We start from the raw sequence: 72,089 nt of genomic DNA on the forward strand, positions 1-72,089 counted from the left end.
ATCATTTCAACTGAATACTATGTTTGGGAAGGGAAAGGAAGGAATGCAATTTCCAGACTGAAAAAAAGTCTTCTAAGATCACCATTTGATCTAGCCAAAAATTGTGTGGGGAGCTTAAAATGTAACTATATGACCTAAATATCAGCGAACCATAAAATACTTTTCCAGGCTACCATTCCTTACTGTGTCCTTAGAATCCCCCCCACATATACCCAAACTAGTTCTATTTAGGGATCACGATCTACTTTGTTTATATTATTTCTTACTCTCTCAAAAAAGGAGATGGAAAACAATCATTAGACTATCAGAGAAGTTTACATTCTATTTGGAAAAAATCTTTAATTAATCCATCCAGGACAGGAAGGAAAGGTGGCTGGTATACACTGTTTTTATGTATTTTAATATTATTCTGTCCAATATAGATTTGTTTTTTAATTCATTAGCCACACTTGAGTATCACCTCTCCCATCAGTACCTTGGAGGAGAAAGAATGTTCCCTCAAAAAACTACTTATGAACAATATAATGGTGCAGGAATCAGAAAGAACACAAGATAAAATCATCATAAATATTTATGAAGTAGTGCTCAAGGAAATTCTAGACAGACTGGACACACTTTATCTCAGTTTACCAATACCTTAAACAAATGGCTATGGGTAACCTAACATTCTAAGATTAGCCTAGAAGCATAATAAAACACTTCAAGAAAACAGACTTTACAAAGAGGATAAAGGTCAAGTCACCTTTATCAAGTCATCTGGTCAGGGGCCAGATGGGCCCCGACACTTATTCCTTCACAGAAGGAATTTCATTGAAATGAGAAAGCCCTTGTCCTTCTCTTTAAGTGTTTTTGTTTATACCGCTCAAATACTGGCTGGTATGTTATATGCATGCTACCCACATCCTTGAATCTTTGCATCATGTTTACCTTACAGACCTTCCCCTACAGAAAGGGCTGGCCTCAGGCCAAACGAAGAGGGATTGTTTGCTTTCCCTTTAATATAAACCACATACTAAACAAAATGAACCTAGTAACACATCAGCTCCTCCTCTTTGGACTCCCCGATGCTACTGAATGAGACACGTTACAGCGCCTCGGGCAGCAGCAGGTTATGGTTCTACCCTGCGTAACCCAATCGGAGAAAGAGCAACCATTGAGGACGCCGGCGAAGCAATCAGCAAACCTCCTTACAGCGTGGCTCTATAGCTTGTGTCCAATCAGTGCAAGGCAAGCGCAGGGCCTGGGAGGAGTCTCCCTTCGCCCACATTGATGCTGCAAGGATGGGAGCGAGCAACTCAGCAATCATCTGCCTTCTCCCCCAGCCCCATTCACAGAAATAAGAGTAGCAAAGGATAGTGCACGTCTAGCACCCTCCGTCTCCAAGGCTCCCTAACGCACCCCGTAACCTATGGGCAGCACGCCTCGTGTGCCCCAGAAACACACCTACCTGGCTGGTGGGAGGGGGCAACAAAGCAGCACAGCGCCTTAAGCGACCCTCTCCCGCAGCTTCCATCAGTGTCCGCGGGGCTGCACGGCAGCCTCAGAGCGGAGCGCACACACATGCACTCACCCGAACAGTGCAGAAAGAGGAGCCCCCGCAATCACACACGCGTGCAAGAGCACACAGGGACCCCCTGCCATCTGCAGCCGCTGGATCAACGCCCCAGCTCCCCCGCCTGTAGCTTCTGCGGGGGGCAGCGGGAAAGGATGGCTCTGCCGCACGATGGAGCCGCTTACCAACAGGGGTTCTTGCAGCAGAAACAAGCACCACCGCTTCCGAGCCTCCCGCGTTCATGGTGGCGACAGCCGGACTCCCACCGCCTCGCTGCTTGCCCGACTGACTCTGAGACTGATTTTCCTGTTCCTCTCCCTCTCGAGCACCTTTGGCAGGGAGGCGCTAGACTAGGGAAGCAGGCGCATCACATGACAGACACGGGGGAGGAGTATTGCCGTAGGACCGACCACGTGACCTTCTCTCCTGTTTTTCCAAAAGGGAGGTGATTTGGCCGAGGGCAGGGGGTGCCCAGTTCATGGTCTCCTAGGGCTGGGCCAGTCTGCATTACAGATAAAACTAACTTAGGGTTAGGAAGGCTGCTGATTGCTGACACCATCCTTGAAAGCTGTAGCGTGGGCTGGACCTATTTGGATTGCAGACAGGACTTCAGCCTTGCTACCAGAGACACAATCCTGTTCCATCTATGCTACAGTTATACACAGTTAAATATAGTCCTGGCTTGGTTATATTTAAGTGTGACATAGGCCTGCACATGCCATATTGGCAACTCCAGTATTAATAATCATGAGTCAGGCCTCAAAAGGGATGAGGTTGGCTTAAAAATCATGAGATTTAAAACAAAAATACTAAATGGTGGTTTCTTTTAATTTGCCTACTATTTTTTCAGCTTTTAGGGTTGACATTTTCAAGCTTTTCTCCATAACCATAAAGGCTTTAGGCTTTTTTTCTCCCCAATGAAAGCTGACATTCTTATATAATCACTTGACAATTGGGGCTAAGGCTAAACACCAAAAAAAACCCACCAAATATCATGAGATTTGTGATAAAATGACAGTTTAGGATGCAATTCTGCCTGCATCCATTCCAGCACTGTACTATATCATTGCAATTGCGCTGGCTTTTGGGTACCAATCTCTGTTCCTGAAACAGCTCCATGAAGTAGTGGCCTGTGGAAGATTTAGAATGGCCTTCTGGGAGCACAGGGAATTGTAGGAAAAGAGGTATCATTCTCCTAATTTGAAGGGCCACTCCAATAAGCCTCCAGGCACTAGTATAATTTTCAAGTCTTTTTCTCAAAACAGTGGCTAGAGTAAATACTCAAGCTTAGATCCACAAAGGTATTTACAAAAAGAACAGGAGTACTTATGGCACCTTAGAGACTAACAAATTTATTAGAGCATAAGCTTTCGTGGGCTACAACCCACTTCTTCGGATGCATATAGAGTGAAACATATATTGAGGAGATATATATACACACATACAGAGAGCATGAACAGGTGGGAGTTGTCTTACCAACTCTGAGAGGCCAATTAAGTAAGAGAAAAAAAATTTTTGAAGTGATAATCAAGATAGCTCAATACAGACAGTTTGATAAGAAGCAAGTGTGAAAATACTTGTATTTAGGATCCTAACGTTCACTGAAATTACTGTGAAATCTGATTCCACTCTGAAATCAGTGGACCTTAGAAGCCTAAATACCTTTGAGGATCTGGGCCTTGGTTCTCACTCTTTGCTCAGCAGAGAATATTTTTGCTATATCTTTTGAAAAATAATTGTGAGGCATCAGGGCCAGGTGTGGCAAGATGGCTGTGTGTGCTCCAGCAATGCCTGTAAATAACCACAGACCAATCATATGTCTACACTGCAAAATTATGTTGACCTAAGTTATGGTGATGTACAGCCACCACAGTAATTAAATGGCTTTTGCATGTCCACACTATTCTTGTGTCGGTGGTGTGCATCTTCACCAGAAGCGATTGCACCGATTTAACTGTCAGTGTGGGACAGCTTCTGAAAGGCAGCAACAGTAGATGTAAGCAACGCAGTGTCTATTCTGACACTGTGTCAACCTAACTACATCAACATTGACGCTATGCCTCTCATGGAGGTGGAGTTATTAAATCAATGTAGTAAGTGAGTTATCAGCGGGAGCAACCAGGGCCGGTGCAAGGAAGTTTCATGCCCTAGGCGAAACTTCCACCTTGCGCCCCCCCCCCCCGCCCTGCGGCAGCTCCCCGCCTCCGCCCTGAGGCGCCCCCCCCCTCCATGGCAGCTCCCCTCCCCGGGGAGCCGTGCGGCAGCTCCCCACCCCAGCTCACCTCTGCTCCGCCTCCTCCCCAAGCACGCCGCCCCCACTCTAATTCTCCTCCCCTCCCAGGCTTGTGGCGCCAAACAGCTGATTGGCGCTGCAAGCCTGGGAGGCGGGAGAAGTGGAGCAGCGACGGTGTGCTCGGGGAGGGGGCGTAGCAGAGGTGAACTGGGGTGGGGAGCCCTGCGGCAGCTCCGCCTCCCGCCCTGAGGCACCCCCGCGGCAGCTCCCCACCTCCCCCCCGGCCCGGGGAGCCATGCGGCAGCTCCCCCCGCAGCTCACCTCTGCTCTGCCTCCTCCCTGAGCACGCCGCCCCCGCTCTAATTCTCCTCCCCTCCCAGGCTTGCGGCGCCAAACATCTGATTGGCGCTGCAAGCCTGGGAGGCGGGAGAAATGGAGCGGCGACCGCGAGCTTGGGGAGGGGGTATAGGGACGCTGTAAAAAAAAATTGGGGGCACTGCTTTTTGGCGCCCCCAAATCTTGGCGCCCTAGGCAACCGCCTAGTTTGCCTAAATGGTAGCACCGGCCCCAGGAGCAACATTTTAGTGTAGACGCTCACAGAGTTAGGTCAACGTGATGCACCTTACATCGACCTATCTCTGTAGTGTAGACCAGGCCCAAATAGTTAACAGTTGTTGTAATGGTCATGCACAACTAACTAAGGAGGAGTTTTCTCCATCTACTACTTGACGATAATGTTCACTAGGGGGAGTGCCACTTTTGATCCTGGACTACAACCCTAGACTAGCAGGACCAGGGTGTCGTCAAGACCTGGGACAAACAATCGTAAATGCATAACCTCAAAATAAGAAACGACAATTTTTTATGGCTCTGGTGATGCTGCAAGACCAGACCATAAGGTTGAGGAAAAGAGAGTGGCCAGTTGCCCTGTTGAAGCTGCCTGCTCAGATATTTACTGGTCAGCTGCCTGGGTACCAGTTTGGGATTGAGAAGTCTCCAGTAGGTGCTGTTATTGTGACTATGTGTGCAGCTGTACATCTTACGTTGCAGGTACTTATGATCAAGGTGACAAATGTTGAAGAGATTCAGGAATTTAAATAATTTGGTTTTTCAAATGCTGCAGGAGCTATTCATGTAACTCATGTGCCCATAGTGCCCAGAGGTAAATTAAGAGAAAGGGTTATGAATCAATGGTGGCATAAGCATTAGTAGATCATCATGGCATGTTTCTGGAAGTTTACATAGGGTGGTCAGTCAAAGTGCACAATGCTAGAATTTTCAAAAAAATTAAGAGTGTATAGATGGAAGCTTTCTACCTTTCGTCCCCAACAACATCAACATAAATGGTGTTTCTTTCCCCATTATGATTCTGAGTGACCCTGCCTGCCCACGTTTGCTATGGTTCAGGAAATTATTTTCAGATGATACAAATGTAGAGGTATGCCCAGTCAACTATTCAAACAAGTGGAAGATGGTGGTGGACTGTGCTTCTGAAAGACTGATTTCAGTCCCTAGTTTAAAGTAGCCCAGATATCTGTACCTCTCACCAGCTTTTTTCTGGAGAAAGTGAGGAGAATGAAATGTAGGGCTGAAGTAAAAACAGACATTAAAAACTTCTTGTGAACTGCTCTTGTAGCAGTTCTTGGTGATTGTCTAATCACTTTCAGTTCTCATTTTATATGAAAAACCCTAACCTAACATTTGTTTAGCAGCCTCTTCTTGTTCCAAACTCTCACTTTATTTTTTACAATTGAAAGTGAGTATGTCAAATGACCTTGAAACAACAGGCTGCAGCTGGGTTTATAGGAGAGCAGTCGTCCACAGAGCCCAGATAATTGGAAAAAATCATACATCAGTTTAAATCAATATATTCAAAGTATTTAACACTTCTCTACTATTTATGTTAAAATCCTATGATTGGTTATTTTAGCCATTATTACCAACCCCTTTGATGTGTTAGGTACCTCTACCATGATCATTTTATATGGTGGAAGCATAATGGGGGGTAACATATGGAGTGATATGCTATTACAGATGAGGGATTCCTCTCTAATCCTATACAAACAAGCATCAAGCAGAATATTTGGGGGTGATGCCTCTGCTAGAGGAGAATGGAGAGAATGTTGGAAGAGGAAAGTTCTGTGACAGTTGGGATGACACAGAATGTTAGAATGGCAGGGTTCCATGGCAGTTGGAGAGGAGGAGTGAGTGAGAGGAAGGTGAAGTGACAGCAGCAGGAGGGATCCCTGGAAGAGGAGATGGACAGGAACCAAACTGGGAGGAAATGTTACTGGGAAGCCAGGTGATGTGTGTGAGCAAGGGGGAGTTCAAAGAGGGGAAAGTGATCAAGGTGAAGAAAGGAAAAGGGACAGAACAAAGGAAGGAACCGACAGTGCAAGGGAGAGAAAGTGAGAGCAGAGAAAGACAGATGTACAGACTGACAACCACCTGGGCAGATCAGTGCCCCCTCTCTCACTGAGATGCCAGAGCCCCCGCCAACAGGCCTGCACAAGAGGTATCTGACACTGCTGACATGCCAATTAGGGTGCAGTATAACACTGAAATTTGCCAGCTCCAGGAGAAGACCAGAAAAGTTAGCATGACTCTCAATTTATCTAAAGTCCTAGGAGAGCTGGGGATTATATTTTTATCTATATATTGAAGTACTGTATTTTGGGGGCCAAATGCAATCCCAGAGAAGTATGAATGAGCTAAAAAGATGGGTGACGACATACCCTGGCATGATGACAAGTAGATAGGACATGAGACAGCGTATGCAACAAAAGTTTGCTGATGGTCATGTACTGCCTATTACGTAATCTACACTTGGTGGTTTTTAATCTGCATGCGTAATCTGTATTTGGACCCCCGTGTGGAAGTATAGGGTAAGAGCAGCAACACTACCACTGCCTTCTATGCACTTTGTTCATAACAGTCATTAATCTCATTTATAATGCAAAAAAGGCCATGGAGCTAGTGTACAGGAAAATACAACACTCCAGTTACATAGATGATTAAGATGGTTGGCATAGACTCCCACAGAAGCCTGATTTCATCAGTAATCAGGATAGACCAGGCTGGACAGTATAACTGACAATCAGAATGGGGAATGCTCCTCACATACTCTGGTCTAGTTGGAGGAACCCTGGAACTGAAGGAACCACACAATACAAGAAAGCTTCAGCTACTCTTGGGTTTCTAGCTCTTGAAAGGGGAAGAAGTGCTCCCAGTTTCTTTGGGTTCAGTATACGAGCTGCATGAGGAAGCCAGACAAATCCCTTGAGCAACAGAATCATTGGGTGGGCAGAGAGGAAGGCATACCATATGTTCCCAAGCATCTAGAGATTGAAAATATGAAGGGTTCAAGGTACAACAGCTCTTCCTTCAGGTGCTTCCTCCTTGTTGTAGGACCTCCCTGACCATGTTGGCCGGGGCAACTGGTCCCTTAACAATGATCTGTTTAAATTTGAAAAAAAAAAAAAGTATTTCAGTTTGGGGTCCTTTAAAAGACCTGATCAATAATCAATTATTATGCCTACCATCAGATAAGGGAGAATTATGATTACATACTTTTATGCCAAACAGGATAGCTAACCTTAGAAAAAATCCATATAATTCCTGAGATACCATAGCATCTGCAGCAAGAAGTAGTCTTCAACATCTTTTTACAGACCAGGAGGGAATGATTAGTGTGGACATTCAAGGGTAGCACATAACTACTATACTCATACTTACATTATCATTACTATAATTATCAATTGACTATTAATATTTGAGGCCTCGCTGCAGGTGCACAATCTACAGTCAATCTAAGATGAACTTCTGGTATCATTAAATGTTATTTTTAGGAGTGCAAAGTCAAGACAGAGCAGTAAATCAACAGGACTGCTCACTCCAGTAAGCTAGCCTGCTGCAGTATTTTTCTTCTAGCTGCAAGCAACAAAATTGTTTGACAGCCCAGAACAGAGAAAGTTACAACAGTCAAGATGTGATACAACAAGGGTCTCAGTGGTATTGGTGAGAAGTTGGTGAATTTTATAAAAGTGTTCCTACCAAACTTGCAATATCCTAACTCTGATCAGAGAATGACTAGGATGGGACCCAAATTCATAAAAGCAATGCTCAAAAGAACATAGCAATTGCATAAGACAATTATGAAACAGGTAGGTTACAGATCAGAATAAGTCAAACTGCAAAAAAATGATACCAAATAAGTACATTCAGCAGTTTGGCAGGTTGTGCTTTGGATCCAGCAGTTAATGAATAGTGAAATAGTGTCCAAAGTTGGTACATTTTCCCATTACTTGGAAATCTCATTCATACCTGACAAATCCAATTGGGTAAGCTGGGGACATTAGTCTGGAATGGAAGCCCTGATCCACAAAGATACTTAGACGTCTAAACCTCAGATTTAGGTGCCAAAGTCTCAGGTTTAGGCACCTAAGTCCCTGTTTTAATCTCCACTGAACTGCCACTGAACTCTGTAGGCACATAAAGTCATTTGGTACCTATGTCTTCAGGGTAAATGTTCCCTGCCACCCACGTTTTTGTCTCTGGGCCTGCGCAGTGCTTCCTCACTCTAGTCATCCAGTCATCTATCTCCTGCATAAGCCCCAGAGTGATTCACACACAGAGGAAAGATAGACGTTTGCCTAAGTTGCATATGATGCCTGATTTGGTAGGCCTGCTCAGAGGCCACCTACCAGACTGGGTCCCATTTACAGTCTGGCTGCCACCAGAGGAGGAGGTGATGGTGCTGCCCACCTTATAACTCTTAGCCTGGTGGCTAATGCACTGGGTTGTGGGAAACTCTGCTTCAATTCCCTTCCCTCTGCCAACATGGGGAAGACAGGATTTGAATAGGGGTTTCCCACCTCTCAGACTTTTAACCACCGCACTATAGGATAGTCTGATGTCGGACTCCCTCAGTCTCTCCTGTTGAAGCTGTTCCACAGTAGCTAAATAATGAAAGAGAACTGGACCCTGGATTTCCCACTTCCCAGATGGATGCCCTAACCATGGGACTACAGAGTCATTCCTATTCTCTCTCTCTCTGGTCCCATGACTATTTAAATATTTATCCACAGTGGAACAGTCATGGGGCCAGAGAGAGAGTGAATCTGTAGTCTAGTGGTACGGACAAAATCTGTTCAGCAATGTGTGTGCCTGAAGATGGGGGGGAGGGGAGCACACACACTCTTTTGTCCATTAAAAAATAATTAAACACTATTATTCTTTGTTTTATATACAGATATACAATAATCTGAAGCCTAAAGCTTTGCATTCATGCTGCAAAAATGAGTACCTTTGACTGATTTGAGAAAGCCTTGATGAAGCAATCTTTTCCACTTTTGCCCTTCCACATAGTTTGCACACAGGAAGGCCTGATTTCACATTGTGCCCGGGCCTGTTCAAGGCCTATAGTGTATGCTCTAAAGTCTAGGGCAGGGAATACAGCTGAGTAAAAATTTTTGACGGAAACTTTCTTTAGTGAAAAATGCACATTCAGCACCACAGAAACATTTTGCAAATTCATGTCTAGTTTGTCAAATTGTTTTGGTTAAAAAACAAACACCCCAAAAACAATTTTCCAAATAAATCAAAATGTTGTGTTTCAACATGTTTGAAATAAAACATTGCGATTTATTTATTCTAGAGGGCTTTTTGTTTTGAAACTTCCTTTGATTGTACTAAAAAATTGTTAAATGTAAAAAAAAAAAGTTCAAAATACAAATTAAATGTTTTGTTTGACCCAAAATAACTTTTTTACTTTTGGTTTTGATTTGACCCAAAACTATCTTTTTCCTCCCAGTTTTTTGGAGTTGTGAGTGAACAAAAAAAATCGGTTATTCACCCATCTCTAGTAGGGAGGCTGTGACATTCCTCCTTCAGATTTTCCCACCAAAGAGAACCCACAGACCCAGTCTGCAGTGCAGGGACAGATTCAGGCCATTAGACATAGCCTAAAGATCAAAGTGCTATCCCAAGGTAAGAGCCAAAATAAGGGTTCAAATTCCTGATCCTCAAATTATGAACTGATTGTATCGTGGGAGAAAAGTTTCTGAGGAGTAGGCAGGAATTCCTCTCAGCTATGAAAAGCTCAGGGTAAGCAACTAGCTTCCTTGCTGAATATAACTTAATCAGGGCAAGTGCAACTCATCCTCTAATCAGGATCACATAAAAAATTCTGGCTTGCTTTCAAATAAAAATCTTTGCAAATTAAACCTGTGGGGGCTTTTCTATGACTTAAAAAAGGAGCCTGACAGAAACATGATTTTATTCCTTAGACAAATAACTGTATATTGCAGGGTTGTTGTATCCATGTTAGTCCCAGGATATGAGAAAGAGAAGGTGGGTGAGGTAATATATTTTATTGGACCAACCTCTGCTGGTGGAAGAGACAAGCTTTCACACTACACCGAGCTCGTCTCTTCCACAAACAGAAGTTGATCCAATAAAAGATATTACCTCACCCACCTTGTCTGTCTCAAAAAATTGTACAGATAGTTGTGCTTTGAACTTAAGTTTGTATTAACTGTTCCCCCAAAATTGAGATGGACTACAGCAGCGATTCTCAAACTGGGGGTTGGGACCCCAAAGTGGATCACCCCACTTTGATGACATCGCCAGGGCTGTCTTAGACTTGCTGGGGTCCAGGGCCAAAGCCCGAGTGCTTCAGCCCTGGGCGGTGGGGCTCAGGTTACAGGCCCCCTGCCTGGGGCTGAAGCCCTTGGCATTTGGTTTTGGCCTCCCGGCCCAGGGCAATGGGGCTTGGGCTTTGCCCCCCAAACCCAGGGCGGCGGGGCTCAGGCAGGCTTAGGCTTTGGTCCCCCCTCCAGGGTTGTTTAGTAATTTTTGTTGTCAGAACTCAGAAGGGAGTCGCGATGCAATGAAGTTTGAGAACCATGGACTACAGTGATTCAAGACACCACTGCCCTTTGAGTTAGATGAATCATAATGGCTTGTGTGTGGTTTGTGGGAAGTCCCCAGGGAAGACTCTGGCCTTGGTACAGGCCCACAGTGAGTAAATGGGAATCTGTTTAATATTGCTAACAAACCCCAACCAGAGTGTCACATTCCACCGATCAATTCAGCTCTGTAGTATCATGACGTGCACTATGACATCAGAGGCAAGTGTTGTAGGTCTTCTTAGTAGGCTCTATGGATTAGATCCTCATCTGCAGAAAGTCCATGTAGCTCCATTTAAATCAATGGAGCTACGTCTAATTAGCCCAAGTGAGGATCTGACCTTATATGCTCTGGTTAGTTCCTCTGTAAATACTCATAAACACATTTACTAATAAAGGAGTAGTCATTACAAGGGCTGTCCAAAGAGAATGAGTTCAACTACCTGTGGTACAAAGCCTTCATTAGAAACAAAAGGAAAATATGTACTAATTCTAAACGAGGTCTTTGGAAGTGCCTAATAGGAGTGTACAAGAATAGCCTTGCTCCTCCAGTTTAGTATCTAAGATATTCCTTTAGCCCAACCCTCTCTGCAGAGAGAGAGTCATTGAACTCAAACCTGGGCTTTCCTCTGCTCAGATGTCCCCACCCGGTAGCCACATTGTAAGCCTGTCTGTCAAGGCTGATTCTCCACTCTGGCACTTTGAGTGCAGAAGGTGGGAGCCTGCAAGGATTCTAAAAATTAATACTGGCCACTCCGGCTGGTATTAAACTCCCAAGGTTACAGCTTTTCTCTGACCATGGCTTGGTAAACGCTTCCACCACCCAAATGCCAACCCCTTTTTGGAACCCAGGAAGATGCACTTGGGAATTCCTTCCTGTAGGGTACCCTCAAGCCCTTTCACACATACCCCCTCCAGGGAAGAGCTGAGAAAGAAAACAAAGGAAATTATCTGTTGCCACCAAACAGCATATGCACAAACCTCTTAGGACACAAAAATCCAAATCCTTCTTTAAAAAAGTAAATTTTATTAAAAAAAGAAAGAAAGAAAGAAAGAAAATACATCTGGAATTTAGGCTTTTGCTAGATTTTAAAAGAGCAATTCCAAAAATTAAGCACCCAACATAGCTTTCTTGGAGGTTCAGCTTAAAGGTTACAGGCGCAAACAAAAGCATCTGGGGTTAGCACAGAGGAGATCCACAAGCCAAAATAAAGAAATAAACCTGATTGCGTCTATCTAAACATTCTCTGTCCCAATGAATCCTTCTAGGTATGGAAGATGATTTTTTCATACCTAGTTCAAACCTTACACAACATTCCTGCTGTCCCTGTCTCTTCAGCACAGAGAGAACAACAGACAACAAAGGGAATTTTTTTCCCCAATTTTAAAAAGTTCTAGCCCTCCGGAGCATTGGAGGCATTTTAACCCTTTACAGGTAAAACAAGCAGAGAACAGCTACCAAGAAGGACTTTATAGCTAACTGGCTGGCTGGGTATTCATAAAAGGGAGCTACTCCCCCTTCATGTGTCACACCATCCATGTCACTTTCCTGCTGCCCAGTGGTTTCAGTGCTGCATATATTCTGTTGGATTACCTTTCCTGTTGGTGACAGGTAGGGTGACCAGATGTCCCGATTTTATAGGGACAGTCCCAGTATTTGGGGCTTTTTTTATATGGTCTCCTATTACCCCGCACCCTCTTCCCGATTTTTCACACTTGCTATCTGGTCACCCTAGTGACAGACAAAATACCCCTTCCCCATTGTCCCTGAAAAAGCTCTTGCCTGTTCCCCATTCCATGCTCCTTCCACACCTCATTGTCTATAGAACTAGGTGAGGGCTATTGATTCATTCCTACTCTCCTTTCTACTGGGGAATTTTTTCCCAGTAAATATAATCAGAGTCTGCCTTTTCATGATCTGATCAGCCTTTTTTCAGTTCCTGCTCTTTTAAGGTTCTTGCCGACTACCAGTGCTTTATGGAAACTGTATTGACCCTTCTATCTTGACTGCTTCCATTTTCTTTTCTGAATAGTGCTGTAACCCTTATTTTCTCTTAGCTGTTGCTGCCTAGCTCTCCAAGGCTACAGATCATAGCTGCTATCAGAGCTGTTGCCAACTTTTGCCCTTTTTAAACCCTCAGTTTCTGGAGCCAGATTATTTAATGGGAATCTCAACTATTTAGTTTCTAGCCCTTGTAGTTAAGAGAAAAGTTTGATAACACAAATCAAGTGCACGGCTCAGAAGACTGACAACAAATAAGAACCCCAAATTTATTATTATTATTTTTAAATCCCATGATTTTTAAGACAATCTCATGACTTTGGGGGTCTGGTCTGACTCATGAATTTTAAATACTTGGGGTTGGCAATACTGCATCACTTTTTATTTGGCAAGGACTGTACTTGTGTTTGCTGCATGGCAGCAGGAGACAACTGTAGCAATACTATGCTCAGAGCCCAACTGCTCCTCTCTTGCTTGCTTAGTGGACCCAACCATCTCATGCCAGCTATTCAAGTTATATAATAGCAGCTCTAGCTCTCCAAGATGCATCTCAGCTGCTGGTTGCCTAGAGAACCTGCATGCCATGCAATTATAGAAGAGGTCAGGACCAGCCCAAATGAAGAACAAGAAGGGAGAGAAAATACTGGAAGAGAACACACAAATAAAAGTAGTAACAGTGGTTTAAGACCACTTTTCTAGTTTAAAAAAAAATCTATTATTGACATATACAGGCTTTTGCTTTTAAATGTTTTAAAGTTTGTTTTCTTCTAATTTGCCTCCATGCTGAAAAGCCAAAAGCAAAACAAAAAATCCAGAGCTGGATAAGTGAAGAAGCACTCTAGTTGCAAGCCTCTCAGCAGTAGAATAATTAGGTTAATGTGCAATGTACTATTATCCACAGAACCTACAACAGGATAAGAGGATGAAAAGATTACAAGCAACAATTAAAACTGTCTATAACCATACCACTCTGAACAGGCCTGATCTTGGATGCCAAGCAAGATTAGTAGTTGGATGAAGACATCTTTGGCATACTGGCGATTGTAGACTTTTTGATTCTACTCTAATGCCAGATGGTGCTCTCTTCTCAAGTCATTTTCTCTCTCTCTTTTTTAAAAACAACTTTTCCACTAAAAGCAAGTGCAAAACAGGAAGAGCCAGATCCACAAAGGGACTTAGGCACTTCTGAGATCCACAAAACCTCCACTCAGCTGCTTCCTAAACTCATTCAGCATCTAACTTTTCACTACACTGCTACTGTATTTTCCACTCCATGCATCTGATGAAGTGGTTTCTAGCCCATGAAAGCTTATGCCCAAATAAATTTGTAAGTCTCTAAGGTGTCACAGGGACTCCTCGTTGTTTTAACTTTTCACTGTAACAGATACATACTTGCCTCAGCCACTATCACATACCAAAGTCTCAGCCCGAGCCTCAAACCAGGGGAAACTAGGCATTCTCATACTACCTTTAAAAAACAGCAGCAACAAGAAAGAAATATTTTCTTTTTACCTATTGTAGAAATGCCCAACACACACACACACACACACACTGGACAATATGTACCAATGACAGATTTAAAGTCCAACATCTCACAACTCACCAGAGCTTGGTATGAGCTTTATATCATTAGAGAAGAGGGATTCCTGGTTTTCCAATGAGATGAACAGTACTTACTTCTAGCCCTGGAAATCTTGAGATGTCGTATTTAAAACTGTGATTTATACATGGGAAAACAATTTTAAATAATTTATGTATGGAATATAAATTACCTAAAATAACTGTCCATTATTATTTGAAAGTGGGAAATCTTCCCTTTTCCATTGTATAAATCTCCCACTTCTTGTCCTAATTGCTTTATATATAAATTCCCAGTTTTGTAGAGTATGAGCAGTCAGTGTTCCACTTATACCAATGTTTATATTACAAACTAGTCTGATAAAATAGCAGCCCTCCCAGACTTTGGATATGTTATAATTTAATACAAAATGCAAGAACTTGAAATAAACTTCTGCAAGGTTGGGGGTGAGAGCAGGGGGGTGGAGGAAGGGTATGCAAGACAGCAAGGAGCCACAGCAGGCAACATCAAAGCTAAATGCTTCTCTTTAATTTCAAACTTTGAGGGTACCTACAGACTAAAGTAGGACTTCCAAGGAGTCCTATGTCATTCAATGCTGGTCTATGCATCCGAAGAAGTGAGGTTTTTACCCACGAAAGCTTATGCCCAAATAAATCTGTTAGTCTTTAAGGTGCCACCAGACTCCTTGTTTTTGTAGATACAGACTAACACGGCTACCCCCTGATACTGGTCACAGCACAAACCATTTTGATTTAAATTGTGCTTAGGGTTATTTCCCACACTACCACCCTTTAAATTACTTGTGTCCTTTTAATAAAAAAAAATTAAGTGCAGTTTTGCAGTGAACAATAACTAAGTAAAAATAGCATCTTCTTATTCAACAGATCCATTTTCTGTATATATTTTCACAATCAGATCTGCCCTCTAGGGACAAATAAATTTGTACTGCTTTTTACTCCTTCTAGTGCTACAGAGCTCAGTTAACACAGCTGAGAGAGAATTGACTGGATGGATTCTGTTATTCCTTGTGCATCATCACTAGAATTGCTTACTGAGTTCTAATCAGTTATGCCTGCACAACCCAGTTGCATAGGTGTAACAGAGGGCCTAATCTGACCCAGAGAACCTTTATTATTTGTTGAATTAGCAGGGAGGGAACATTTCTGTCAGCTGAACATCTTTAAAGCTAGAAATAATGGATAGCACATAAAGAGCTCCACAAAATGAAATTTAGACAGTAGCTGTTCAAACTGTGCCAACATTAGGCAATTTTTTCCAAATTTTAAAATCAGTAGAAATATTTTTTTTTCGTTTGAACACTAATAGGATCTAAACATTTCCTTGCAGTTTACTACCTGAAGAGTCAACATTGTACTGGACAACTGAAACTGACTAGTCTAATTTCCATTCTACACGCTGAGAAAAAAACAAAAAGTAAACAATGTAAAAGGTGAAAATAAAAATTACATTTTTAAACGTCCTTTTAGTTTAGTAAGCTGGCTAGTAGCAACAAGTAACTGCTTCTCAACGTGTTTTATCTTTTTGGTGACCCTTTAAAGGCAACACCAAGGGCGCCTCCAAATCCAAAGGACGGTTCAGGGGGGCTTCAAAAATGCGTGTGGTCACAGCGAGACGCGCTGGGTAAGGTCATGCCTTTTATTGGACCAACTTCTGTTGGTGAAAGAGCCATGCAGTAGACATAGTATTTGCTCTGCCCAGAGGGAGGGTGATGAGGCCGGGGAGCTGCCAGCGCCACCCCCCGGCTGCTCTCTGGGGGATGGGTTTGGAGCCTGCCACGGGAGGGGGGTGTCAGCAGGTCCCGTGGGGGTGACCCCGCGCTAGGCTTGCGGCCAATAGCGCCGCGTCTTCTTGCGGACTAAAATGGTTGGATTTGTCTTCTTCCGCTCGAAGCCTCACTTCAGCAGGTGGTATCCCTCCGCGTCTCCCCCTCCCCCTCGTGCTCGGATCAGATGTTCGGCTGCCCCATGCGATGTCCGTTCAACTGTCAGGGTAACCGTCACATAACAGGCGAGACGCCGTGGAAAGGCGGCGGCTCTGGGCCGGGACCCCGCAGGGAGAAGGAGAGGCGCTTGGGAAGTAGTTCCGGCGCGGAGCCGGAGAAGGGAAGCTACTGCCGCGCCGCCGGGTGAGTAAAGGCGGCGCGAGACAGGGGGCATCGCCAGTGGGTCGCGCTGCTGCAGCTCCTGCTCCTCCAGTTCCCTGCGCGCGGCGGGCACTGCGGGCGGCAGCGGCTCCTCCCAGGGGCGGGCTGGGGGCGGGGCGACTGCACTCGCGTTTCCTCCTTCGGCGCCATTTTGTAGCGCAGAGAATCCGCAAATAAAGAGCGGGCGGCAGCGCGGGGTGGGGGAGGCGGCGACCGCGGAGGCCCCGGGTCTGGGTGCTGAGGCGGGTGCGGAAGGTGCCGCCCTTGATGTGACGGGCCAGGCCCGGGCAGTCGGTGCGCGGGGACAGCGAGGCCTCCGCGCCGCAAGCGGGAGGTGAGTGACCGAGCGGCCTCCCCCTCTGCCGGGGTGCCGCCGCCTCCTCCTTCTCCTCCGCGCGGGATGTGGCCGCTGGAACGGGGGTGGTGGGCACCGGGCACCAGGGTGTCCCCGCCCTGCTGCTCTTGGGGCTGGGGGCTCCGAGCCCGGCGGCTCCGGCCGTTACCTACGGGGCAGGAGCAGCAGTACCTAGAGCCATTTTGTGTGAGGCGCAGGCGAGAGCCCGGCTGGGTGCGTGAGTCACGGCCCGGCCCCGGGGGCGTCCATTGTCCCCACCCGCCGGCTGGGGAGGCCCCGTTTTCTCTTGTAGGCTGCGGCGAAAGCGGTCAGGAAGGGGCGGGCGGAGCCCGGGCGGGATTAGGAGCCGTTCGAGGGCTCTGCCCCCCTACCACCGGCAATGAGCCGTGTCCCCGCCGCAGGGAGAGGCCTGTGCGCTCCGCTGTCAAATGGCCCGTCTTGCTGCGGGGGCGCCTGCGGGAGAACTGAACGGTTTCCAAGGCCTGTTCAGGGTGGCGGCAGGGTTCGCTGGCTACATGTAGAGGCGCAGCTCACTTGCGTTCCCGGCCTGCGGAGGCTGATGCACATGCTTAGCTTTACGCACTGTGCGTGGGTTCCGGGAGGGCAGCGGGACTAGTCACCGTGCCTAAAGTTAAGTATGTGAAGAAATCTTTGCAGATCCGGGGCCTTGTTTTGTATTTTTTGTTTGTTTGTTTTTGGAGACACTGATACCTGTAGTGGTGGTTTCTACACAAACTATAACATAAAAATTAGCTGCCAGGTATTAAAAAAAAAAAAGCCCGTAAAGCAATGTTTTAACTAAAACAATTGCAATTAACTGCATAATTTTATCTCTGTATCTTTTATATCCCTTAAAATATTACAGTACTGATGACATAATATTGTAAAGTGGCCTGTAAGATAAAATAGAACATGATGTTCCTCCGGCATGAGCCTTTTAGTTCATGTGTCAAATATGGCAAAGTAACAGCTGCTATAATCAGCTTGTAATAATAAGTTTTAAGAATTTACATAGAAATTTAAATAAAAACCCATCCTGTGTTCCAACTATCTGTGTTAATGTGTTACAAATAGGTGAAATATTAATGTATCTTGATATTACTGAGAGTAAAAGGCTGGAAACTTGACAAGCTACCATTTGTCTCCCAGAATGAATTTTGGGGTTAAGATGTACATTTTAGTATGATAGCGAATAAATTATGCCATATATAAACACTGAATTTGTGTTTATTTCAATAGGACATATTGAAGATTATTCTTTAAAAGAATTTTCATTGTTTATTCTTGTAGAAAATGGCATATGGTCATGCTCTTACAGAAAAATTACGATCACCTTAGCAGTGAGCTTGAATGTTCTTTCAGTTGAGAGGAGGCATCTTAGGTATTGCACAGTATTTAAAGTTGCTTATTCTTTGTGCTTTGCTTTTAAACAAAATAACTTATTTTTTAGTAAACATAGTCTACGTACTGTGGTCAGTGTCTTGGAGATGGTAGTCCATTATCCATCTTACTATTGGAATGTTAATGGCATTTAAAATAATAAAAATTGATAAAATAACAAACAAGACCCCTTAGGACTTGAACTTGCAAATAATTAAGAATGCAATAACTTTACACATTGAGTAAGAGTACCTCATGTTTAAGTGTTTATAGGATCGTTGCTTTACTGATTTATTTATTTATTTTCCCCATATCCAGGTACATATACTGACAAAACAATAAGCAATTTAAAACAGCCAATCAGCATTCAAAGACAAAAAACAAATTTAGGTTGTCTTCTGACACTCCTTCATGCTGCTGTAGAGGTGCCAGTAGTTTTGAGGAATTACTTAATGCATCTCAAAATGTTGACTACTGGGGTGCTGCTATCAATCTGCTCTGTATATCTAAACCTCTCAAGTTTAAATTGCTAAGGCTAGGTCTACACTACAGCGGGGTTCCGACCTAAGATACGCAACTTCAGCTACGTGAATACCGTAGCTGAAGTTGCGTATTTTAGGTCGGCTTACCTGGCGGTGAGGACGGGGGAAAGCCGACCGCTGCCGCGCTGCCGCCGACTCCGCTGCCGCCTCTTGTCGAGGTGGATTTCCGGAGTCGACGGCAGAGCGAGCAGGGATCGATTTTACCGCGTCCTCACGAGACGCGGTAAGTCGATCCCCGATAAACCGATTGCTACCCGCCAGATCGGCGGGTAGTGAAGACGTAGCCCAAGTTACTGTGAAGTATTGCTGATGCAGAAAGTCTTCAGTGTTTCAGTAATAGTGTGAAATAAAAAAAAAAAAATTTTTTTTGTACATACACATTATATATATATATATATATTGTATGTACGTACAAAAAAACTATTAAGAGAAAGTTAGCTATTTAGGTTGCAAAGTCAACCTCTAAGTTAAGAAATGCCGGATGTACAGTTGCTCATGCAACACGTATTCAGCCCCTTGTGCATCCATCCTGTGCACTGAATAATATTAGCCCCGGGAGTAAGGGGGGGAATACACATGATCAGATTAAAGGTTATATCATTATGCATATACACAAGGGGGAGAATTAAGATTGCACAGGAAATTTAAATTTGGTATTTCCCAACGTTTGAGCCACGTGGCTTTGCAACCTAAATAACTGTTTTAATGTAGACTTTTAATATAATTTTGTATTTCTTAAAGGAAAAAGTGTTAACATGATGCATATAGCATCATTGGCATGCATCATTATTTATATAGCAGCGTGGTTTGAACTCTGATCCTTCATTGCCTCAGGACTCTTACTACAGTAGTTGGCAGCAGGAGAAACAACTTGGTTGATTAGCTGCTGGTAGCTTTTGCTGGGGTGGAGGTGGCCTGACCTGGCTCTGATCGGTACATTGCCCCTAAAGCAGAGGTGGGCCACATCCAGCCCGCGGGACCGTCCTGCCTGGCCCTTCAGCTCCCAGCCAGGGAGGCTAGCCCCCGGACCCTTCCCTGCTGTCCCCCCTTCCCCACAGCCACGCGGGCAGCGCTCTGGGCGGCGCATCTGGCTCCGGCTGAGCAGCACGGCTGCCAGACATGCTGCTCTGAGCGGCATTGTAAGGGGGCCGAGGGGTTGGATAAGGGGCAGGAGGTTCCGGGGGGCAGTCAGGGGACAGGGAGCAGGGGGGGTTGGATGGGGTGGAGGTTCTGGGGTGTGGTGGTCAAGGGATGGGGAATGGGGGGGTTGGATAGGTGTGGGAGTCCTGGGGGGGCCTGTCGGGGGGCAGGGGTGTGGATAGGGAGCGGAGGGGTTGGATAGGGGGTGGGGTCCTGGGGGAGTGGTTAGGGTCGGGGGGTCCCAGGAAGGGGGTGGTCAAGGGGACAAGGAGCGGGGGGGGTTTGATGGGTCGGGGGTTCTGAGGGGGGGCAGTCAGGGGACGGAAAGTGGGAGGGTGTGGAGGTCAGGCCGTTTGGGGAGGCACAGCCTTCCTACCCAGCTCTCCATACAATTTTGCTACCCCGCTGTGGCCTGAGGGCCAAAAAGTTTGCCCATCGCTGCCCTAAAGCCTTGTGCTTGGTCCAGAGAGAGATGGTTGTAGGAATGGAGGCCAGCTGTGCTTCCACCACTGCTTTTGCAGCTCCAAGGTGTATCTGCTACTGCAGCTTTGGTACAGCAACTAGGACCTGTTTTAGAATGTTCACGTTTTTGTTGGTTTGGCATGCTGCTAAGATTTTCGTGAGGCAAACAAGTAGCGTATGGGAAAGAGTTGTCTAACAGATTGTAACTTCTCATGCATTTCATGAGACAAGCAAAAGGCACATCCCTATCCCCAAGGCTTTCGCCTTGCTGAATTTCAGACGTGCCAAACAATGCAGGTGTGTTAGAATTAATTACAAAAATAAATGAGCCTTTTATAATGGAGTGGTAGGCAACCTAAACATAGGGGACCACTATCAGTTCCATCCTATGATGTAGAGTAACTTGAGGTCTTTCTGGATGACAACACCTGGAGCAAAAGCAATTAGTAAAACCAAGACTGAGTATTTCCATTACAATTCCATTTTCAGTTGCTTAGCTCTTTCCAAAATTTTCATCTATTGAACTGAAATCTCAGAGCATGGTTTCTGCCCACAAATGGATAGTTTTAGAAAGTTTGAGCAAAAAGGCTTTGGTGGCTTTTCAAAAGGGGGGGAGGGACGCTGTGGCAAATGCTTCCCTTTTTAAACGTTTGAATAGCAGTATCTCCACTTGTTCTGAGGAAAAGTGTCTTTATTTAACCAGGCGGAGAGGTTGGAAAATTGCACTTTGTACATGCACTGTACTTCAGGTGCAACTTTTAAGTACTTTTTGCCACTGTTCTATGCATGGCTAACATAGCAGTGTGGTGTATGTACAATTATGGAGCCCTCTTTCATTGAGTGAGTATAGCTTTGCACATCTGAAAACAGTACATCGCCAGTGCAGTTTTTAAAAATACGAAAAACGTTAAGCCCTTGCCTTACTCGGTGCTCATCTAGAACGTTTTGCAGTGTCTAGTCTATATGTTTGGTTTAAAAAAAATCATTTAAAAACTACATCTAGGAGTATTATGCTTCCAAATGATGAATAAAAATCAGTTTAAAAAAATTAAAATGGATTTTTTTATTTAAATTAAGTACAGGCTTATTTAAAAAACCTGTTTAACATAAAATTTGAAATTGACCACCTATGTTAAGACCTAAACTTTCTGTAATCTATTAATCACTTAAATTAAATACAGAACAGAACATTAAGCAGCACATGTCAGGTTGTAAAGAAAATGAAACCACTGAGCTAGTGAAAGTCAATAGCTAAGCACCTGGAACCAGAGTTTGATGAAATGCTAAACCAACTTTTGACATCAGTAGCCTCGTCTGCAGAGAGACTATTCTGTTCATTTCAGTTTATTCAACTAGTTCAGTTTAATGACTAGCTCACTGAAAGTTAAGAAACCAATTGGGATTTGAAAAATACGTTTTCCTCTTCCAATCTATGCATAAAAAGTAGGTGTGAGGATGAGATTATGATCTACTAGTTCTAAAATATTGAATGACATGGTGACTAGAAATGATCAGTTCAGTTCACTAACTACATATAATCAGTTTTAAATGCAAAGCATGTTTTGATAAATGTGCTAAATACATAACAAATTTAAGAATTTTATTTAATGAAAAACATTAAAATGCTCTTCATGCATTTTGATTTTTGGATTTCTATCCAAATAGAGCTTGACACGTCACAAGAAAAATTAAGCACCTAGTAAATAAGAAATGCATTATTCACCATTTTCTAAACATACATTTATTCAAATTCTTAATTTTTACTTAAGTTAAGCTATATAATTGCTTAAATGTGTATGGATCATGTATCCTAGTTAGCAAAGTGCCAAATTTAGCACAAAGGCTATATTTAGTTGCAAAACAACATGTTTTTAATAGGTTGATTCTCCTTGACTGGTAACTTTCTTTAGGAAAATAACTGAAGTACAAATGCAAAACATGATTAAAATCAATGACTTAAATCAAGGTTTCCTGCTTGTCAATGTAAATCATGATTAAAATCAGTGATTTTTAATCAATCCACCCTGCTTGCAAACTAGGTAATGCCAAAGTTAAGGTTTGCTGCTTGTGTGTATACATCACACCATGGTCTTAAGATAGTTTCTCAAATTCTATATTACTACATTTTGTAATGTAAGGTATTTTAGAAGATTGGAGGGCTGTGCTGGATACTTGTATATATCTTGTATGTTAATGACTTTTGAGGACTCTGTTTGGCACTTCAGTGATAAAAAATGCCACATCTGTTTAAGGTGTGGAAGTGTATACTGTAATTCAAGAAAGTGTAATCTAACCTAATGTAATTACTGTATTGTGACACATGCACAATGGAGCAGAATTTAGGCTGTGCAGGCACCCTAAACTTTGGTAATAACCATGCAACCTCCAGTGTTCTAAGTTGCTGCAGTATACTTTCCATCCATCCAAAACTTTAACTTCTTATTTCTGTACTCTTAAGAGAAGTCTCCAGCATTCATTGCCATCTTCACATCCCCTACAACACGGTCAGTAACACTCCCAAAGTTATTCACTTCCATCACCAATAGAAGCAAAAAGCAGTATGCATCCCAGATTATCAAACTTTGATTCTAAGGCAAAACATTAATAGTGATCTCTGCAGTGTGAAAGTAGAATAACATTACATAGGTGTGGTCTGGGACATATATTATTGATATTTTGTGTCAGAGTTAAGGTTTATTTGGGAGTGTAGTTGGCCAAACAAGGCATTTGAACAACTGAAGAAACTCACATTAATTCCATTAAAAATAAACTATTAGTTTCTGATAGCCACTGTGGAAAACTTGACGACAAACAGAAAATTCCTTCATGACCTCTTTTTCTTAAATGTTCTGACTGAAACTCTTCAAAAATACAGTATATTTCTGATGATCAGTGCAGATATTTTTGGCAGTTGTGTACCATAAATTCATTTTATTAGGAAGTGCACTTTCTGTATTTGAATTATATTTGTTGTTAAAAAATAGTGTGGAATGGAGGGAGAGAAGAAGCTTCATGATGATTTTGCAAGGCTTAATTAAGTATCTTGAAAATGTTCCACAAGGGTGCGTGATAACTCATTACTTGTGTCCCCCCCCCCCCCCCCCCCCAAAAAAAAATTTTTTTTGCTCATGGCAAGTGGGTGGATACAGTTTAAAAACTCAATTTTTTGTAACTGATCACTCAAAAGAAGCATTTGCTCTTTGAAAGTCTGAGATTTAAAAAAAAAAATAAACTTTCTCCTGTGAAACAAAACAAAAGGAAACTTATGGTTTTCTTTGCTGCTGTCTGGGAGAAAGGTATATCTTTTAGAGCACTAGAAAATAAGTGAGATTTAAGCTCTTAAAAACACTAAAATCAACAGAATTAAATCTGTATTATATTATGAATTTAAAAATAGTCCATGCATTTGTAACTGTATAAAACCACATTACTGGAACTGGACTAGTATTTTACTTAAGTAAATTTATGGGTAGGTTTAACTTACCTATACACTTGACCACAGGACCACTTTCTTTTAAAGAAACAACCATTCATTACTTTTGGGCCAGGTCTACATTACGGACCTATATCGGTATAACTGTTGTTCAGGGGTGTGAAAAACCCACCCCCTGAGCAATGTAGTAATACCAACCTAAGCCCCTGCATAGACAGCGCCATGTTGGTATAGGTGGATTAACTATGTTGATAGGAGAGGTCTCCCGTCGGCTTAGTGCGTCTTCATTGAAGTGCTACCGTGGTGTAGCTGTGCTGATGCAGCATCTTAAGCATAGACTTGCCCTTAATGATCTTTTTGTCTTTTCTGAGTGTAAGTGTTCCTTATTGCTCATAACATGCTGATAAGTCTGGTCCTGAGGACAGCTAAGAAGGCTGTTGCTTCTACCTCTCTTAGATGGAAACTAATCATTGATACCTCTCTCCTGTGTGTGTTTAAAAAAAAAAAAAGGTCAAAATCCAAGTTGCTCTTATCATAAGTTATGCCTTTGCTAGATGTGTTTTACGTATGTAGGTATACCAATATATGACACTGGCAGAGCTCTCCTGGTGTGGATTATAGTGGTAAAGATGCGTTCCATAGTTTATTCTCTGGGCTTGTCTACACAGTACGTTAGTGAGCACCAATGGGGATGTAAATTCTTGTGTGCAGCAAGTGTATCGTGAACTGTGCTGGTGCACTCTAAAAGTTCCCTAATTGGCGTTGCCATAGTACTGTTTGAAACTTAGTCTGTGTCAGCAAGGTTGCACACAGTGCGTGACATGCTGCTGCACATGAGAATTTACACTCTCGTGTGCACTAATGCACTGTGTAGACAAGCCCTCTCTACTTGTATAGCTTGATCTACTGGGGAAAAGTAGAGTTTAGCCAGGTAGGGATCATGTCTCAATACCCTGGACCAGTGGTTCTCAACCCATGGGCCGCTTACGGCCCAATCAGCAGACAGCTGCAGCCCATGTGACATCCTCGGGGCCATACAGGTAGTATATATAGTGTGTGGATACAGCCCACATAACACAGAGAGCTGTATTTTTGGCCCACAATGGTAAATAGGTTGAGAACTGCCTGGACTGACACAGCTATTTCAGCAAAAGTCTGTAGTACAGACATAGCCACAGACTCTATTTCATAATAGACTAGAGCCCATTTTAATGAATACCAGATTATAAGACAAACATGTTAACACTTCCAGTGTTATAATAAAATGCAATGATTAGAGAAACTGGGTGCCTTAGAGGTTCACCTTGGGCAAGTGATTTGATGACCCTCTTTCCTTAGCCATTCAACTCTAAAACTTTTAAAAGGCACTTTATCTGTGAGAACTGAACTGTGCACCTGAGATGAATTACTATCTAAACAAGTTCCCTTTACTTCCCACCCTCCACACTTAAAACAATAATACATACTAAAGAAATAAAAGTAAAATCAGATGAACATATTTTCTGGGAACCAAGCAATTTTTTTTAGTAAAACTCTCCGGTATCTGTTAGATCAGTCTTGCAAAACTAATGAAAACCTATTAGCCAAAATATGGTTGCTTTTTCTCTGCATCAGTAGTATAATGGACAAGTTAATGATACTTACTGATGCAGTCTTGAAAAGTTTCCCTGGGAAAACAGAACTGTTGACTGTTGCACCATTATTTCCTTTTTATTAAACACTCTTTGGGAATGTTTTTCTGTTGCTGCCCTTTAACTAGGGTCTTTAAGAACAGAATCTCAGTGTTTGGCAAAGGAGTTCTTGCACTCCACTTTTTTTTTTTTTTTTAAACAAAGTAGAGCTGCTTCCAACTGCATAGCATCTTTCCTGCTCCACAAATGCTTTTCTGGTGGCTATACTTCTTTCTCTTCCATCTAAATCACAGCAGCTTTCTAGTTTTGAAGCTTTCCTTCAGAGGGAGGAGGGGATCAGTCTCTTTTTTGTTGTTTAAAAGACTTATTTGGCCTGTGTAAAGCTGGAGTCTCTCTCTGTCCCCTTTTCCCTGTCCCCCCAGGTTAGAATTGGTTAAAATTTCAACCTATTGTTAAAACTTGTGTCAAAAAAAATAATCATGGGAGGTACTTAGAGGTTATTTAATGTTGAAGTGTTGCAGAGAGGTTCGAGCATAACAGACTGGGGTATCCTAGTTAAATTGAAAAATTTAGTTTTGTTTTATCCTTCAACTGTGTGTGTTTGTTCATAAACTACTTCCCCTGAGTTGAGTCAGTGTGGAATTAGTGGCTTTTCTCCGGCAAATTGATTTGAAACAAAGGGAGTCTATAACCCTTTTAAATCATCAGCCACTTTCCAAACAGGCTAAGGCCTTGGCTACACTGGCGCTGTACAGCGCTGCAACTTGCTGCACTCAGGAGTGTGAAAACACCCCCCCCGAGCACAGCGAGTGCAGTGCTGTAAAGCGCCATTGTGATCAGAGCCTGCAGCGCTGCACGCTACTCCCCTCGGAGAGGTGGAGTACTTACAGCACTGCGAGAGAGGTCTCGCAGTGCTGGCGGCGCGACTGCGGCCGCGCTGTGAATTCCCGAGTGTAGCCAACGCCTTAATGTTACTCAGGAGCTACTTCAGTGTTTCTCAGATGCAGCCACCAGGGGCTTTTCGTGTAGCCACAGCCTCTTGGATGGTGATTGGGGTGGGAGGGAGGGGGACAAAACAGGGGCCTTTCCTCTGGCGCTGTCAGCAGGGGTTGGGCCCTGCCCCCATCTGGAGCCATAAACACCTGAGAAGCAGGCAGCCAGTGTGAGTACCCCACCTTCCTGGGGGTGATAGGGCACGGGCTTCTGGCTTTCAGCTTCAGCCCTGGGAGGAAGGCAGTGGGCTCCGTCCCCTGGCTGCAGGGTTTCAGGCCTCGGCCACGTGGCAGTGGGTGCTGGCCCTGGGCCCACCCCTCCATCATTCCTGGTCCCTGCTGTGTCCTCCAGCCCTGCACTTTGGTGGCGCAGCTGCAGGCCTCTGGTCCCCAGGCTCCAGCTGCAGGCTCACCCCCCACCCCCACCCCATTGCCCTAGCCACTGCTGCCTCCCTTGGACCCCCATCCATTCCCCCCCCCCCCCGCCCCCCCCCTTGGCCCCTTCCCCCCCCCCCCCCCCCCCCCCCCCAAATCGTCGCTGTGCTGCCTCCCTACCCGCCTCCCCCATCCAGAGCTTAATTTGTCTCCTGGCTTGCCAGGGCTGAGTAAGTCTGTTGTGAAAAGTGATATTTGTATGTTTAATATCACTTGTCGCTGCCTCCCAGCTAGCTAGCAAGGCTGCTGCTGAGAAGTGATGTTAAACATACAAATATCATGTTTTACAGAAGCAGACTAACTAGCAAACCTTAAAAAGGCAACCCCAAAAAAGCAAAAACAAACACCAAAAACCAAGAACGTGCAAGGCACCTTATTTGTTTCTATTCTGTTGAGGTCCAGTAAATAGAAACAACTACATTAATTTTTATTACTGAGTCTGCAAAAAAACTACATAAATAAATGGCAGTGAATTGGATATTCATATTTGACAATTTTTCCTAAAATCTTAATTAACTTTCGAAAAACAAATAAAGTGGCCCCCAGCAAGAGGTGGTGGCCGCACTCTGAGGCCACCAAAAATTTTTTGTGATTAAACCCTGTTTAACTAGATTGGCCTGTGACTGACTTACCATTGCAGTAGTGGACTGCCAAAGAAATTAATGTTGTGCATAAATTAAAATATAAAAGACCTGAAACTGCTATCTTTGCTGTTTATGACCTTCTATTGAGCTCCTGTATTTCTTCTAAAACACTATAACCAACCAAAAAGTTTTAAGTAAGTGATCCTCTATTTTGGTGGTGGTTTTTCCATTGCCTCTTATGGTATTTGACCTTTGCCTATTAGGTTTTGTTATGCCTGTCATTACACCTGTCGCTACAAGGCATGACCCGTTAGAGAGAGAGAGAGAGAGAGAGAGAGAGACTTCTGAGGACTTTGCGTTTCATAAACATTGGTAGCAGTACTACAGAATAAAGCTGCAAACTGTCTCACTAGGAGAGTAAACTGTGCATATGTATGGCGGAAATAAGTATTAACTGGAAGAGTATTCTCTGGAGGTTATCACCAGGGTTAATAGCAAAATTATAGATGTTTGCTTAAATATGTAAGCGTCTATGTAGAGTTTTCCTACTACACTTGTGAAAATAGAAATGAGAATAAACACAAGACAATTTTAAATTTTATCAGACCATTCTTTTGTTAGTCACAGTAAAAATAACTGTAATACCAGTATCAATAGTATCACCAAAATAAAATGTTACTTGAATTCTACCTCCTGATGTTTGTGCTGGAAGAGTGACCAGCATGGTTATGGTGGCTTGTTGTCAAACAGATGTTGTGTACTTCAGCATCTGACCTCACTGATGGTTTTCTTTATATCAAGGCTGGGAATGCAAAGATGGGCTAACTTTCTGAACTCAGTAACTGGACCAAATCAGACTAAGTAATGTTTGTTTTTCTTCCTCAGTTCACAATGACTAATGAAGAACCTCTCCCAAAGAAGGTAAGTTTGAAATTTTTTCACGTTTTTTCCCCTTGTTTTGTTGGTAGCAGTGACAGTTACATTTTTTTTTTGTTTTTTTTACTTTGCAGGTTCGCCTTAGTGAAACAGACTTTAAGGTTTTGGGTAGAGATGAACTGATCCTAAGGTAAAGTAATAAATGGGTTTCTACTGTATAAACAAACTTTTTAAAATGGGACTTCTCTCAAATCCTAATGGGAAATGTACCACTCTGTCCAAACTGCTTTTCGTAAAGCCCGCCATGTAGCAATACTTGTAATTTGATAGTTGACAGTGGCCAAGATTTTCAAAGTGATTTGATGTTTTCGTGTCCAACTCGAAACATATTAAAAGGGTTTGATTTCTCATATTGCTGCTCTCCACCCTCTGAAAATCAGGCCTCTTTAAAGGTGTCTCAGCTTAAATACCCAGAACTGAGGCACCTGAAATCACTAGTCACTCTTGAAAACATTTGTCAGTATCTGTAAATATGTCCTTGAAGTTATCAGGGTTTAAAAAAAAAAAAATCCACTTTAATTGTAAATAGCATATTAGTATTGATGAGTAGGGAGAGTTAAGCAGCTGGAAACTATGTAATTTAAGCTTTTTATTTAAAAACAAATTTCTGGCGGTCTTCACACCCCATAAGGATTTCTTGAATGTGGATCAAATATAAACTGATGCAGTGCTGTCTTCCTGAGCCTGCATATGTTTTTCTGTACCTCACTGCTTAATATTTTTCCCAAGTAGCAGCTGAGTGAAATTGGCAAAATTGATCCATTTCACTACTGCTATTGGGAGTTCTTTAGCCAGCACTGAAACCGACAATCTTGTGGGTTTTTTTTTCCTCTACTGTTATGGAAAGCTGTCTGAATAGTTTCAGTGTATTTGTTCCGAAGGAGGGAATATCAAAATCAGACTGGAGAGAGCAGAAGAGACTGACTATATGGGGAAGAGAAAGAAGTCCCTTTCCCCAGCCATTAAGTGGAGTATTTCAGATTGGTCAGGTGTTCTCAGATTCTGGCTAATAGGTTTTTGTAATTGTAAAAGTTGCAACAGTTTAACTTAAAACTGTTCACTTATCCCAGTGTCAGGCCCTGTGATGAGCACAATCCAGTTGTAAACAAATTTAACTGTGTCCACACAGTTGGGATTTTGTGTCAATACAGGAATGAAGGTTGGTTTAAGTAAATAGATTTAAAAAACAATTTTAGTTAAATCATTGCAGATATTGTATGTAGATCAGCCCTAATGAAGGGAATTCACCCTGGGTTGGAATACCCTCCCCCCTTCAAGCAGCTGGAAGTCATAGGGTTGGGTTTTTCACCAGGCTGTTACTGCTGAACCTTGCTGGTGACTGCACCCCACCACAACCACCTGGTGTATTGTATGGCCTTCATCCAGTGATTTTTTTTTTTTTTCCCTCAAGCCTTTTATCTCACTGTTAGATGGCAAATGACTTCAGAGTTGTCTTTGGACTCAGGAATATGCATAAGTGGTGTCTCACAACCTTGAAGTATGAATGTTTATATATGTTGGGACACCCTCCCTTCCCCCCCCCCCTTTAAAATACTGGAATATTTATGGCAATATTCGTGTTTACATATCTCGTATGTAGGGATTGCATAGACTTACTTTCCTTGGTTATATATTTTGACAACTTAAAATGTTTCAGTATCTTCTGTGGTGTCTATGTGGGGAATCTTGCAGTCTATATATGTTGTGCACAGATAATCAGTGCGTTTGTGGGTAATGTTTTGCTGTTTTCTTATGGGGTCTAAAAGATGTACACATTAAGTAGACAAACTTCACATCCTGGCACTGGTTACATCAGTAAGTTAACAAATATTAACTTGAAGTTCAACAAATACTGTCTCTTTCCAACTTTTTTCAAACTGGTTGTGTGAGTACTTTTTTTAAATAGATATAGCTACACCTAGGGGAACCCAAATTCATTATAGCTCTGCATGACAGCAGCTGCTGTCTTTCGCGCGCGCCCCCCGCCCCCCTTCTTCCACTTTATCCAGTAGCTAACTACTATAGGAATGACATCCCCTTGCTTATACAGACTGCTCAAGAGAAGACTATGGTTCCAACATTTATCATGGAATCCTGCCTTTAAATCTGCTTTGCTTGCCCCCACACGTCATTCCTAACACTGTTCCCACTCTACAAATGGCTTCTGTAGAGCATGTATGTAAACCACTTGTGACCTGCATGAGGCTGCAAATGTGCTGTTTCACAGCAATCACGTGCTTATTCATTCTCACTCCTTTTGACTGTTCTGTACTAAAGATAACTGGTAAAGAGAGAAAATAAGAGAAATGTGAAGGTGAGCTACCAGAACAGACAAAATTATAAAGGGCTTCTGGGAATCTCATGGGCACACTGATCTGCAGCAGATTTTCATTTTTTTGGAACAGTATTTCACTGCAGTGAACTTCCACTTATCTCTTGCACCCACTCCTTTCCTTCTAGTAGTGTCATCTAGAGGCTTCAGATTTCTAACTTAAGCTTTTCAAAGATTGGAATTCTATTACAAGTCCCATTTCTAACAGCCTGTACTGATAAAACAGATGAGGAGAAGCTGTGATAAAAAGGAGAGGAGTGACTGACAGAGTGGAAAGCATATTAAGTAACTAGTCAGTAAAAATTGAATAGGGGGTAAATAATCCAGAAAAACAATTATGCTCTAATGTTCACAAGATTAAAATGTTTGTTTACATTTGAAGTGACAATTTATAAGGTTCTACTTCTAGCAAGGTTGTAAACTCATAACTTAAACATGTGTTAACTTCAAATTCTAACGATCCCTTATTTCTCTCCTTGATCTTCCATTTTAACATCCCCACCCCCCGGAAAAGTTACTTTTTTTTGCCAGCAGCTCAAAACAATCACGATAACCCTTAGATGTCTCTTCCCCACAAATTGCAAAACAAAAATCTGGCAATCTACCATTTCACTAGCCTGGACTACGTGGTTTTTAATAGCGATACACACATTAACTTTATTCTCAATCATGCTTAGAGCAAACAAATTGTGTGAACTGATAACTTTTACAGTTTTGAAAGGCTGTGTCGGGATTGCCCAATTCTATTGCAGAAATTTCAACAAACAGATAAAGGCTTATAACCCCCAAGCTTGTGTGCCCAATACTTAGTGCCCTTTAAAGTGGGCAAACAATACCATTGCCTATATTGTGTCTGCTTGTGTCATGAAAAGGGATGGTCTGCTTGACTCGTTCACAAATGTTTTTAAATTGAATTTAACAGACATGAAATTGTACTTTTGTCACTGAAGGACCTTTTTGAAGATTGATGGAATCCTTTGGGCTTCTGAGGATGAATTTTGTGTGTGTATGTGTGGACAGAATTCTGTTGATGGTCTGGTAGGATATTATGTTAACCTTTTATCTACTGTTGATATAGTAGTTCCAAAACACCCCTTTCTTGACTTTATATTCACAGGTCACTGTGGTGTTCTAATTCACTTTACTAGTTATAAGTAATCTAGTTCACTTCCCTGTAGTAGTGGAAGGAGAGATTATTTACCTTGTACAGTAACTGGAGTATTTTTGAGGATATCCCTATAGATACTCCACCTCAGGTGTGCATATGTCTTTGGGAGATTTTTTTTTTTGTGGCAGTCTCTCTTCGGCATGTGCTCTAGACATCGGACCAAGGGGATACAGAACTGTTTGGGTGAAACACTCTTGGTTCCTTTTCTACCATAAAGTCCTGCAGAAGGAGGGTGGGTACTGGAGCAGCCATAGGGGGACCCATCTCTAAGAACTTAATGTACAAGGTAAGTAACCTCTCTTTCTTTGAGTAGTGTCCCTATTGGTGCTCCACTCCAGAGCAGCATTCCTGGAAAGAGGAGCAAGCTTCAGAGCTTGATCTAAAACTGTAATAAGACTGCTGTGTCAACAGCAGCATCTGACTGCCTGGAGGTGTATACCAGAACAAAGTGTTTGGAAACTGTGTGAACTGATGCTCAAGCTGCAGCTTTGCCAATTTCTGCAACTGGTACGCTTTTCAACTATGTATGTGTCTCCCAGACAGTGGATGCACTGTGAATGTCATTTGCTATCTGCAATAGATTCCAAGCATGTGAGGCAGTGCTTGAGTCCCATGGACCCTGGTATACCACACTGATAACCCTTGAGTAGAGTCTCTTGATGGGAGGCGGGCAGGAGGGAGAAGAGAAATGAGGTGTTTAATGGAGGAAAAAACCCTAAAACAAAATAGAGCTATAAAGTAAAAGGAAACAATGTCAACCTGAAGCAGGCATGCTAGATGCTCTGTTGCAGGACAGTTGAGAAGTAACGAAGGGTGGTGGTTTGCCCTCTTGGGCACAGCTCTGTATCGCCTCCGTATGGGCATGAGGAAATCTAGTGTACACCCATGGGCCGAAGAGGCACTGCTACCAAAAATCTCAGATTAAAGGCACATGGAGTGCATGCATACCTGAAGTGGAACATACAAAGGGAGGCTACTCAGAGAAGTCCTGTTGAAAACTCCTCACTGTACAGGAGAAGGAAGGTAGGTATCTTCATCATAGCATCTTCAAAGTTCTGATCAGCAGCACCTTTCCAGAAGATGAACAGCCTGGCTGACGGAGGATGTTTTTAGTCTAGCAACAGTCACAGGTTTATTATTTAGAATGATTTAAAATTACTTGCAGATAAAACCACTTGGATTTGGACTAAGCTGTCTTCATAGTGACAAAACCGTGCATGATTGGCACCATCTTTCCTACTTGAGCTTTGACAGATTTGGACATAGATTCTGAGGGAGCTGCAGGGTACAAGCCTACAGGTTGGGTCCATAACTTGTCTAATAAAGGCAAGTGGGAATACGCTAGGCTATTGTTGAAGGGAAGGCATTGATGAGCAACTCCAAGACTACTAGGATGTTGCTTAAGAAAGCTTCTTGTCATTGTTCTCAACTGTTGCTCTGCCCAATTCATCTTTTTTGGGAATGGTGGTTAGAAGGTTGTGATGGAACAGTTCTGGCAGAACCAAAAGTAATGATCTCTTTGACCCCAGTCATTGTTTTTTAAAGTTGCGGGAATAGTGTCAGCTGTGGTGGTTCCACTCCTAGTAGTGATTAAAATTAGATGTCAATGCTACTTTTTATGGAAATGTCAGTTAACAGTATTAAAGCCCATAAAGTGTTTGTTTGCCATTGGAGCCTACCAATGGGAAGGGAACGAGAGCCCCAAAGATTGTGTGGAACAAATTACTCCCCTACCTGGATGACTCTATTGTGCATAATTTTATTACCCCTCTTATGTATTAAAACCAGTAGGAAGCCTGGTGAGGAAGTATGGGCTGTAGTGTCAATCATTTAAGATAAGTTATGCTTGCAGGCTGTGGAAAGCAACAAGAAGAAATGCCAGAGATCTTTACAGTACACTTTTTTTTTAAAAAGGAAGTTGAAAAATTGTGTTTAAAAAAAAAATGAAAAGGTTTCAGGTCTCAAAAACATCTCCTTCAATGAGAGACTGAGGTCCTTCAGTCTATTAACCTTCTCTTTAATAAAATCTACAATTCGATATCTCTAATTAAAGTCCAGAAAGGATCATTAAATCATCTAGTCCAGCAGCTCTCAAACTGTGGGTCAGGACCCCAAAGTGGTTCGTGACCCAATTTTAATGGGGTCACCAGGCTGCATTAGAGTTGCTGGGGCTCAGGGCTGAAGCTGAAATCTGAGCCCTGCTGCCCAGTGCTGAAGCCTTCAAGCTTTGGCCCCCCCTGCCTGGGGTGGGGGGGCTTGGCTTTGGTTCCCTTTCCCGGGGTCATGCAGTAATTTTGGTTGTCAGAAGGGGGTCGCGGTGCAATCAAGTTTGAGAAACCCTGATTTAGTCTGACCTCTTGTATAACAGGCCACAGAATTTCACCCAGTTACTCCAGTATTGAGCTCAGTAACATGTTTCACTAAAGCATATCTTTAGGAGAGGCATCCAGTCTTTATTTGAAGACCTAAACAGGGAGAAGATCCTGATGGCTAGAGAGCACATTAATCTTAGATAGTCCTAAGAAGATCCAATGACTGGATCAGATGGGGAAATAAGATGCAGGCTTTCTAACAGTGAGCATAATGAAATATTGGAACAGATTATCAGGTGTGGTAGGTTCTCATCACTTGATCTCTTCAAATCAAAGTTTGACATCGTTTTTAAAAAAAAAAACACCACACCTCTAGCTTTCACAAAAGTTAAGATCAGTGGAGGAATTATTGGGTGGAATTCTATTGTGTGTGTTTATGCAGGAGATCAGGAGGTTCTCAAATTGGGGATCACAAGTACATGCACAAAGCAGAGAGTAACTGGTTTAAACTATATAATTTAAATCTAGTGTTTTGGAAAATTACACACACCTTTCCACTTCAATGTAGTGTATTTACTTCAAAAAGTATTGTAAACATAGAATGCAGAAATCTTTGTTCCTAAATACAAATATATATTGTGTTATCACCACTTTAAGGAAATTGGGCTCTCGGGATTGTAATATCATGCACGCAGGTTTGTCGTCTTGAGACTAAAAAGGTGGGACAACAGAGGGCTTGATTGTTCAGCTGCTGAAAAGCTGCACTAAACTAGACCAATCAAATCACTGAGATCAGCCCCCTCTTCTCCCCGCCCCCAAAAGTAATTTGTCAGACACACACATAGGGTGATACTGCGGGGGAGAGGAGCTTGTGTGGCCTAAAGCCCCCCCAAAATTTGCTGTCCTTCTCCCTCCCCCCCAGCACAAAGGCCAAGCATTACGCAGAAGTAAAGGTGGCATGATACAGGCAGCGCCACCCTTACTTTTGCAGTTCTGCACTGCTGTTGGTGGCGGCACTGTCTTCAGAGCTGGGCACCCAGCCAGCAGTTGCCGCTCTCTGGCTGCCCTGCTCTTGAGGCAGCACCTGCAGCCAGCAGCAGCACAGAAGTAAGAGTGGCAATAGGGCACTAGCAAGTCTGCTGTGAAAAGTGATACTGTATTTGTTAATACCACATTTCACAGTCTCCCAGACTTGCTAGCAAGTCTTTCTCTGAAGTGATGGACAAAGTTTCTTCTCTTCTCCCCCTCCCACCCTCCAGAATTAAACAGTAACTATTTTTTTAAAAAACTTTTCTGCTTAGAACAATGAAACATTTTTATTGAAGTCTTAATTTAAAAGTGGTGAGAAAAGGTAAATTCATTTTAACATTTAAAATAGTGTTAAATATAAATGTTTAATTTATATGGGGGGAAGGGGTCTCACTCAGCGGTTCGCTGTCTGAAAGGGGTTGCCAATACAAAAAGTTTGAGAACCACTGGATTAGATTGTTGACTATTATTAGCCTTAAAAATCTGTCAAACCCTCCTCAGAGGGTACTTTGTGCCATTTGTCTAGTGGATAAGGTGCTGTGCTGGAAATCAGGTTTTGTTCCTAGTTCTGTCACTGACTTGCTGTGTGAGCTTGGGTAACTTGTTTCCCCTACCACCCATTTGTCTATCACGTCTGTTTAGATTGTAAACTCTTAATGGCAAGGATTCTTAACGGAGTTTGTACTGTGCTTAGGACAATTGGGCCCTGATATCTGTTGAAGCCTTTAAGTACCACTGTAATACAGATACTTAATGATGCATGAGAACAGAATCCAGCTCATTTTTCTAGCTTTGCTCTGTATTAACAGGGACAACAAGTAGTAACTTTTGTCATTAAAGCAAGCAGATACAGACAGCTATTACACAAGATCTCTTTAATAAGAATGGTTCATTTTTAGTCATACTTCTCAGTAAAACTGCACTTTAAGCCAGTTTCCTAGTAATGGTCAGTCTTCCTAGCCTTTAAACCATCAATTTTCATGAAAAAGTGCTGTTAGTTAACACCTATTAAATGTGCTGTTCTGTCTCAAGTTTAACGTTTCAGGAAGTAGCATTTCACTGCAGTGCCTGCTGCAGATGAGTTTTCTCTGGGGTTATGGAATAGATGCTATTATAGGAACATATGTCAAAGGCAGGAGTTAAAGCACAGTAAATAACCTCAGTGCAGGATTTTCACTCCTGGATATTGTGCATTCCTGGCTCTTCAGATTTTTGCCCCTCTGTGGCACCTGTAGGCTGGCTGTATGGCAGAGCTTTTCCCTACTCAGAACATTCTAACCCCAGGTACCTGAGGCTTGAACATTTGAGCTAGTTCCTTTTTGACTGGTCAAGAAAGGAACTTCCTATATGAGCTGTCTGATGACATATGAAGGTTAATTGTGTGCAATAAAATATTCCCTTGAGTCTGTTTACACAGTAGATAAGTAGATTCCACTTATTAGCAACTGCCAAATAATATCACCTCAGTTGCCAGTAAAAAGTTGCTAAGTGGAAGGCAGGTTTCTGAATCAACAGCCAAGGAAGGAAACCAAGGGCTGCAGCCCCAGAAGGAATGCTCTGAGAAAATCTGCTTGCAGGCAGGGCGGCAGGAGAGGGAGGCTGCAGCCCATGTGCCAGGGCTTTCTGTGGGGAGCAAGGGGACTGGGAGCCAGTGGGGCTGCACTGTACCTCTCCCTGTGCTCTCTGGGGTTGGGGATAAGCACATCCAAGTGCTTCCTTGCCTGTATGTAGTCCCCTGGCAGGGCACAGCTTGGAGAATGCAAGGAGAGACCATGTGATTCTGACATCTGGGCTGCAACCCCCTGCCCCTGCAGCCCCATACCTCCTGTGTGGTCCCTGTGTGCAGGTGGGTGTGCCACACTACAGCCCCAGCAGGAAGCACTAGGATGGATTGAGCACCAGCTGCAGGCAGGGAAGACATGTCCTAGCACTTCCTTCCCTGGCTTCAGGTGGCAACATTTTAAAAACAAAAAAAAAAACAAAAAAAAAAAAACCCAGCATGCTGTTGCCAATATCCGAATCCTCTTAACGTTGTGTTAAAGGGATGGGATTGGTTCCTGTCAACATATTGCCATTAACTGGAAGTTGCTAATATCAGGATTGCTATTAGCAGAATCTACAGTACTTCCAAGACATAAGAAAGAGTTGGGAGACCTGGTTGGAGAACACCATGCCTTCTGGAGCAGAGCTTTCTGAAACGGAGCAAACATCTGAAGCAAAACTCTTAGGGCTTGTCTGCACTGGCACTTTACAGCACTGTAACTTTCTTGCTCAGGGGTGTGAAAAAACACCCCCCTGAGCACTGCAAGTTTCAGTGCTGTAAAGTGCCAGTATAGACAGTGCACCAGCGCTGGGAGCCACACCCCTCGTGGAGGGCTGTGGTGTGTTGTGTGTGGGTTTTTTTTTTTGTTTTTTGTTTTTGTTTTTTAAAAAATAAGAGTGCTGGGAAAACCCTCTTCCAACGCTGTGCTGCAACTACACAAGCCATGTTAAAGTGCTACGGTGGCAGCGCTTTAACGTTGCGCGTGAAGATGTACCCTCAGTCTCCTGGGATAGGTCCTGGCCATCCAAATAGAAGAGAGAAATCACATTTGTCTGGATCGGTATGAGATTATTAGATCACTTGTGGCAAGTTAAAAAAGAGTTGTGTTAGATGGCTGTTCACTTCCAAGTTCAATAGGTATAGGGTCCTCAAAGAGGTTTCCCAACTCCTGAAATTTTGGTAGGAGCCTACAAAAGGGTCAGCAATTGTGAATGCAAACTATCTGCCACAGAGTTTGAATGTTAAGATGTGCCTAACACTGTTACAGCAGAGCAGTTGTGAAATTGTTAACACACAGGTTGTCAGTTTGCATGTAAATTGGTGATTTCTTGCAAGGAACAAGCTAGAGTATTCTGGAGCCTCTTGAAAAATTAGGCTGGAGCAAGCTCGGTATTCAGACTTTGAGTTAAACTATAGGAGTGCTAGAGGGCCCCCCCCCCCCCCCCCCCCCCAAAAAAAAAAAAAAACCAAAAACAACCCACACATCTTAAGAGCCAAGGGAATTGCCTAAATGTATAGCGGGCACAAGACCCAAGAATGAATCCTGTATGGTATTTTCAGAGAAATAATAATTTAAGGTAAGTAATTTTGTTCTTGAAAATTGATATTTAAGCCTCAGAACTTAGTAGAAATTCCAAAGGAAATCTTGAATAAAAAGCTGGCCATAAAATAGAACAGATTGAAAATGCTCCTATAAATTAGGAGATAGCAACTTTTAACAGAAATATTATTTACTGGGTGCATACATGTTATTCCTAGAGGTCAGGTGCTCTCATGAGTAAATAAAGATTATATTTGGACAAGTCACTCTTTGACTATAACTGAATTTTATCTCAAATTAGACTTTTTTCAGACCTTTAAACAAAATGGAAAAATGTCTGTTTAGGCAAGGAATAATTGCAAGAATGTTCTTATTTAAGCAAAATTCTGAAGTTGTGGTGTCTCGTCGTCATTACCAAAATATTATTGTATACCTTACCATTTGATAAAGACCTCTTGAAGTCTGCTGTTAAGTCAGTTGGGAGCTCATTGCTTTGAAAATCTAAGTAGTTTATTTAGTAGTCTAATTTTTTCCTTGTTCTTAAGATTTTGACCTGGATGCCCAAATGCCTCTTCCCACCCCCACCCCCCCCACACACAAATTTTGTTTGCATCAGAATGGTGTAAATCTAGTCTCTCTTCTTGAATAAATGGTTTAAGTATTCCATGGCTAGAGTATCCAAAAGATGGCCAACTCTAATAACTGCTTCTGTGCCAATAACTTAACCATTTGTCTCCCATTCATTGGATTTTCAGAAGACAATCCTGGCTTGAACAAGCCAAGAAAACTTCCCAACTTCTCACCTTATTAATTTTGACTGTCTGAATTTCTTGATGGATTCTAAATCTGCTTGTATGTTTTGCGTTTGTGAGGTCTTCACTTTTCTTTTTATTTTGTTTGATAGTTTTGCGTTTGGGAACACAATAATATTTAAATGAACAAGTAAAGTGTTCCATATATTCATGGCTAAATAGTAAACATGAATAGTCCAAAGTTTTGTCCAGAATAACGCAAACAACCTTCTAAGACTTCTAGTATGTTACTTTTTTTTTTAGAAAGCAGTGATTTTTCTTTTTATCCTTTTCTCTTTAGTTCAGAAGCAGAATTAAACTTTTTTCCCCATGGCTGAAAGTCAACTTTTCCATCTTTTTAACTAGCATATAGAGGATCTAATGTATATACCTGCATGTTTCCCTTGTGACCTATTCTGGTTATGGTACAAATGTGTATTATGTTAGTGTTTAAATTAAGATGCCTCAATCTAATGAATCAAGGTTCAGAAATGTTTGTTTTCCTCCCTCAATAGGTGGAAGCAATATGAAGCATATGTACAGGCTCTGGAGGGCAAATACACAGATCTTAATTGTAAGTTAGTCCACTTTCAAAGTCATAAATGTTACACAAATCTGTTTTAAGTACAGTGTCTCAAGTGACTTATATGTCTTGTTAAAAAATTTCAGTAGGGAATAATAATCTGGACAGAAGGGGTTACCTGGCTGGTGCACTGGCCAGGATGTTTTAGTATAGGCCACGAGACCTGCATCTTCTAGAGCAGATCCATCTCTCTTCCCGCCCCCCCGTACGTTCAATCAGTTGTCTTCCATTGACGATCTTCCAGTGGCTTCTTCATCTATCAGTAAATGGTCTATTTTTGTTTGGGCACTTTAAAATTAGAAGGTGTGTCCAGACTAGGGGAAAAAAAATACATGCCCCTTTTGAGACAGACTTTGGCAATCTGGGCCATTCAGACCCATCATATTATCCTGTGAAAGAGAGGCTGTTTTACAAAACCATTATAGGATGAGAAGTGAAGGGATTTTTGGTTAGGGGAAGAGATCTAAAATGAATCGCCAGTTAAGTCTTGTATAGGTCATGTATCTTAATTTACCCCTTTTGAATATTCACTTCTTTAACTGTAGCTCTTATCCTTTTGAAAGAGAAGAGGCGAGACTTCCACTCACCCTAAGATTGGACGAATGGGTGTGTTTTGGGGTAGCTGAGTCCTAGTTATCTGTCACTAATTGGACTGGCAGCTAAAATAATTGATTTACCACCTTTTCTTTTCTCCCCGCTTTCAAATCTTGAGACTTTTGTACCACTACTCTTCAAGGTGGCTTTGCTCCCTCAACCTGTCTTTATCATGCTTGCTTTGAGAGAGACTGACATCTAATTGGTTTCATGCTCGTTGTGGTTTTGTACATGCAACAAACTGAAATGAGTGTATACCATGGGTTTTCCTCTGTGCTGGGACCACTCTAGCCCTGTAGAAATGCATTAAATGGACTAGATATGTAACTTTCACTCTAATGCTCCTGCCATCTTCAGGTGCAGGAGCAGTAGTACCAGCACTAATAGTCAGGGACTAAAACTAGTACAGATTTTGTACAAACAATAGTTTATTTTTTTAAATCATCCCCAAAGCTAGTTTTAAGTTTTTCCTTGGTGTGCATTAAAAGAGAGCTCAAGTAGTCTAAAATAACATTACTAAATAGCAGTTCTAGCATCTTAGCATTTGTCAACTAAAATGACATGAGCAAAACAAAAAAGTTATATCTGGTGTCTGATGGTGCTTCCATTAAAGCCAGACATTGGCAAAAGTTCTGTTACAATGTCAGTAGAAACAAAAATTGAGTCCCTAACTTACATTTCCAACATATCTAATATAAATGTTTTAACATGGTGTGTTTGGTTGGAATGAAACTTTTAAATGTGATTGGATTGCCATCTCTGAAGTTTTGTAATGTCAAAATGTGACTGTGGGGTTTTGACATTCCAGTTTGAGGATTGTCTAAAAACAATGCTGCTTAGAAATTGAGCACAGTTGCTGAGAATGCACACTCCTCACTTGTACTGGTCTCTTTCTGAAGACCTTTCCCTCCCTTAATACCAGTGCAGCTCCTTGGGTGGTAGCAGCAGAGTTGGAGTGCTAGTGAAGAAGAGGCTCAGGCAGTGGCTGGTTTACACTAGCGCTCTTGCAGTTGCTATTACTGGTATTTAACATGATAGAAAGTTTTCAAAAAAGGACTAGTAGAAACTGCCTAACAGAGACTGTCACAAATATAAAATGGACTTTAGAGTAATTCCAGTATCTAAACCTTGATGTTTTTGACTTAGTTTTTCTTTAATCTATTTTAAAGGCAACCAATTTATGCTTTCTAAAGTCTTCAGTCTTTGAACTAGTCTGTTGTAAACTAGGCTATTAAAGTTTATGCTTTCTGTATTTTATCATTAATATTAGCTAATGATGTAACTGGATTGAGGGAGTCTGAAGAGAAGCTGAAGCAACAACAGCAAGAGTCTGCCCGAAGAGAGAATATCCTGGTGATGAGGCTGGCAACGAAGGAACAGGAAATGCAAGAGTGTACTGTAAGTATTTAATTTTGATAAATGTCTTAATGTTACAGGAATGTGTCTTCAGCTGAGCATGTACTGCATTTTGTTCGTATCTTGTGGGGAAAAATAGGATCAGAATCTGAAGAGTAATGATGGAAGAATATACATTTTAACTTAAACTATAGCAAAGACATTCCTCTCCTGATGAGTGGCACTAATTCAAGTACTGTTACGTTCATAAACAATTCTGTACTTTTGCTGCTGCTAACCTGTTGCATTAGTCCATTTTCTTTAATATATAGTTTATCGAATATATAAATGTCAAATAACTTCTTCACTCTGGATATGGGAGCAGAACTCAGTGGCATTTTATCCTTAAGCGCCAAGAGTCAATGTCTACTGCTGGAGCTTCTGGTCTGACACAATTCATATTGGTGTTGGGTTGCTGGTTTTTGTTATCCTTCCCACGGATTCAGATGGGTAGACAATGCAGTAATTTTAGGAAAGGAGGCTTTGATTTTTTTCTGATCAGAATTCTTTTGAAATTTAGCAGTTTAATTTTTCTTTTCCCTCAGAGTTAAACTTCTGTTGTTCCTCTCTTTATATTTAATGATTTCTTTCTTTTTACTCCTCTTTCTCCCCCCCACCCCCTTACTTTTCCGATTCTTTTTTTTTCTATCTTTAATTTGGCCTCTGGGGATTCCTCTTTCCTTGTTTGGGATTCTCTTGGAATTCTGTATTTTCTCCTTTTACATGTTTCTTCCATATCACTTCTACTTTTCTTATCTAGTCAAGTATTTGTTTCTTCAATGAGCAACTCATGAGAGAGATGTAAAATGCTTCCTAATCCTAGGGGTTAAGTGTGCCATCCATCCACAGTGCACTCCTAGGATCTGCTTGCAGGGGGAACAAAGACCTAAGCTCTGCTGAGAACAGTTTCACAACCCCCTTCCCTTTCTCCAACCTTCCTTCCTCCTCCTCTTCGGGATCACAGAGGTGCCAGAAGTAGTAGTGTGCAACGGATTATCAGGTTTACACCACTGATGCAGAGCCACCATTGAAACATTGTCGCAGTTCTCTACTCATGCTGTGAACGTTAAGAAATGAGGAGAGGGTTTTTTAATTTTTTTTTCCTTTTCCCCCATACTCTTATTTACAAATTAATGACTTCAATTTTATTTTTCTTGTAAAGAACGTTATTTTCGGCTCAGATTTTTGAAATACGTACAGGAATAATTTTATCTTGTTAGATAGTCCAATTAAACTTTCTGAAATGAGTCTGTAGAACATAGATCAATTGTTGAATTCAAGTGTGTGTGTATATGACATACCACTGAGCTTGAAATACTTAGTTATCCAGTAGCTGTAGATATGAGATTACACATTTTGACAATCATGTAAATCCTTGTAATGATGCATCCTTACCTTGAGTACTGCTCCTTTGTGTCAGGGTGCAGTGTTGCCAGGGGTCCTCGTCTTTGGCTGTGGGTTATCATTTTCTTGGCCCTGAGATGGCCTTGCTCTTCTTCTTTGGCCTGGCTGTCCTGCCAGCTTACACAAAAGTTCACTCCCCTTCTGGGGTAAGAAAAGGTCCAACTAAAAGTCCCAAACAAATGCTCAGATTTATGGTTCTTCTGCTTTCTCAGGCTCTACCAAAGTACTCTGCTTCTTGGCCCCTTCTCCTGGCCCCTGTGGAGCTTCTTGGTTTTCATGTCTTGGTTCTGCCCCAGGATTCCCCTACTGCCTCCCTTCCCCAGGGACTTCGGCAGCTTCACTTAAGGCCCATGAGGAGTAGGGAGATCTCTCTCACGGCTCAGCCACCAGTCTACTCTGCTTCCTGTGGGTCTCTTAGCCCCTCTTCCCCTTCTGGAACACTGGCCCCAAAACAGTGTCCCTGGATGCCTGGCCCCTTCCAGGAGCTCACCATAGGAGTTAGCTCTACAGTAGAGCTCCGCTCTCTAACCACGGCCAGCCCCAAGCTACTGGGCTTCCCATGGAGGAGTATCCCATCTCCTCTACAGCATCTCTCCCTGTACTGCATTCTCAGCTGTATTTAAGAAGTCCTTCCTGATTCTCTGCAGCTGGGTCACTGATTAAATTGCCATATCACCATCAGCTGGGGTTAGCTGGTAGGTCAGGACAGGGCTGAGCCTGGTTTGCCTTAAAGAGACAGCCAGCCTGTGACAATCCTGTGAGGTTTTCTTGGAATGTCATTAAGTTGTTTGCAGATAGGACACGTACACCTAAAGAAGATTCTCTTACAGAAATTTTTTTCATATTTTTAAGATGGAAATTTATTTTAACTTCAGGGTGTCAAAAAATACAAATTGCAGCTTGATTTTTGTCCCTTTAAAAAAACCCATTTACATGTTGGAACATGTCCTTTATGAATCTCCTCTTTCCGGGATGGTTAAAAGGATGGACTATCAGCCTCTAAGTGAAGATACAGAAAAGATACAATGTAAGATAGATATAGATATAGATATAGATATAGATATAGATATAGATATAGATATAGATATAGATATAGATATATACCTTTTGAGTATGTGGGCTTTTTAAAAAAAAGAAAAGGAAAATTGGAGAGGCTAGGTTTTTTTTAACTCTTTCAGAATTGATTTTGCAATGCAGTCTTTGAGGAAGCTTGGTATATGTTTTAAGTGGTGGTGGTAGAAACCTGTTTTTGTAACATTGGAAGTGAAGTATTTTCATAAACAAAGTACAGTACTGGCAGCATTATATATGAGAGGGGAGCAAACCTAAGTGAAAAATGCGTTGAACATTGGGGGTTTTGTAAACAAACAAAATAAGTTAATGAGGTCTCACTGTTTAGTGGAAAGATGAAGCCCATTTCTTGAAACATTCTATGTGAAATAATATACTGTGTGGATTAGGTAATTTGGTAAAAATACAAAATGACACCACAGGGCATTCCCTAACTTTTGGCTGATTAACTTTGCAACTATAATGTTCTTTTAGTGTAGTTCTCTATGTAATATGTTTATATAGAGGGGAATATGTAATAAACATGTTCTTGGAAAGAATCTTTGAAAAAAGGCTTTGTAATAAATTGGTTGACAAGTTGAAGTTTGTTTGAAAGACCTCCTGTAAACAATTAAAATAAAATTTGGTATTCTAGTTGAAGTCCAAGTGAAACAGTGGATATCTTAGTTACATAATTAAAATAAAATCTAATCAGTCAGAATTTAAACTGGTTTCAGGGACTAAACCTGCCCCTGGGTCTTCACTGCTGTTTTCAATGGTAGTGGTCTTTCAGTCAGATATTTTTGTTTTGTTTTGTTTTTTGTTCCCTGTTGCTATGTGAAAGACTCACTCAAATAGCATAAACTGACTATACAAAGAGAACAGTCAAGCTAACTGGACATGCAGTTCTGTCAAATGCACAAAATAAAAAAAACAGAAAAATATTTGTTTATCATCTATACAAAGCGGCCTCAATCCTGCAGGCAGATCCTTGTGCCTGGTGCAGAGTTTCCTTCACTTCAGTGAAACTTTACTTAGGTACAAGGATTTGCCCGTTCACACCTACCTGCAGTATTGGGGTGTGTAAGTGACCACGGCAGTTAAAAATCAAACAGAAGTGTAATTTTTAAAGTTGATGTTCTTTTCAGCCTGTGAAACTCTTAATTTACTTTATTGCTGTAATCAAGAAACATGAGAGAGGCTTAGGAAGCATATTAAACTGAATGTAGTATAAACAGATTCTGCCTGTGCTAAGGAGATCTAATTTTAACAAGTAGATGGATTTAGAATTCAAATCCTTCTGTTTAGCAGCCCTTTTAAAGTAAAATATATAAAGATGTGGTTTTTAAGTTGAAAGAATTCACACTTCCAAAAATGCATTTGAATGAATCATATTTAAATATGGTAACAGTGGTTCTATAAGTAGTTCATGTGCTAAAGGAAAATAGGTAAATTGAAAGTAAATACAAATCTAACCATTATTCTACAAGGATTTCATTACTGGATTGCAGATTCTGCAAGAGAACCTAAATCCAAACAAAAACCCTTGTTTTTTTTGTTGAAGTATAGCTTAAATTCATTTAAAACAAGATAACTAAGTTTCATACTCGGTAACAAAACACAGATTTTCAACCTTAGCGTTCTGATTTTATTTTTAAATAATAAGAATACTGCAAATAATACAAACCAGCATCAAAGGTGCATGTTTGTGGTCTTCAAAAACACATCCGGATTTCAGACAAACAATTTGGAAATAGTAAGAACCACTATTTATTTGTTGACATTAATGTCATCACTCTGATTTGGCCTACATTACAGCTATATGGAAACTATTCAATTTCTAATTTGACTCTGTGAAAACTCAGTGTGTTTTTGATACTCCTCCTACTTGTAGTCACCTTTCAAAAGAATGCAAACAGTACAAAAGTAGAGGATTATAGTAACCTAAATGCTATTCTTATTATGCAAACCTAAATTGAGGTGGTATGAAGAATTAATTAGATTTGGGAGAGAGGAGCAAAATTTGTAGCCTTCAAATTTAAAGTAAGTTGAGTTATTTTTTTTTCTATTCTGTGTTCATTTCCCTACTGATTATACTTTAGTTAATACTGCTATCTGCATGTGAATTTAACAGTTAAAATATGGAAGAAAAATGAGCTTCTTTTAACTCCATCAGCAGAACAATGTGGTTTCTTTTAACTCTGTCCATTCTGTAATCATTGAAGCTTTTTAAATTATAAATGAGTAACAGTTTTTCTCTTGTTTTATGCAGAATCAGATTCAGTACCTCAAGCAAGTCCAGCAGCCTAGTGTTGCCCAACTGAGATCAACAATGGTGGACCCAGCCATCAACTTGTTTTTCCTAAAAATGAAAGGTGAACTGGAACAGACTAAAGACAAACTGGAACAAGCCCAAAATGAACTGAGTGCCTGGAAATTTACGCCTGATAGGTAAACAAAACAAATACTCCCCAGTCAAGACTTCCCTGACAGTCTCACTGCGAGAATGCTATGGTGGGACAGCCAAGTACTCGTTTCCACACCAAGACTCAGACGTTTTGAGCCAAAAAGCCACATTCTTATACTGTCCAGCTTGTAATGCTTAATGTAAAACTTACCAGATGAACCTTGTGTTTCAGCTTTTTTCTCCCCCTTTGCTTCAGAGGCCTGATGGCGTCGGACTATTCTGAAGAAGTGGCCGCCTCTGAAAATTTTTTCCTTTCTAGAACATGTAGACACGTGCAAAGTGGTTCTATTTGAAGAAATAGAGGGAGAAACAGAAGTCTTAAGTCTGTGGCACACTGTGTCTACAGACAGTTTGGAGGAGAGAGAACCTAGAGATTTTAAATCATGAATTGAACATGTAAAATTCCAGTAAAATGTAAAAATGGAATATGCTTCGCTCTTAACCTTGAGCCTAGTGACTTAGAGACACTGTAAGTCAGTTTTGCCAATAAGACTGTGGACTTCCTGCTTGTTCACTGAACTGCTGGGTCAAAACTCAATGAGGTGAATTTTGCATTAAAGAGTTTATTTGCTAACCAGCTTTAAATAGCCATGAGAGAGTGCTATTTCATATCGCATCAGTGTTAGTGTACACTTTTTTGACTGACTGTTTAGCATTTGGGCTATATAGCATTTCACTGAGCCTTAAGTCAATATGATTTTAAATAATGGATTGTTCTCTGGATGGTTGATAATACTGTGGACTCAAAAATAGGACTGTATAAAATACAGGTACTATCTAATTGCAGGTTTTAAATTGTTTGAAGCAATATATTTGATCACAACTAGAGTGTATGATGAGGAAAACTAGTTGTGATAAGTATTTCACTGCATGTTTCCGTGCAGAAATTAGAATTTTTCAAACTGCTATTCTGAGAACTGATCTCAAATGCTCCATATATAAGGCACACATAATGGCAACTGTCTTCAGTGTTGGTGTGGGGTATTTTTTGTTTCATTGTATGCCTGTTTTTGTATTGCACTTCTATATAAAATGTGCCTTGAAAGAGTTGTTAATATAGAGCTTAAGGAACTTGACTGGTCATACTATTGTACTGTGAAACTTTTGGGGTAATGAACGAGAATGTTACCTTTTAAGATGTCTCGTTCTCTGAAAAAAGAGGGAAGACCATATTCTTAAAAAATAATAATAATTTAAATGCATGCATCCTTCTGGCTGGAATCAATCAAGGAGCTTTGCTACTCTATTGATGCCTTTTTGTAATGTTGTCCCAAGTTATTTACAAGAATAGTAATATGGGACAGCTCAGAGTGCATGTTTGAGATGTGTAAGTGTGCAGAGAAATGTGAAATTATGTGGACTGGTATAGTGCTCATGTATTTTTAGCCGATTAGTTTGTCATCAGAACATTAATGTTCTAGATATAAAGTCAATCGGGCACTATTTCATGACTCCGTCCAACACTGTGGAAAGTTCAGTGTAACCACATCATTTAAAAAACAAACAAACCTACCTAAAAACCCCAAATCCACCAGGTTCAGTTTTATAAAAGGTAATGTATTCTAAGGTGGGTAGACAATAACTGCTTATTGTTCAAAATGCCGTTTCCATTAAGATCACTTAAATTTTAATTCAACTCACTTAAAGTATCTTAAAGTGTTGTGTGCTTCAGATAATTAATGTGGGAGAGAAAGAGTAGTGTGCTTGTGTGTAGGCTTATTGTTACCTAAGCAATGGATTTACATCAAAAGAAAACCTTCAAAATTTTAACTTTTAAAAAAAAATTATACATCTATTGAACCTACTTTGCTGTGGCAGTATTATGTAAGGTTTTAGTGGTCTAGCATCAAAACAAAGGTAAGACTTGCATTAGTGAACAATTTTTGTGTTAATGTGTTACTAAATTTGAAATTACTATTTACTATAATATGCAGTCAAAAAAGGCAGCCATGCTGATTGCTTGGTTAACTTGGAGTTTATAAATCAGTTAATTTATTTAGATAAAGGATGCAAAACTGTCCTCTGGATCAAAATGTGTTGTGTGACACTGAGGTGACAGATGTTTCTTACCACTTTGTCTTAATTTCAAGCAGAAGTATTTAGAATTTTTTTTTTTTTGGCTAACTTTTATATAGTCTTGAGGGGGGAGGTTATGTTGTGTTTAAATGTAAGTGATAAAAGAGAACTGAACAATATTCCCTAATTCAAATTCTATGTAATCTGAGTCTAATCATGGTGCAAGTATATAAATACATATTAGATATGTGCAGGAAATAGAATGCAAGGAATCAACAATGTATTTCTAGTCTGTTTAATTATTTAGGGAACTTTTTTTATTTGTCATTGGGTTCATGATTTTATTTTCATTGGTAAAAGGATAATGAGTCAGACTGCTCAAGCTATAAAGGGTTTGTAGAAATTTTCATTTTATCGTTTCACTAGGAACTGTTTCCCATTATCGTCCCATCCTTGTGTATAACCACTCTTATTTCATGGCACCTCATCTCATGTTTGAAAGAGTTGATGTTCTCCTTCAAAATCTTAAATTGTTCTGAACGAACACAACACATGTCTGCTCTAATACCACTGCAAGCCCAAGTTTAGCATCAAGCCTGGGACTTCATTGTAGTAGATGCATACAACATTATCCTTGCTGACAGATGTTTAGAGGGGGAAAGAAGGGAGTGGTTTTATTAAGCCATTTAAATCACCATTTAAACATTCAGTACATAATATGCATTTTTGTTTAAATAAAATGTCAGCAGAAACTTCACTTACAGAAAGCTTACTGCTACGGATGTTTAGTCTTTTGAAATTTAACTGCTTCCATTTTTACAGGTTTTATAGTATGTGTTCTCACATAAATTTGTTAAACATACAGTTGCAAAACCTGGTTCTGTGACTTTAATCAGAGTTATTCTAAGATTTACTGCCTTTGTTATTCTTGCATGTATTACCTTTATTACATAATTCAACATGCAAGGTAGGTTTGTTCAAACTCAGTAGTACAAAATGTTTAGACAATCTTGAGGGGAAAAGTTAAATTGCATTATAGGTAACTGTGCAAATTCCTATACGGGTAATAAAAGCAAAAGGTTTGTTGTGGCAGGAACAGACATGGTGAAGAAATTGGCAGGCATTCTAGAATGGTGCAAAGCTTCTGAGGTTGTTAATGGTGCATACTAATACATGCAACAGTTGGCAATGGCTGTTATGAAGACATTACATGATTATAAACTTTTGAAATCTATAGTGGTAATAAATACAGAATAAAAGTTTACCAGTAGCAGGAACTTGGAACTGGCTAAATGATTGCCTATCTGCCTAAAAGCTTTTGCAATATCTGTCACATTGGTTAAGTCCAAAGTGGTCCTAGTTTACACAGAATAAATAAGCATCCCGTAGAAAATTTTTATCTTAAATTGTATTACTTGTATTGTATTAGGTCAGCACAACTCTAAGCTTCAAGGACTTGGCATTGGACATCACATCAAGATAAAGAACAGGTTGCCGTATTAAGCACATTTGCAGGCTTCCAGGACTTTACGCAGCCAGATTCCTTCTGGAGCAGCCCATCTGAAAGATGTGGGAGAGTCAGTTGGAAGACTTTAAATGGGACAGAGTTGGCAGAACTTTTAAAAATCTGAAGTGTTAAAAGCTTGAATGCTTAAGCAGTAGCTAATTGAGAGATGATTTGAAGTGACTTTTGGCTGGGCACCAGTTTTGCTGTGGTTGTGAAGCATACTAGCAATTTTTTTTTCTTTTTTAATATGCAAAATTTAATTCTGCCCTTGTGACTTTATTATACAGTCTCAAGCTGACCTCCTCAGGCTTGTTACCTAATACAAGTCCTGAAGTTCAATCACAAACCTCATTAATTCTGTTTTTCTAGGGCTTTCATTTCCTGTGGAAAAAGAGGACTGCTTCATTATATATGTTGCTGAACCTCAAGGAAGGCAAAATATTTGGTTACTTTCCTAGCTTTGGCAGACCAACAGTGTTAGAGGGCTTTAGCTATCAATTTTATTTTGTGATGAAATAAACATTATTGCCTATATATTAATTTGCATACTAGTTCCTATAATGCTCTACATTGCAGTTTTAACATGAAGATTTAAGATATGCATGTGTTCCTTATTTTGCAAAAAGCAGGATATCAAATCTGCTTTTTCCCTATGAAATACTTTTTGGTCTGATGTTTCCTGGCTTTTGATCACCAGACACTCTTAAAGGGACACTGTCAACTTTCAAATCTGGTTAAACTTAAAAAAAACAAAACAAAAAAAACAAAAAAAAAAACTGCTTATACTTGCTCCTGGATCCCCCTGCTGCCTTGTATTTTTCAGCTCCATTTTCTGTTATCTCCTCTCACACAGAGAGAGAGAGAGAGACAGACAGACAGACAGACACACACACACACACACACACACACACACACACACACACACACACAAAGGAGGAGCTGACTAGCTATTGGGGAAACAACAAAGCAATGTATATAGTGTTGTCAAAAGTACAAAATTTGAAAAATATAAATCTTTAATCATTCAGGTACATTAAGAAGTTTTCATGCTGATCAAAAAAAAATAATTAAATTCAATATTCTCCAAACCTGACAGTTTAAAAAAAAAAAAAAAGCTGAATAGCTAGTAAAATATTTTTAGTACATAAAGTGAAGGAGCACTTTTAATGTTTGTAACTCACTGTCTGATTACCAGGCACATACTTAACCTTTTTTTTTTCTTCCTTTGAGAATGGACAAATGCCAAATTGTGTCTTGATAGTCCAGATGTCAGTAATCAAAAACATTGTGGCCATTCATATTTACAGTAATAGAATTTGCCTTTCGCTTTTACGGAACAGCAACAGAAGATCAACAGACATTGGAACAGCACGTGGTAACTATAGGGAGACTTTCTGCTATGACAATTACCTTGAGGCACAATGTTCCTTAAATTGTGACATGCAGAAATCGCATCTCCTATCTCTGTTATAATTGTAATTGAGGAAGATTACAGAAGGTTTTATCTTCATTTTGTGATAGATGGCTCTTTCCTTTGCAGCCAAACAGGCAAAAAGTTAATGGCGAAGTGTCGAATGCTTATCCAGGAGAATCAAGAGCTTGGAAGGCAGCTGTCCCAAGGACGCATTGCACAGCTTGAGGCAGAGCTGGCTTTACAGAAGAAATATAGTGAGGAACTAAAAAGCAGTCAGGATGGTAAGGGCTTTTTTAAGAAAATGGAAATTGCCTTGCATTTGCACTGGCTTAATTATTTAATCTACTGGTCGTGTGGATATTGTAAATTATCCCGTTACTGAGCACGAGACACTTCTTTTTTTTTTTTTTTTTTCTTTTCTTTCCCAGAATCAAAGGGACAATGTCAGGTTAAACATAACTTAAAAATTCTTATCTGTGGTGCTGGTTGCCTTAGATTATTAAAAAAAAAAAAATTAAGGCTAACTTTGCCGCTTACGCTGGGGTGAGAGTCACTTTAAGGTGGAGAATGAAACTATTTCGCTTTTTGGGTCTGAACACAATATTTTGCACTCTTTGGACTGTTAAATCTAAAACTCTTTTTATTTCATGCAAATATTGATGGGATGTTTTATAGTCTCACTTCATTTGCTAAAAACAGCCTTTTAACAATACCTAAAATCAATAGAAATGTTCACAGGAATCTTTTTACATTTCAGTGACTATTTTTTTACACAAATGTTCTGCAATAGTCACAATCCAAATATTGCAGCATTTATTAGTGCCTCTGAACCTGCAAGTGAAACTATCTGTGAACTGACTTCTTTCCCCATAGCTGAAATGGAAGAAAAAATCCTAGCCTACCTACAAAATTTCCAGCCTTAACGGTTCAGAGTTTGTAACATAGGTCAGGAAACTTCTTTTAAACTTATTGTCCTGAGCGTGACCCTTAGACTTTTTTTATAAAATATTTAAAAAAAAAAAGTTTGGGAATTAAGTCTGACACTGTCCCTGAATCCAGTTGCAAAAAAGGAAAGCTAGATGTTCAACAGGACTATGCAGATTTTATTTGACTTTATAACCTGTAGCTGGTTAATGGCTTGTGACATGATGCACTTGTGTTTGAAGATAGGATTATCTGTTTCCTTTGTGAGGAAGCTCATTGTAGAATGGTAGAATGTTTAGAAGAATTAGGAAAAACAGTTCTTACAATTGTGGCATCAATTTGCAATATGTTACTGGAATGAAGACTACTTTTTTCGGTTCCCCAGATTAATGTGTTAAATCACCCAAGTGACTTTTTTTCCTTCTAAATTTATCAAGTTGGTAATTGAATCAAAGGAAGCGAATGTTCTTTCAAAAATTGCCTCTGCAGATATCTACTCTTGAATATGATGCAGTATTACAAGCTTCAGAATGATTTAAAAGCAACCATTGGGGGTTTGAGCACACCTTCCCTACAGAGGCAAATGTTTTTAAGTGAGATTATAAAAGGCCTGAGATCTTAACCAGCCCACAATTCTGTTCTCTTCCACCCATGACCATTCATTTTCTCTTTTTTTTAAGTTTTCTTTATAGCTGCAAATAGTATGAGTTAGAGTTCTGAAAAGTCCACCTTTTTGAGATACTTTGTTTATAAAACATCAAAATAAAATAATATAGACTGCATGTTTTGCTTTGTCATCTTCGAGTTAATGTGCAGTTTAATGTAAAAAGTGACCAAAAATTGCACTGTGGGGTTCCATATTTCTCTTATTGACCTGGTCAGACTTGCTCAATTTGCCAGTACAATTTTTTTCTTTCCCTGACTCCCAGTATTGCAACCCCAATCCAGGCTATGAGAGGCAAGCTGTTTTCTCTTTTGTTATACATCCATCCTAAAAATTCTACAGTTGGAACTTGGTTAACAATTCTGTTAATGATGCGCAAATCAGACTGGAATCCATTTCTCTCCTGTTGTACTTGTTATGCAGGGCTGAAAGGAGGAAAAGTAATTAAAGCACTTATTGTTAGTAAACTAATGATTCTGAATACCTACAAGTAGCCCATATGTTGCATCAGAATGTGCTTTGTCCCTTTTTTTTATGATTGCTGCTAACCTATTGTGTACCTGGAAGTGAAGTTCACTTGCAGTATATTTCCTACTAATACTTTGAGTTCAGCTATTTCCCAGCACCTACTTCTACACCCTCCCTTTGTCCAAGAATGGATTTCTCCACACACACCCCCACCCTCACCCAATAGCTGTTTTTGAAAAAATATGTAGATGGCAGTTTGGAATTTAGGTTTTTCTCCATATAAAACATTGCAACATCACACATTTTGCAGATGCAACAGCTGAAAATACAGACCTCTAGGAACTTGAGCATACAAACCTTTAGTAATAACTCTTATCTACTCAGGGTTCTTTTATGTACTGTTTTAGGGTCCAGATGTGTGAGCTATTAAGTGTGTGCTCCAAATGTGTTTTCTCTATATAGAATTGAATGACTTCATCATCCAGCTTGATGAGGAGGTAGAGGGTATGCAGAGTACCATTCTAGTTCTCCAGCAGCAGTTGAAGGAGACTCGCCAGCAATTGGCTCAGTTCCAGCAGCAGCAGTCCCAGGCCTCAGCCCCAGGTACCAGCAGGACTCCATCTTCTGAGCCTACAGACCAGGGAGAGGCCATGGGTAAAGACTGCAGCCGTCTGGCTAATGGACCGAGCAACGGCAGCTCTTCCCATCAGAGGACGTCTGGGTCTGGATTTTATAGGGAGGGTAGTGGCACAGAAGATGACTTCCCAGCGTCTCCAGGGAATGGTAATAAGCTCTCCAACCACTCTGAAGATAGAACTGTCAGAGGCGGTTGTAGCTACATAAACCAACTAAGTACTGGGTATGAAAGTGTAGACTCTCCCACTGGCAGTGAAAACTCACTCACTCACCACTCAAATGACACAGACTCCAATCATGATCCTCAAGAAGAGAAAACAGTGAGCATGAAAGGTAACAGAACTGTGGGTTCTCGTCATGTTCAGAATGGTTTGGACTCCAATGTAAATGTCCAGGGTTCAGTTTTGTAACATTTTTTTTCTGCAACACTTTTATACAGTGTCATTTAAATTGGGAGAGGATACTGTCCAGAAACCGTTTAAATTAGTGCATACTTGTCACAGTTTTGCCTTTTTGTGGGTTTTTTTGCTTCAATACCTCTGCCACTTTGGAAATTTTAACAGTTAATTACGTTGAATGTTGCTAAAAGGACATTTGTGTAGGCTCAAGTTATTTTTATATGAGTTAATGTGAAGTTGAAAATGGAAATTATTTCCACAAAGTATAACATAAATGATGTCTGTACAAATCTGTGTATATCTAGAACCTGTGCTGTGTAAGGGCATTCTTACTCATATTGTTATATTTACACCACATTCAAAATTTGTCATACTAGCTGTGGGTTTATGACTGCCAAGCTTGCCCAGTACAGTAGTTTTATCACTAAAAGATGGACTTGTTGAAGGAGTCCTGTAGTAGATCCAGTGTTAATTACAGTTTTTTCCACCATACATCTGTGCATTTCTCCTTAGGTGACCGAATGTTTAAGAAGTTTGTGTGCATAGTTACTCAGTTTTAAGAACTGTTGTATCCTGTTTATGCATATTGCTCTGTGACTCCAATATTATCTTACCTGTACTGACCAAACCTAAATAAAGACTTTTAATAATGTAATTTATTTTAGTCTGCATTGGTTTCATATGATGTATTTGTATACAATGCATTTTTATTGTACATGTTTTCTGTTGGATTATTTGCCCACTACCAATCCTACATAGTAAAAAATCATGCTGAAGACTCAAGTTTGAGACCTGTGGCATTTTGTTTTTAATAAATAAAAATAAGTTCTTGTAGTTTAACTTCAGGTTGGCTTGGTGGCTGGGGTGTGTGTGTGCTTATCTTGTAAATTCATTTTGTTGTCACCAAATGAAGAAATGATAATACCATGTGTGAAGAATTGATATTGCAGACTTCATGGTGTCGTATCTGATTCTTAGCGAGGTATAAATGTTTTGTGCGTAAATTCACAAGGAATTAAACTATAAAAGATGAAGAAATTAAGTTATTCCTGGTTTTGTTATAATTAACTTAACCTTAATCTTGAGTTAAAGCAAATCTGAAACTGTTTAAAAATATCACACTTTATATAGTCAGATAAGTGTGTTTTTAGTTACAAGTTCTTCAGCATGTGAGTTTCTGGTGACACAATCTGCTTTACCAATTTAAGGTGGCCGTATGAAAACAAGGAGATAAGTTATCTAGTGTCAATGCATTTCTAGTTAAAGGTAAAATTAAAGCAATTTTAAAAGGTATGGCACTCACTTATCTGGTGGGTTTAGGGTTAAGTTAGAGTTAAGAACCAAAGTGATTTAGCCAGATAATTGTGTTTATAAAAATGCGATTTTTATAAAGTTATCAATCTGCTACTTGACGGTTTTATGCTGCTTGTGCATAGCTGAGGCAAAAAAAGAGAGATGCTGCCAGCTTTGCAGCCTACTTGTGGAAGCACTTACACTTCTGTTGCTGTAAAGCAATACTTGTAAGCCATGTAGATTTTTTGGAAACCATCTTTTAACTAATTGCTGTTAAAAGAAACTGTCCACTATCCATTTTACTAAATTCTTATCAGAATAAATGTTTTGATATTTTGTTTGGTACTGTAATCTAGAGAAGAATGTGGAGTCCGTGGTATACTAAAGTGTCTGCAATAGCAATATCAAGAGCTGAGGGGATGGAGATAACATGTTATGAAACAAAACCATTGATGTAATAAACTGTAGGTCTCCTGTTAGACATCAACATGAAATATAGTAGATCTTAATAAATGAATTAAAAGTAGTTTCAGATACACCTGCATTGAATCCTCAAGATATTTTTGTGGTTTGATAGGCAATTTTTTTTATCGCTTCTATCTGCACATTTCACAGCAACTAGGGAAACTACAGGTGAATGATAAAATTGACTCTGCACAGTGCCATCAAATGTTCAGAGTAAATATATGAAAAATACCTTTTCCTCTAATCTTCAAATTACAGCAATATGCTATTTTTAATAAGTGATTTTCAAATGTGATTTTTTTTTTTAAATTGACTTTGTTCCTTATGTAGTTATCTACTTTGCAAAATAATGCATTCTGATACTGAATATTAAAAGCATTGTTTCATTTAAATTGCTGGTTTACATTATAAATCTTTTTAATATAAAATGACTTCCCATTTTAATGGTATGTTTTTAAATTAACTTTATTAAAAAGATAGCATTTAGGCTCTCTCCATTCTAAAGCAGATAATACTAATTTTTATAAAACTTGTAAGTTGCATTAGTAAACAAACTTTTTCTATGCCAAGGGTAAACCAATTGCTGTTCAAATAGCTGTTAAACAAAAACTCTTTCCCTCTCTATTCTCCACTTGCTATATGTTAATTGTGTTCCAATATCCAGAGTTTAAAAAAATTTAAAATTAGTATCTAGCCTATATATTTATTTGAAAAAATCTGAGCAGTTCTGCAATCCTTATGTTGGTTAATGGGAGAAAAGTTTGTTCGGTTTTGCAAAATGGCTTGCTTATTGGAACATATTTGTCAGAATGCAGCACAACTGGGAGGAAATACGGCAATGTAAAAGGTAGACTGGCTAAACAGCTGGAATATTAAGTATGTGTGAATATATAAATGGTCATAACTACCAAATTTAATGAATTCATCAACATACACATGCAGTCACATCTTAAGTGTAGACATTGTGTAATCTCACTGGATAAATGTTGGGGGTGAAAATCTAGCCCCACTCAAGTCAATGGCAAAACTCCCATTTACTTCTGTGCGGTCCAGATTTCACTCTAGATGTTGGAATATACAACTATTTTTATTCTACATCCTTGGATTGCCAAACAGTATAACTGGCTCAGATGGAGCCATTGACACATTGGTATGCCGTCCTAGCAAATCCTAAACTGGCAACCTAGATGCTATGGTACTACACATACTAAATAATGGGATTACAAAACAAAGGTACCCTCCAATTGGATTTTCTAAAATGATGCTTCATGTAGTATCCCTAGCAGAAGCCAAGTATAACATGCAGGCTTATACATTGCTTGATGTATTTATGGGACATAATTGACATCTAGGTTCTGCAGAATCTGAAATCTTTCACTTTATTTAAAAACAAACTATCTCATGTTGACTAACAACCTCCTGATGTAATCTAAACTTGAGGCAGTGTTTGTTTCTGCAAACAACTTTAAGGGTGTAGAGGTGTGAGCTCTTTTGTATATTGATGCTAGTGGGCTTCACAGTTAACTTCCCAATAACACACATGTCAAACTACTTAATATCTGATTATTTAGCTGATAAAGGAAAAGGTGTTGGAATGAAGCAGTGGTGGGGAGGGAATGAATGGGGGTTGGAATTTGAGTAGATGCATGGAAGAAAATGCAGAGGGGAAAACATAAAGCCTGAAAAGATCAATAAGGAAGAGAACAGAAATAGCAGGTTCAACATAATGGTGCACTCAGTATCACTGAACACACTGAAACCATATTCCTGATCACTTGAAGGTTCAGATTTTCCAGTTCACTAAGGCCACTTGGTGTTGATATAAATAATAGAATCAGAAATGTAGTGCCGGAAAGGACCTTGAAGTCATCTAGTCTTTTCCCCTGTGCTGAGGCAGGATTAAGAATACTTAGACCAGGGGCTCTTAAACTGGGGGTTTGTGACCCCTCAGGTGCGTCACAAGGTCATTACTTGGGGGTTGCAGGCTGTCAGCCTCCACCCCCAAACCCCACTTTGCCTCCAGCATTTATAATAGTGTTAAATACAAAGTGTTTTTAATTTAATGGGGGGGGGGTTGCACTCATAAGTTTGCTGTGTGAAAGGGGTCACCAGTACAAAAGTTTGAGGAACACTGACTTAAACCATCCCTGACAGTGTTTGTCTAAATCTGGTGATGCTCAAACTTTTTTGGGGGGAACCCCTTTTGAAAATATTTCAGGCTGTGATGACCCTCATGCCATGCCACTGTTACTTCTGCACTGCTGCTGACAGCAGCGCTGCCTTCAGAGCAGGGTACCTAGCCAGCAGCCACTGCTCTCTGACTCCCCAGCTCTGAAGGCAGTGCAGAAGTAAGGCTGGTAATACTGTGATCCCCTTTTTACACTATGCTTGTGTGACCCCTCTTTTGGGTGAATACCTACAGTTCTTAAAACCTCCAATAATGGAGATTCAACAACCTCCCTGGGTTACTGGTTTGTTTCAGTCCTTAACTATCTGTAGTTAAAGTATTTTCTGATATCTAACCTAAAACCCCTTTGCTGCAAATTAAGGGGAATTCTTCTACTCCTAACTTTAGTGGACATGGAGAACAATTGATCACTGTCCTCTTTCTAATGACTTTTTACATGTTTGAAGATGTAACATGTCTTCTTTCTCCCCTGCCATCTAAACTAAACGTCCAATTCTTTCCATTTTTATGGGTAGGTCATGCTTTCTAGTCCTTTTATCACTTTTGTTGCTCTCTTGTGGATTTTTGCCAATTCATCTCTCTCAAAGTGCAGTGCCCAAACTTAGGCACAATACTCCAGTTGAGGTCTGACTCCTGCTGAATACAGAAGAACAATTACCTCCACCATTTACATATGACACTCCTGTTAATGCATCCCAGAACGATATTTGCCTTTTTTGCAGCAGAATCACACTGACATACTTAATTTGTGACCCACTCTACACCTACAGATCCTTCGCTGCAGTACTGCTTAACCAGTTATTTCCCATTTTTCATTTGCTAAGCAGTGCAAAATAGGTGTAAATCAGCTGATGCCTCAGAAGGGAGAATTCCCTATGTAGGGAAAATCCCTGCTGGTGGAGAGACCATATTGACTTTGCATCTTATATCAGCCTCCATCTTCATTGGTGCTAGGGGGTGAGGCATAACTAAGCTCTGCTACACCCAATCCTCCATTGGCATACAGGACTTAGGCAAGTTCAGAGTACAACCATTCCTGCTCTAACTTACCTGGCAACTGAGGCTCTGAAGGGCTGCAACTGGCTCGCTTTGGCTACTACCTCCACTATGTTCAAGTACAGCTCAGCCATAGTGGAGAATGGAGACCAACATCTTTATCCTGCTCCAAACTTAATTTACTCTTGATTTAATCTAGTCCAGTATTTCTCATCTGGGGGACTGTGAAGCACTGAAAAAATGTATTACAAACTAAAAGCAAGGAATCATGCACCCTGCTTCTGTGCACAGCCTTACCCTCCTTCAAGGTAAGTATGCTTTGTCAACCCCTTGGAATACTCTCACGAATCATAGGGTTAGCATTGATATTGTTCTTTTATAGTAAACATAAGGGCATGGGGGGGGGGGGAAATTATGTTGAAAAAGGGGCCACCAACCTAAAAAGGTTTAGAAACAGTGGTCTAGTTCAAGCACTGGGGCTAGATGTAGAAATTACTGGTTAAAGTTCTATGTCCTGTGCTATACCTAAAAGGTGAGACTAGATTATCAAAATTGTTCCTTGTGGCTGAAGAGCCTACCAAATCTAAGAAATTCAACACTACCAACATAAGACTGACTTTGAGACAAACCAAACTATAATGGAAATTTATAAATCAATTCTCCCTCTCCCCTTGATTTTTTTTTTAAAGATAACTTACCAATAAATAAATACAAAAACACTAAAAAAGGGCAAGGCTATTTCTCTAGGTAGGTATTTATGTGGCCCCCATCACTTTATTATCTGATTATTTTGTGCCACACATGTTTCATGATGGTTCAGCATGACCCTATATTTACAATATTAATATTAAATGGAATAAATTTGATTGTCAAGTAACATCCCTATGGCTGCTCCACTGCAGATTTTCATAGTAGTGCCTGTTTGGCCTGCACTTTCACTCCAGCCATCCTTGTGAGGATATATAGAGCTGCGTAGATGAACTGCCCCGAGTTCCTTCTCAATCACCCACCTGAGACAGAGCATCTAGTGTGCCACTTAGCTTATACCTTAACCATACATTCTTAGTGTTAATTTATATTAGTTTTACACCCCTTTGGATTTAAGGGGTCCCTTTCCCCACCCCCTCCTGCCTGAGGGGCTTTCTCAGGGGTTGCATCGCTGAGGTGTGCAGAGATCCCTGGGATTCAACATAAGAATAAGAATGGCCATACTGGGTCAGACCAAAAGTCCATCGAGCCTAGTATCCTGTCTACCGACAGTGACCAATGCCAGGTGTCCCAGAGTGAGTGAACCTAACAGGTAATGATCAAGTGATCTCTCTCCTGCCATCCATCTCCACCCTCTGACATACAGAGGCTAGGGACACCATTCCTTACCCAACCTGGCTAATAGCCATTAATGGACTTAACCTCCATGAATTTATCTACTTCTCTTTTAAAACCTGTTATAGTCCTAGCCTTCACAATCTCCTCAGGCAAGGAGTTCCACAGGTTGACTGTGCGCTGTGTGAAGAACTTCCTTTTATTTGTTTTAAACCTGCTGCCCATTAATTTAATTTGGTGGCCCCAATTCTTATATTATGGGAACAAGTAAATAACTTTTCCTTATTTATTTTCTCCACACCACTCATGATTTTATATACCTCTATCATATCCCCCCTTAGACTCCTCTTTTCCAAGCTGAAAAGTCCTTGCCTCTTTAATCTCTCCTCATATGGGACCCGTTCCAAATCCCTCATCATTTTAGTTGCCTTTCTCTGAACCTTTTCTAATGCCAGTATATCTTTTTTGAGATGCGGAGACCACATCTGTACGCAGTATTCAAGATGTGGGCGTACCATGGATTTATACAAGGGCAATAAGATATTCTCTGTCTTATTCTCTATCCCTTTTGTAATGATCCTTACATCCTGTTTGCTTTTTTGACTGCCGCTGCACACTGCGTGGACATCTTCAGAGAACTATCCACGATGACTCCAAGATCTCTTTCCTGATTAGTTGTAGCTAAATTAGCCCCCATCATATTGTATGTATAGTTGGGGTTATTTTTTCCAATGTGCATTACTTTACATTTATCCACATTAAATTTCATTTGCCATTTTGTTGCCCAATCACTTAGTTTTGTGAGATCTTTTTGAAGTTCTTCACAGTCTGCTTTGGTCTTAACTATCTTGAGCAGTTTAGTATCATCTGCAAACTTTGCCACCTCACTGTTTACCCCTTTCTCCAGAACGTTTATGAATAAGTTGAATAGGATTGATCCTAGGACTGACCCTTGGGGAACACCACTAGTTACCCCTCTCCATTCTGAAAATTTACCATTTATTCCTACCTTTTGTTCCCTATCTTTTAACCAGTTCTCAATCCATGAAAGGATCTTCCCTCTTATCCCATGACAACTTAATTTACATAAGAGCCTTTGGTGAGGGACCTTGTCAAAGGCTTTCTGGAAATCTAAGTACACCATGTCCACTGGATCCCCTTTATCCACATGTTTGTTGACCCCTTCAAAGAACTCTAATCGATTAGTAAAACATGATTTCCCTTTACAGAAATCATGTTGACTTTTGCCCAACAATTTATGTTCTTCTATGTGTCTGACCATTTTATTCTTTACTATTGTTTCAACTAATTTGCCCGGTACTGACGTTAGACTTACTGGTCTGTAATTGCTGGGATCACCTCTAGAGCCCTTTTTAAATATTGGCATTACATTAGTGATCTTCCAGTCATTGGGTACAGAAGCTGATTTAAAGGACAAGTTACAAACCATAGTTAATAGTTCCGCAATTTCACATTTGAGTTCTTTCAGAACTCTTGGGTGAATGCCATCTGGTCCGGGTGACTTGTTACTGTTAAGTTTATCAATTAATTCCAACACCTCCTCTAGTGACACTTCAATCTGTGACAATTCCTCAGATTTGTCACCTACAAAGGACAGCTCAGGTTTGGGAATCTCCCTAACATCCTCAACTGTGAAGACTGAAGCAAAGAATTCATTTAGTTTCTCCACAATGACTTTATCGTCTTTAAGTGCTCCTTTTGTATCTCGATCGTCCAGGGGCCCCACTGGTTGTTTAGCAGGCTTCCTACTTCTGATGTACTTAAAAAACATTTTGTTATTACCTTTTGAGTTTTTGGCTAGCTTTCTTCAAACTCCTTTTTGGCTTTTCTTATTACATTTGTACACTTAATTTGGCAGTGTTTATGCTCCTCTCTATTTACCTCACTAGGATCTGACTTCCACTTTTTAAAAGATGCCTTTTTATCTCTCACTGCTTCTTTTACATGGTTGTTAAGCCACGGTGGCTCTTTTTTCGTTCTTTTACTGTGTTTTTTAATTTGGGGTATACATTTAAGTTGGGCCTCTATTATGGTGTCTTTGAAAAGTGTCCATGCAGCTGGCAGGGATTTCAGTCTAGGCACTGTACCTTTTAATTCCTGTTTAATTAACCTCCTCATTTTTGCATAGTTCCCCTTTCTGAAATTAAATGCCACAGTGTTGGGCTCTTGAGGTGTTCTTCCCACCACAGGAATGTTAGATGTTGTTATATTATGGTCACTATTTCCAAGCAGTCCTGTTATAGTAACCTCTTGGACCAGATCCTGTGCTTCACTCAGGACTAAATTGAGAATTGCTTCTCCCCTGGGCCAAATTCTTTAGTTGTGGAGCGTGTCAATGAACATGACAGATGACATCATACAAGGTCTATACCTTATGATAAAGACCAACAGCAATTCAACCAATTGCATCCCAAGAGCTATTCTTCAGCAACCCTGCAATTTTGGATTGCAAATTACCAAATGCTGATGATGAAATACAACCACACCCATTGTGAAAAATCCAATCATTTTATTGAGCACCTCCCTGCAGAACACTGTGACCAGGTCAAGTCCATAATAGCTGAGCGTCAACTCCTAGCAAAAGCCTCATTGTGGGCTACAGCTGTCTGGGTTTCCTAGGGAGGTCCAAAATACTGTTAAAGACTTTCCTTTTGATGGATTTAAACTCTTTTCCAAGTCCACCAAAGAATCTCTCCATACTTTGAAGGATTCCAGGACCACTCTCAGGTCCCTGGGCATATACATGCCTGCAAACAAAAGAAAATCTAGCAGGCCACAAATAGCACAGAGAGCTCATCTGGTTCAGGTCTTTACATACAAAGGCCAACTGAACTATCAAAGAGGCCGCCGAGATCTCAAATGAAAAGACCACAACTGCTACCATGACCCATCTGTCCAAGTGATAATGTTGATGGTTTGGCCAAGGGTCCAGAACATCCCCACCTCCAGAATCTTCAGCGGCACCATCCTGCTGACATCCCTCCCTTTGGAGACCATCTCTCCCATTTCCAACCTGCACAGGAGCAGATTATATTTTGCAGGCCATCACATCTGGTTACTTCATTAATTTCACCTCCATCCTCCCTACCCACACCCTCATCCCCATCCCTTTTCAGGAGTCTATGTGGCTGGGGGGCTATGCTCGGGGGGCTGTTTTTGATTCATTAATTTGATGCAGGATTTCCGTGCAAATTTATCATCTTGTATATGACAGGGAAAATCGTGCACGTAGCTCGGGCCTCAACGTCGTGAAATGGCTACAAATGCAATAAAAAACCAGCTATTCAAAAGTTTAACACACGGAGGGAAACGTCAAAGACGCCCCTCACCCGGGGCACCATTTGGTTTGTGGCTGGTCCCGAGCACCACGGAAACCCCGGCCAGGCCAGCGCCACTGAGCTGCCCTACAGGCAGGCCGGGAGCCCCCATCACCCGGCTCCAGCCGCCCTGCGCCACCGCGGAGGCCTGGGGCGCCAGGCTGGGGTTGGGCGGGTGCGACCCGAGCAGCGTGTGGGGCAGGCGGGCGCCCCTAGGCTGGGCAGCCCCGGGGCAGTCTCTTCCCGGGCTGGGCGGAGGCGGATCGCTGGGCCCGGTCCCGCACCAGTGCCAGCCCCGCCCCCGCGCTGGGCCTGGGCGGGGAAAGGCCGGGCCGGGGCGGGGCGGCGGCGCAGGCGCCTTGTTCGCAACCTCGGGACAGCGAGCGGCCTCCTGCTGCAGTCAGTACGGGCCGGACCCGCCACCGCCAGCACCGCCGCCATGCTGTGCCGCCTGGCTTCCCGGGGCAGGTGAGGGCCCGCCCGGCGCGGGGGTCCGAGGGCGCACGGCCAAGAGCACGGAGGGAGCCGGGGGGGCCGCAGGTGTCTCAATGTCAGTCTGACCCGCCCTCGGGGGCCGTCCAGAGGTCGGGTTATTAATCGAGTGTGTTAGCCCCGCTCTGCCCCTCCCCCACCTGCTCCTTACCCCATTACTCTGCTCCCCATTATCCCCCCGCTCTGCCCCTCCCCCACCTGCTCCTTACCCCATTACTCTGCTTCCCCCACCCCATTATCCCCCCGCTCTGCCCCTCCCCTACCTGCTCCTTACCCCGTCACTCTGCTCCCCCCACCCCATTATCCCCCTGCTCTGCCCCTCCCCCGCCTGCTTCTTACCCCGTTACCCTGCTCCCCCCTTGTCCCCCCGCTCTGCCCCCTCTCCCATCTGCTCCTTACCCTTTTACTCTGCTCCACCTACCCCATTATTCCCCTACTCTGCCCCCGGTACCCCAGCTGCCCCCTTACTTCATTACTCCCACTCTCTTTTCCGCCTTTCCCTATTACCTCCTAATCCCATCTGCTCCCTGCTCTGCTCCCCCCCCCCCATTCCCCCCCCCCCCCCCCCCCCCCCCCCCCATATCTTAGCTGCCCTCCACTCTTCTCTTCTTACCCCATATCCCCCCGCCGTGGCACGGGACCAGACTAGTGGGCGGCCAGAGGTTTGTTCATACAGTTATTTCCAGGCCCACTTCACTTCTCTTCCCAGCATGGTGGGAAGTTCCCTGGCCTGGGGCCTTTGCCCCTCAGCTCAGATACCCTGGCTGGCAAGGCACAGGGGAAGGGTTCGGTTTTGTTTTCTGGCTGTGGTTAGATTGTAATTTTTAATTCTCAGCAGCTTCATCCTGCTCTGGGGCTGCAAATGCTTCTACAGCTGTGTAGGCTTCTTGAACTAAATGGGGCTACTTATTTGAGTAAATCTAAGCAAATGCTTAGGTGTTCAGAGACTTGAGCCCTTCATACTGCAAAGCCCCCAGGAACAGCTCTTGTATCCTTTGTGTGAACTGTTTAGCATCAGAGAGCAAGGGTGGGTGAGATGATAGCTTTTATTGAACCAACTTCTGTTGGTGAAACAAGCTTTCGAACTTACCTAGAGCTCTTCTTCAGGTCCTCAAAAGCTTGTCTCTCTCACCCACAGAAGTTGGTCCAATACAGTACAAGATATTACCTCACCCACCTTGTGTCTCTAATGTCCTGGAACCAACATGACTACAACAACACTGTTTAGCATAAGGGAGCTGGATGTTGCCAACTCATAATTTTATCACTATTTGTGTTGTAGCTGGTGTTTTTCCTGAAGCCTTAGCTGTTGGAACCAAGAGATTGCACAAGAATCTTGGCTTTTGTTAAAAAGAGAGAGGTTTCTAGCTTCCATAGTTGCAGTGAAAAGGTTGCTTGGGGCTGCCAATACTGTTAATAACTTCTTTGTACGTCTGGACCTTAATTACATAGAGAAGAATTCTACCAATGTTACTCACATTGAGAAGTACCTTATGCCACAAGTAATCACAATGAAAGTAATGGGACAACTTGAGAAGTGTGTCAGATTAGGGCAACTGTACCCCTGTTCCCCTCTGTGGGCCAGCAAGGCCACCCACGCTCAGGCATTCAGCTGCCTAGCTGTTACCTCACTAGGGTGGAAATCTACTCTCCCTTCTGACTGGGGTATTTCCAGGCTGAGCAGTTCCCTGCCTTCATTGTGTCAAGTATCAGGGGGTAGCCGTGTTAGTCTGTATCTACAAAACCAACAAGGAGTCTGGTGGCACCTTAAAGACTAACAGATTTATTTGGGCATAAGCTTTCGTGGGTAAAGAAGTGAGGTTTTTACCCACGAAAGCTTATGCTCAAATAAATCTGTTAGTCTTTAAGGTGCCACCAGACTCCTTGTTGCCTTCATTGTGTTACTCCTAGCAAAGGCAGTTTATCTAAACAGCCCTGCTTAGTTTCTCTTCAATGACATAACAGTGCAGTTGCTACGGTGTTAAGTTACCACACAGTTCTTCCTATGCAGGCCTATTTTTATTCTTGGGGTAAAAGCATGACAGAGAAAACACATTAAAAACAATAAAAGAACCAAGTTATCTGCTAGCCAGTTTACCGGAGATTTCCCCCCCAGTTTTGGTCAGTGAGTCCTTCAGACTCCCAAGGAGGTCTCTTTTGTAGTCACAAATTCATGGCAATTTCAGCTCTGAACTAGCACACTCATGAACAGTGGAGTTCATCTTCCATGCAGTTTGGGGAACAGGTAAATAGTAGACACTGGGACTCTTTTCCCAGGGCATAGCTTCAGAAGGATGGATTTAAGGTGGATAATTTGTATTCCTTTTACCCTCAGGTATTTCCTAGGAAATCCACTTTACATGCATTGTCCCCAAATGTCCTTTGAAGTTCCTAACATTTCCCCCAAGTTTTACCTTAGTCTCCTAGAAAAGTTACAAACAATACTACAACAACACATAAACAATTACAGATTTTTAATACATTGGACCCCACAAGTATTAAATCTAATTCATAAAAGTTTAACTCCATTCAGTGAAGTTAATCTTAACTCCATAAGGTTTGTCCAAGATATTATCAGTCTGTCACATAAGAGACTAATCAGCATAAAAGTGGCAGGATCTGGGACATGAGACCATTGTGTAACTGTATTTGCTTTTTTAAAAATAATTTAATATTGAATGCTCAATAAGATGAGTGTATTTTTTTTTTTTTTCTTTTTTTCAGGAGTCGCACTCAGCTGATTGCAGCTTTGGGATGTTCAGCCTCCAGGCAAAAACACACTCTTCCTGACTTACCTTATGACTATGGTGCCCTGCAACCCCACATCACTGCAGAAATCATGCAGCTACACCACAGCAAACATCATGCTACTTATGTGAATAATCTGAATATTGCAGAGGAGAAATATAAAGAGGCATTGGCAAAAGGTATGTGTGGGCGCTGTTAACAGAAGGGAAGAAAGCTACTACAATCTTATCTTGTAGTTACTGCACGTGACTGGTAGTCAGGAGATATGGGTCTTATTCCTAGCTTTGCTACAGTCTTACTGTCATGACCTTAGAAAAATCACTTAACTAAGACACTTAACTGAGATACCTATAAAAGGGTGATACTAGAGTATCCGCCTTCCTCTCAGGCGTGTTAGACTTAACTTATTAGTGGGCTCAAACTTAAGGTTTTCCAAAAAACTCTATAGAAGTGCATAATATTAATAATACTTTAGATACATAGCAATATTACACATTTTTTGCTTGCCAAAGTAAACATATTTAAAAAGTTCTGCATTGGTTTCCTGTAATGTCAGTGCTGCATGTCTATTTCAGAAAGTTGGCAGCAATAATCTCATATACTCTTAGCACTGTTTTCAAATATGTTTCAGTTTAATCGTATTGAGAAGTTCATCTTGCATCTTGTTCTGTCAGAGTACTGGACTGGTAAAAATGAGTGAACCTCCCTTTAGCCAGGCAGATCAATTTTTGTTGGTGCTGGTGATATGTTTCTAAAGAACACCTGATTTGTAAGATGTGTTCTGTCTAGAGAGTCACCTCTGCTCCTTTAGTTGGTTAACACTTTACAGGAATAGTTGGCAGCACTTTTACTGCTGTGCATAGAATTGGAGAAGTGCCAAGAAACTGGTGACGGACAACAGTGGGAAACCCACAGAGGATGCAGCCAGCTACTGCCCCATCTCTCTCAACCACCAGCAAGCTCATGGAACAGGTGCTGCTCCACCATCTGTCTGATATTATCAAAGACATCCTCCCAGCAGACCAGGCAGGATTTCACTGGAAGAGGAATTGCTGTGACCAAGTAGCTTCACTTGTTGGCCACATTGAGGCAGGATTCCATAGTAAGTTGAAGACAGGGATCACCCTTGTTGATCTGTCCTCGGCATACAACACTGTCTGGAAACAGGGCCTTCTCCTCAAATCTCCCGCATCATTCACTGCTGGTGAACAATCCATCTCTTGGCGGCAATGACTGGGGACTGCTGCTTTTAAGGTACACCTTAATAGCCAGATCAATAGACCAAGAACTCTTAACTCGGGCATCCCCCAGGACTCTGTCCTGGCCCCAATACTTTTTAATCTATATACCAGCGACGGAGTCAAGGAAATTATGTATGCGGATGACATTCCCCTAGCTGTTCAGCATACAAGCTTAACCTGAGATCTTAGCAGAATAGCTGATTATTTCCAATGCTGGAAACTTAGGCCTAACCCAAAAAAACCCATGGTAACTGCTTTCCATCTGAATAATAAAATGGCTAATACTAAACTTGATGTGCAGGTCTGCGGTGAGAGCGTCAGACACGAGGTTAATCCAAAGTATTTTAGCATTACACTGGACCAGAGATTGACCTTTCAACAACACCTCAAGAACACCTGCGATAAAGTTAGGTCTCATGTTGCGCTTATCAGAAAATTGACTGGAACATCATGGGGCTTCAGTCCACGAAATTTACGAACCACAATAATTGCCTTGGTATATTCTGCAGCTGAATATTGTGCGCCAGTGTGGTCTCACAGCAGTCGCACTAAACTCTTTGACACTCAACTCAGTAATGGTACACGCATAATGTCAGAGATGCTCAAATCGACTCCAGTTGACTAGCTCCCGGTCCTATTGCACATCTAGCCTCCACAGATTAGAAGAGCTGTTCAGACATCTCGCTTTCTTAACCATGTCAATGCAATCACGACAATCCTGCTGCACCATGACCTGCAGAATTTGCCAAAGATTAAAATCCCACAACCCTCTATGGAACTGTACCAAGACCCTTACATCCAACTTCGATGCTGAGGCTCAATGGAGAGTCACATGGAGCATTTTGACCGCTCAAAACAAACAGCTTGTTGTTGATTCTGTTGAGGAACCACTGGATTTTGTTTTATGTTGGAAAGACTGGTGCAGATTGAATCACATCAGGACATCTTATGGGAGATGTGGACAAACCTCCTTTAAATGGAAAATGAGGCAAACACCTGTATGCAACTGTGGTCACCAGGCACAAATGATGGAGCACCTCATCTCTGAGTGTCTTCATCTTTTTTTTTTTTGGCCAGGAACCTGAAGGTCATTCACCAGCTCACTGCTGCAGCAGCGTGCTGGCTGTCAAACTTAGATACAAATTTGTAGTCATTACCTACCCAACCCATACGAAAGAAGACAACTTTACCCACTACTGTACAGTATCATTTGATGGTCATGTATCAGCATGTGCAATTCATTTCCAAAAATAACTAGGTGATTTAGATGCACTTTAAGGGTCAGTGGGATTTATGCACATAAATCAGGGTATTTCTGAAAATCGCTTGGTACTTAACTAACTAGGTCATTCATTTCAAATCCATTTTCCTCAAATGCCATGTTGTCTATAGTAGAAGCGTGAATTTAGTTCCCTCTTTTATCTGGATTAGACAATGCGTTTTCCCTTCAGTAGTGGTCAGAGGAAAGCTTTGTTGCAAAGAAGAATTAGAGAAAATAGGATTAAGGAGGGAAAAGAACCAGACATACTGCTTATTGCACAAAAGCATAGTAATTAAAGAAATGCAGGATTGTTGTCTCCATTGGTGGCTCCCAGATAAGCAGATACCCGTCTGCAGCATTGTAAACTGTTCCTGATATGGTGTATTAATGGTACAGACCAAGTATTGTACTTAGATACGTACACACAGCTTCCACTGACTTCACTTTGAATTGCATGTGTGTATCAGAAGACAGGGTTTATCCCTTTTTAAAAAGTCTTTCAGATGTATTCTGTACACCCTGAATGTTCACTACTGTGTAGTGTTGTTTTTTGTTAACATACAGCAGTGTTAGTAAATAGTTGCTTGTACAGCTTTAAATGCCAATAAACTCAATACTTCCAGTAGCATGAATTTTGTCCTTCAGAGTTCAGTTTTGTAAACATTGCTAGGAAAGAGCAAAGTCTCCGTTTTTGTCATCTAGTTTAAAAATAACCCCCCAACAACATAAGCAATATGTGAAAGCATGCCTTTCTGAGAATGAAAACTTAAATTAGAATGAAACTTCCTCATATTTAAAGAAAAATGTCTTAGTAATGCATTTCAATATTGGACCACATACTGTAGTATTTTTAAAGCAGTGTTAATCTGTAGGTGTGTGCTATCTTACTCTGTTAATTAGTATTTTAAGTATAGCTCATGTAATGTATGTATGTTTGTTTATTTAGAGAACATTGCTTTTCAGAGTTTTGTATTCATTTGAAAAATATTAAATTAACAAGGTACCCAAAGAGATTTACGGCCCAGTTCAGGAAAGTGGTTAAATGCGTGCTGCTTGCTTTCCTGAGCTGGGTCCTTACTACAGAAAATAAGAATACTTTTACTTCAATAAGTTTAATTTTTTTTCCAATTTAGACCTTGATTCTATAACTGGCCCCTCACAATTTCAGGGATTTGCCAGTTGCGGGATCAGATCCTTGGACAACTAATTCTTTAGGGTGTACACCATGTCTTCATATGCAGTTATACAATGTCTTCCAAATGGAGGTCTATGGTTATTAACTGCAGTTTTATAGTGACTTGCCTCTGGCTTATAGTACATTCATTTTTTGCTTCTCACACAGTAACATGTAGCACTGTTAGTGGGTTGCAAAATCAGCGTAACGATAGCCTATCAAGTGGCTGTTTGGGTTTTGATCTTGGTGTTCTAAACAGGGTTTTGAATGGCTAGGGTGAGGAAAATGTGGACTGAGAACTTCCAGTGCCCCTGTGTACAACTGTGGCTTTTCAGGCTTTGTCTTCACCAGGGGAAAAAAGGAGTGTTCTTACCTTAGATTAGTTAACATGTGATAACCAACATGAGGTAAAATTCTAGTGAAGACAAAGCAGTTTGTAGTTTTAACCTGGATTAGCAGGTTAAGGTAAACCTCAGGCTCCCCCACAGTCTTTATCTTGACCTGCTAACACCTGTGAAAACTATAAACTGTCTTGTCTACACTAGGATTTTATCTCATATTACCATCTGTTAGCTAACGTAAGGTAAGAATATACCTGGTTTTCCTACCTCTGTGTGTGTACGTACGCGCGTGCAGGCACGCACACAAAACACCATAGGCAAAGTGCCAATTACCTTCTCTTTCACTCACCTCTTCTCAATGCCATCCTAGGCATTTCTTGCAGTGCTTTAGTCCCATTGTTGGATAAAGTGTAGCAGGACTGGTCTGGCAACACCAGAGATCCCACCCTCTCAGATTAGCATCAAAAGGCAAAGGTAGTGTGTTCTCAACCTATAAGGTGAAAGGCACCCCTAACTGAGTAAGAAGAGAGGATCAGGAAGAAGGTTGAGGAAGTGGGCTTAAGAGGTGCTGGGAGTTATCCTTCCACCCTGACCTGTGCCATTTTCAAGCTGTGAGCTTCCATATTTCACTTGTGCTGGGCTGACCAATTTTCTTAGGAAAGCAGA

At 41.3% G+C, this 72,089-nt stretch overlaps 3 protein-coding genes across 6 annotated transcripts in view; 2 read left to right on the plus strand and 1 right to left on the minus strand.

The window, feature by feature from the left end:
- The window catches only part of ACAT2 (acetyl-CoA acetyltransferase 2), a 15,720-nt gene extending 13,840 nt beyond the window's left edge, over positions 1-1,880 (minus strand). The window contains exon 1 of the mRNA XM_024195826.3: positions 1,738-1,880. Within this exon, the coding sequence (XP_024051594.2) occupies positions 1,738-1,795 (58 nt within the window). The 5' untranslated portion in view covers positions 1,796-1,880. The remainder of the gene's footprint in view (positions 1-1,737) is intronic.
- A 13,247-nt stretch (positions 1,881-15,127) lies between these two features.
- On the plus strand, positions 15,128-55,346 carry WTAP (WT1 associated protein). 4 transcript variants are annotated; one of them, XM_024195821.3, is made up of 8 exons: positions 15,128-16,420; positions 28,278-28,313; positions 28,403-28,458; positions 39,559-39,617; positions 41,491-41,618; positions 46,342-46,520; positions 51,600-51,754; positions 53,992-55,346. In XM_024195821.3, the coding sequence occupies exons 2-8, from the start codon at positions 28,284-28,286 to the stop codon at positions 54,573-54,575; spliced, it is 1,191 nt and encodes a 396-aa protein (XP_024051589.2). In that variant the 5' UTR covers positions 15,128-16,420; positions 28,278-28,283; the 3' UTR covers positions 54,576-55,346. The 4 variants fall into 4 exon arrangements, with proteins under 4 accessions (XP_024051589.2, XP_029766873.1, XP_024051588.2 ...); XM_024195820.3 differs by lacking the exon at positions 15,128-16,420 and adding an exon at positions 16,610-16,772; XM_024195819.3 differs by lacking the exon at positions 15,128-16,420 and adding an exon at positions 16,892-17,006.
- Positions 55,347-64,513: 9,167 nt separating this feature from the next.
- SOD2 (superoxide dismutase 2) overlaps positions 64,514-72,089 on the plus strand; it is a 20,305-nt gene continuing 12,729 nt past the window's right edge. Inside the window, exons 1-2 of the mRNA XM_024195818.3 lie at positions 64,514-64,634; positions 67,383-67,585. Of these exons, the coding sequence (XP_024051586.2) occupies positions 64,606-64,634; positions 67,383-67,585 (232 nt within the window). The 5' untranslated portion in view covers positions 64,514-64,605. The remainder of the gene's footprint in view (positions 64,635-67,382; positions 67,586-72,089) is intronic.

Source organism: Terrapene carolina, unplaced genomic scaffold (genome assembly GCF_002925995.2).
Source record: "Terrapene carolina triunguis isolate 2854851 unplaced genomic scaffold, T_m_triunguis-2.0 Scaffold85, whole genome shotgun sequence".
NCBI lineage: Eukaryota > Metazoa > Chordata > Testudines > Emydidae > Terrapene > Terrapene triunguis.

What these genes read in the sequence shown, in the direction of transcription:
- WTAP (XM_024195821.3), top strand. Translation starts at nt 28,284, where the DNA reads ATGACTAATGAAGAACCTCTCCCAAAGAAG. An exon ending in AAGAACCTCTCCCAAAGAAG is followed by an intron (nt 28,314 to 28,402) that starts GTAAGTTTGAAA and finishes TTTACTTTGCAG; the next exon opens with GTTCGCCTTAGTGAAACAGA. An exon ending in TGGAAATTTACGCCTGATAG is followed by an intron (nt 46,521 to 51,599) that starts GTAAACAAAACA and finishes TTTCCTTTGCAG; the next exon opens with CCAAACAGGCAAAAAGTTAA.